General features: G+C 41.6%; 2 protein-coding genes across 2 annotated transcripts; both read left to right on the top strand.

The window, feature by feature from the left end:
- Positions 1–12,344: 12,344 nt before the first annotated feature.
- On the top strand, positions 12,345–38,403 carry LOC110888172. The gene is made up of 4 exons (XM_022135710.1): positions 12,345–13,776; positions 13,892–15,162; positions 36,352–37,232; positions 37,599–38,403. The coding sequence occupies exons 1-4, from the start codon at positions 12,345–12,347 to the stop codon at positions 38,401–38,403; spliced, it is 4,389 nt and encodes a 1,462-aa protein (XP_021991402.1).
- Positions 38,404–51,129: 12,726 nt separating this feature from the next.
- On the top strand, positions 51,130–51,933 carry LOC110888171. Its single transcript, XM_022135709.1, has one exon. It carries the CDS (start codon positions 51,130–51,132, stop codon positions 51,931–51,933), a length of 804 nt encoding a protein of 267 aa, XP_021991401.1.
- The last annotated feature ends 20,156 nt before the right edge of the window (positions 51,934–72,089 follow it).

Below are 72,089 nucleotides of genomic sequence, written 5' to 3'. Positions count from 1 at the left end.
TTGTTGATCAGGTAGAACACCCCGTCGCGGACAGAACGTTTTCCCATCAATATTCAAAAGCCTAGAAGTAAAACCCTTATTAGGGTTTAAGGAGGAAGACACAATATCAGGCGGCTTAAATTGTTTAGAATCCAACTCAGGCGGCTTATATTGTCTATAATCCATAACACAATAATCCAAGAACCATGCAAACGAAACAACAAAACGATTCAAAAGAAATCCAAAGCGAATTGACGGCAAACCCTAGCAAGAAAAGAAAACGAAAACTAACCCTACTCCTGACGTCAAAAGATTAGTAACCAAGGTAGAGTCAAGAATCCTTACTCAGAAGGAACGACAACACCACAATTTCTAACCCAAATCGATCAAGAATAAGATCAGAGGGAAACGAATGAACGAAGGAAGCTAGGGTTTTTCATGATCGCCAATTTCGCCCGGAGCCAAAACCTTGTTAGTTTAAAGAAAATGTTTGTCAAAAGTAAATCATGAACCTTGTAAAAATGTTTTCTTTTATATATTATATAAACAGTGACAAGAAATCAAATGATATAAAAGAAAGATGCAAAGATAAACAAATGAACAAGCAAAATGAGTTTGTATAAAATGTGTTGATTGTAAAACAATGTTTCATAAAAATATGTTATAAGTGTAACATGTATTATGTCAAACTTGAAATAGTTTAAACAATGCTACGATATGTAATACCATAAAAGCACTTATATATAGGAAGTACCAGCGGCGTATCCACCATGCTTTTATCTTATTACACACGCCTCGTTATTTAAATCACTTACCAAACAAACCACCAAAATGTTCAAACAAATGTTGAAATGTTATTGTGTAAACAAATGTAATGTATAGTGAATAAAAGCATTTATTGATTTAAAAGCATTTACTCAACCCTATAAGAATGAAATGTACAAAACAATGCATTTGATAAATTATAATCAAAAGTTATGTTTTGTAAAATAATGCATGCTTTACTGATACAAACATCTATGCGGTAATGTTAAACGTCTACATCCAAGCCTTAAGAATGTAGGATAACCTTAGAGTAAAGGTTATCAAAAATGTTTTCGGATTCGGTCATTCCTTCCACCCAAACAAACCTAGGATTTCAGGATGGGAGTTGTCAAGTCCTATGGTACCACTACCTACTACCGAGAGGCATGATCGGTGTTAATGAATGTATTAGTTTCGTTAAACAAACCAAATGTTATACCAAATGTAAGTATGTTTTATGAAAACAATGTACCTAGTATGCTAAGTGAACATACAAGGTTGAAATGTAAAACAATGTGTCCATATGCTACGAGAACATATGCAACAGAAATGCAATGTAAAACAATATACTAAGTATGCACTAAATGGACATACATAGCATAAAATGTAATGTAATGTAAAATAATGTACTAAGTATGCACTAAATGGACATACATAGCATAAAATGTAATGTAAAATAATATACTAAGTATACATTAAATGGACATACATAGCATGAAATGTGTGACAACTCGTATTTCTGAACCTATCTTTGTACTTTGATGTAACGTTTGTGAACATGATACGACTATATGAACTTGAGTGATTAATTGAATGTTATGATTATAAGTTATGTGTATTGAATGTTTGTATTAAACGAGCCCAAACCGCACAACACTCACCCGATCGCACAAGCCCATTTGGGCTACACTCTTGTATTCGGATCAAATGGGCAGCCCAAGTGAGGGTTCGGCCCACTCTCTTTTATGCGCATAACACTTAGGGTGTTAGTAACCATCTCACATTTTACCAATACACTTCACACACACAAACCCTAGCTCTCTTTCCTCTCCTCTTGAACAGAACGGCGAGCATCCCCTTTCGTATCGAAGATTCTTATCTTTCGGATCGATCTCATTACGTTTCTTAACCGGTTAGTGTTATGATTATTGATTGTTTGTTGTATGATGTTGTGATTCATATGTTCCTTCGTGATGCTTTACGGATGAGATACGATTGATATATGTTATGAATAGATGATAGGCGGCTCACATGTATGATGTTATTGATCGGTATAGGGTTGTCAAAACATATGATGCAACTAATGATCTGGACTTAGAATCGGATATATATATAATCGGCTGTTGTGATATGATAATTCGATGTGGTTGTAGGATGATTAGTATTGCATGTTGATATAAAAATTGCTAGCCTAATGATCCGGATTGAATGTTTGATTATTGCTCATAACTATGATTATCTAGGGTTCATGAGAATTCATTTGAATATGCTCGGTTTGATCGATTGTATGTTAAACGAATAGTTGGAAACTTGTTAATTGATAAATGATAAATTTGGAAACCATTGAATGTTTATAACTGATTGCATGAAATCCGGACATTTAAACTAATCGCACAAGACCGAATACACAAGTGTAGTCGCACAAGATGATCCAGTCGCACAAGAGGTCCCCAGTCGCACAAGGCTGTTGGATCGCACAAGTTGTTATGTTTGCTTAACTGTTGGGCGGGGTATACATGTTGGGTTGGGCTAGTTCCGATCGCACAACCCAATCGGATCGCACAAGTCGACCGGATCGTACAAGCTATCCGGATCGCACAAGACATGTTAGTTGGGCCGTGTTTATGCTTCTAGTTTTGTTGGGTTTCTTGATATTGGGCCGGGCATTATTGGGCTCCAACGGATGACTCGCACAAGGCCATTAAGCTTGTGCGAGCCCAATCTTTTAATCACACAAGTTGAATACGATATGACTGTTAAACGTGATGATGTGTAACTGCCATGATCTGTACGTGTTCCTTATCTGCTAGCTTATGTGATACTTATGTGCATTACTTGAAACCGAAACCTGACCTTTATGGTAACCATGTTAGGACGTGGTTGACCACTAGCAGCTAGACTTAACCCTTCTGTGTATCTGCCGAGCAAACCAAGGTGAGTTGTCACAACCCGACCACGTAAAACAACAAGACGTGGCGGAAACGTCGGGGAGTGTTGTAACAGAATCATTGTTTCACAACCATGGATTAAACAAATTTCGTTTTATTGAATTAAATGAGTTACAATGTCTTAACAATAAAGAAACATAACAAAAATTAACTAGTCTTGCATCTTTTAATGTCACTAAGGCCTCGTCCAATCCTATGTGAGCATGCATCAATATCATCATCAAATATCATCAACTATCGTACCTGAAACACATGTGAAAATACATATGCATAAAAATGCCGGCGAGTACATAGGTTTTGTGAAAATAGGATTCATGACTTAGGTTTACGAAAATGTTTAATGAAAACTTGTCATGAATCCAGTTTAAGTGTTTGCTTTTATAAAATGTTTGAAAATCGATGATAGATATGTATAGTTAAAAAGAATGATGTAAGGTTAAATGAATAACCAAGTAAAAATGAGTTTGTATAAAACAAACTGTTTTGTAAAACAATGTCTTGTGAAAAATATGTTATTTGTGTAAAAATGTATAAATCCAAATGAATGATTCAAATAACGCTACGCCATGTAATATAATACAAGCACTTATATATAGGAAGTACCAGCGGCGTATCCACCATGCTTGTATCACATTACACACGTCTCGTTACCCAAATCACTTACCCACATAAACCACCAATGTAAATTGCCCATGTCTAAACCGTTGTCGAATGTCAATCAAGTAATGTGTAAACAAAATGTCATGTATGGCAAGTGAAATATGTAATAACCAATCCATAGGTAAGAATGCACAAACAATGTACTAAGTATGCGACGGATGGACATACATAGCATGATACAAAGTATAAGATGTCTTTAAAACGATGTACTAAGTATGCACACAATGGACATACATAGCATGTGATGTAAAATGTACTAAGTATGATGAACATACATAGCATGTGATGTAAAATGTACTAAGTATGATAAACATACATAGCATGTGATGTAAAATGTACTAAGTATGATGAACATATATAGCATGTGATGTAAAATGTACTAAGTATGATAAACATACATAGCATAAAATGTCATGTAAAACGATGTACTAAATATGCACACAATGGGCATACATAGCAAAAACGTAATAAAATCATGTACTAATAGTGTACTAGTGAACATAGCAAGTATATGATATAAAAGCATGAAATCATGAAAGTAACAAGTAGGCACATGTGTTTCACCCCAAAATGTTTGAAAAACAGTAAAAGAGGGGTCTATGTACTCACTTGAGGGTGCTTAGAAGTCTTGAACAACAGCCAAGCAAAGCTAGAGGGATCACGGAAATCAAACGGCACCTATATAGGTAACTACATAAATAACCGGACCTAAATCGGGAGATTGGATAGTATGAGGTTTCGTAAACCAAATGAGTATGGGAACTCACATGATATGGTTTAACAAAGCCTACATACTAAAATGAAACCTAACCTAAGTGCTTTTGACCCGTTACGACCCGTTTATGTAGCTTATGCCACTTTAACGCGTCGTTCGCGTAAAACGCGTTCGGACCGCCTAACTAGTCCTATGACAAGTAGAATATGCCTTAACATGTCTAATATAGTTTCCTAATCAGTTTAGATGTCAAAATTTAGGTCACATATGCTTAAAATGAATTTATGCGTAAAAAGGGTATTTTGGTAATTTACCTAAGGCATATAAACTACCTATCACACAACTACTTAAACGATGTGACCATAAGGTATAACCTCGGAAGGTTATTCCCTATACAACTATGGTCACCTAAAGTGCTTGGTCGGATCCTAATGATCGACCAAATGGGTCGGGTTCGAAAGTATAAGCGATTGATTAGATCGCTTACCTTTACGACCCTAAACAAGCACAAATCTAAAAGCGACGAGCTAAACATGCTAGAACATGTTTAGTAAAGTTAGAAAACAGGTTTGGTATTAAAACAAATGGTTTTGATACCCTAGAGTAGTTTGGTTACAAAATACCCGAGGAAACGCATTTTGGCCGAAACTACGACTCGTCACTGAGCCTAGATAACGTGGTAATCAGTGGGTATAGTCACTAGGGACTATAACCATCGTGATTACGCTCACGTTATGAAGTTCAAATGAACTTCGCGTTGACCACAAACTGGTCAATGCAGAAAGTCAAACGCAGTTTGACTTTAACGCTAAAACGAATGAAAAAGGCGAAAGATTACTTACAGAAGGTCCCCGCAAGCTCTTGATCTGATTTACTCTCAGGTATGAAGCATAAACTTCAACTTAGAGAGCCAAAATCAGATCAAGTGTGAGTTGGAGGAATGAATGAGGGTGGGTATTTATAGGAATTCAAGAGCCGTTAAGATCGTTTCTCGAAGATTGAGCTTCGATCTAAGCCGTACAAGTGGGCACATGGTATTTGGATACCATGGGCACTTAAAAACCATCAAAAATAGCCCATAGATTAATGAAAAACCATTAGCAAAGGTGTGGAACAGCTGGAACAAGCTGGAAACCAATTCTGCTGATCTGGGACATGCTTACGGACCGTAAGCAAAGGTCCATACGGACCGTAAGGACCTTGCAGGTCAGCAACTTTCAAAATTGGCAGTTTTGGTCCCTGCAGCCCCAAAACTTGGTATTTGATGCATTTTTGACACGTTTAAGTCCCGTTAACCCTATTTCAAAGCTCTAAAATGAAGTTAAAGTATAGGGAACTTAAAATGTGCTCAAAAATATCTTGGATGTCGGTTCGTTTGGTCGTACGGTTGCGTTGTTTGGTTAATTACGACGGAATGCGCATAAACGCGAAAAACGATCCAAATTGCGCGACGAATGGATTTTTCTTATGCCAAACACTAAAATAAAATATTTTAATGCTTAGATAAATGTTTGGAAGTCCGGAAGTATTCAGAATGTAAAATATGTGCGAAAATGCAAACTTATGCACTTTTTGACGCTTTTAGTCCCTGAATGAGTATAAAGTTTATTTTTGCGCACCAAACACCTCAAAGCCTATTTCTAAGCTATGTAGAGGATATTTAGGGCATATTTAACTTATGATCAAGTTCCGGAAGGTCTGTTACAGTACAAATTGACATACTTTCGCAGTTTGTCGAATTTAGTCCCTGTAAGCGAATAAACTTGATTTCGGCATACCAAACCATCCAAAACTTATTTCTAAGTTATGTAAGGGTTATTTAAGGTATGTTAAGCCTATTTCACTATTCCGAAGTGTTTGTTGCATTGAACTGGTTATATTTACGCATCAGATCGCGTATAACCTTCCAGAAAGCGATTTAAGGCCCGAAATCGAACAAGAATCAATATGTGCAAACGATACACATATTTATACAAATCCCAAGTATGAAATACAATATTTCATTGGTTTGGTATTTGTTTGACGGTTGAAGTGACACAGGTGTCACATGAGTTCACACTCTTACCAAGGCATGGGATTCCCAGGGTCGGGAATGGGTTTGGAAGATTTCTTATACTTAAGTTATTATCGGGATTATGTACTTTGGGCCTCGGGAGAGGAAGGTTATTGATAGATACTGCTAGACTAGTGATACAAATACTTCTCTTCGCACACATGCCGGGGATGGCTACGATAATAGAACTAATCTTCGCACACATGCCTGGAATGGCTGCGAACCATACACTAAACTTCGCACACATGCCGGGTGGGCTGCGATACAAATATACCTAGTCTAGAATACTTGGGAAACTCCCACTAATCTTCGCACACATGCCTAGAGGGCTGCGATACAAATGCAAACGATACATGGTTTACTAAACGAACATACGATTTACAATACAATTACTATAACTGAACAAACAACCGTGAACTCGCTCAACTTTGTTGTTGACTCTCTGTTACATGCCTTGCAGGACCTTAGGTATACATGGAGCTTGCACGGGAGGCACAGTCGTTGTGGGACATGGATCGTGGATGCCATGCTAAAACATTTGAACTTATTACCTACATTGGGTTTACATTTATGCTTCCGCTAGACACTTAATATGCTTTGTTTTGAACACCTTTCATACTGTTTGGTTGATTTACATTTATTACTTATTACGTCCGATATGATTGGTGGCTTGATCCTGGTCATGTCACGCCTCCAAGCGGTGGTACTCCGCATGTGGATTTTGGGGGTGTGTCAGATTGGTATCAGAGCCATTGGTTATAGAGAACTTGGTTTTAATAAGGGGAAAACGTTTTGTTAAAACCAGACTATAACCAGAACAGTGCTCTCAACGATCCACAACGACGCTTCGCTCCACGTGCAAGACTCAACATCCTAGGTAATATGGTTTATGTTTATATTGCCTACTTGCTAGACATAGAACTTTGCTCAGGGTATGCTTAGATACACATAACCACTATTGCTTGAGAACACTTGTGTGCTTACTCTCTTCTGTCATCGCACTTTTCATGAATCTCTCTCTTACTTATGTTATCTTTGCTATGAAGATCATGTCTGGACGTATTAACATGACTCAAGCCCAGTTGACGACTCTCATTAATGAACAAGTTGCTGCGGCACTTGCAGCCGCACAGGCAGGAGGTATACCCTGCAGTTGTAACTCACACTAAGATCTTTAGATCCTACACTTTTAGACCAACTCTTGTGTTTAACCTTGTCCTATTCTCACACACAATAGGTCAACACGCACAGCAACCTGTTTGCACTTTCAAGACTTTCATGGACTGTCGTCCTAGTACGTTTTGTGGCACTGAAGGAGCAGTGGGACTCCTCCATTGGTTTGAGAAGCTCGAGTCGGTGTTTGAAATGTGTGAATGCCCTGAGGCTCGCAGGGTGAAATACGCCACTGGTACTTTGGAAGGAATTGCGCTGACTTGGTGGAACGCGCAAGTTCAGATTCTAGGGCTGGAGCTGCTAACGCCACCCCTTGGAACGATTTCAAGGAACTAATCAAGCGAGAATACTACACACGTGATGACATCCACAAGTTGGAGGTGGAGCTCTATCATCTGAAAATGACAGGATCGGGAATTGAAGCTTATACGAAACGGTCAAACGAGCTGGCCATCTTGTGTCCAACTATGGTGGACCCTCCAATCAAGCGCATTGAGTTGTACCTCAAGGGCCTAGCATCAGAAATTCAGAACCATGTGACATCGGCTAACCTCGACAATATCCAGGACATTCAGCGTCTTGCTCATCGCCTCACGGATCAGGCAGTGGAAAAGAACAGGCTGCCAAAACGTATCAGCGCTACTACTACCGCTACCACTTCTGCTACTCCCGCTACTCCCAATGACAACAAGCGGAAATGGGATGGGGATTCCAGCAAGGGTTCCGCTACCGTTCAGTCTCAAGCACAGCAACAGCGCAAGAATAGTGATTACCAGAGCCCGTGTCAGCAATCTTCTGGTGGTCAGGGGCAGGGTGGATATCGGGGAATTCACTCACTGTGTAACAGGTGCAACAAACACCACAGTGGTCAGTGCCGCAAGGGCCGCTGTCAGAGATGTCTCAAGATAGGGCACGAAGCTAAAGATTGCAGGAGCTCACGACCTGCGAATCAGAACCAACAACAACCACCAGCAGCAGCAGCAACAGCGAGGCAACAGGGGATGCTTTCAGTGTGGTGCTGAAGGCCACTTCAATCGGGATTGCCCCCAGTTGAACCAGAATCGCAACAACAATAACAATCAGGGCAATGGGAACAACAACGGTGGAAACAATAATGGCAATGAAGCTAGAGGACGTGCATTTGTGCTGGGGCAGGGAGAAGCAAGGAATGATCCCAACGTACTCATGGGTAAGTTTCTTCTCGACGACTTTTATGTTACTGTATTGTTTGATTCGGGTGCGGATACAAGTTATATGTCTCTAAAACTTAGCCAAATGTTAAAACGTTCACCAACTCCCTTAAGCACCAAATATGTCGTAGAGTTAGCTAACGGTAAATGTCTAGAGGCCACACACATAGTTCAGGGTTGTAATCTTATCCTCGCGGGTCAGACTTTCTCGGTCGATCTCATTCCCATAGTTTTGGGTAGTTTCGACATCGTCATTGGAATGGACTGGTTATCCCAACAGCACGCATAGATCCTATGTAAGGAGAAGATAGTTCGTATTCCTCGTTCTGGTAAAGAACCCCTCAAAGTTCAAGGCGACAAGAGTGGTGCAGTGGTTGGTATCATCTCCTTTCTAAAGGCTCACAAGTGTTTGCGTAAGGGCCACACTGCCATTTTGGCACTTGTTACAGACTTGTCAACGAAGGAGAAGAAATTGGAGGATATTCCAGTAGTACGCGACTTTCCTCAGGTGTTCCCTGAAGATTTAGCTGGCCTACCGCCTCATTGCTAGGTCGAATTCCAGATCGAGCTAGCTCCAGGAGCAGCACCGATAGCTCGAGCACCGTATCGCTTAGCTCCATCAGAGCTGGAAAGAATTATCTACTCAACTGCATGAACTCTTGGATAAGGGATTTATCCGACCTAGCTCTTCACCCTGGGGAACTCCAGTACTATTTGTGAAGAAGGACGGTACCTTCAGGATGTGCATTGACTACCGTGAATTGAACAAGGTGACAGTGAAGAACCTCTATCCTCTTCCACGTATTGATGACTTATTCGACCAGTTGCAAGGGTCGAGCTACTACTCCAAGATAGACTTGAGGTCAGGTTACCATCAGCTGAGAGTCCGGGATGAGGACGTCTCCAAAACAGCATTCAGAACTCGCTACGGCCACTACGAGTTTCAAGTCATGCCATTCGGGCTAACGAACGCACCGGCAGTCTTCATGGATCTTATGAACAGAGTGTGCAAGCCATACCTAGACAAATTTGTAATTGTATTCATCGACAACATCCTGATCTATTCCAAGAGTCGGGAGGAACACGAGCAGCACCTACGACTTATTTTGGAACTTCTTCGATCAGAACAGCTGTAAGCCAAGTTTTCAAAATGCGACTTCTGGCTTCGTGAAGTCCACTTTCTAGGCCATGTGGTAAACAAGGATGGGATCCATGTTGACCCATCCAAGGTAGACTCGATCAGGAACTGGCCTGCACCACGTACACCAACGGAAGTACGCCAATTCTTGGGTTTGGAGGGTTATTACAGACGATTCATTAAAGACTTCTCAAGGATTGCACAGCCGCTTACGCTACTGACACAGAAGGGTGTCACCTACCGTTGGGGCAATACTCAGGAAACAGCTTTTCAGCACCTAAAGGATAGGCTCTGCAGCGCACCTATTCTCTCATTGCCAGAGGGCACGGACGATTTTATGGTCTATTGTGACACATCGATACAGGGGCTTGGTTGTGTATTGATACAACGGGATAAAGTTATTGCTTACGCTTCGCGCCAACTCAAGGTTCACGAACGGAACTACACGACGCACGATTTAGAGCTGGGAGCTGTTGTTTTCGCACTTAAGATATGGCGACACTACCTGTACGGTACCAAGTGCACTATCTACACCGATCACAGGAGTCTCGAGCATATCTTCAAGCAGAAGGAATTGAACATGCGTCAACGTCGATGGGTTGAACTACTTAACGATTACGAATGCGCCATCAAGTACCATCCAGGCAAAGCCAACGTTGTGGCTGATGCTCTCAGTCGAAAGGACACTCTACCTAGACGCGTGAGAGTACTACAGCTTACTATTTAGTCTGGTCTTCCTGCACAGATACGAGATGCTCAGGTAGAAGCATTGAAACTAGAAAACGTAAAGGCTGAAGCCTTACGTGGCTCAAGGCAACAATTAGAACAGAAGGAAGACGGTGCCTATTATGTAACGGGGCGTATTTGGGTCCCACTATATGGCAACTTACGAGAGCTTGTAATGGACGAAGCTCATAAGTCTCGCTACTCGGTACATCCAGGTTCGGATAAAATGTACCACGATCTCAGAACTACGTACTGGTGGCCTAGCATGAAGGCCCACATAGCAACCTACGTTAGCAAGTGCTTGACTTGTGCGAGAGTCAAGTCGGAATACCAGAAACCATCAGGCCTACTTCAGCAACCCAAGATACCACAATGGAAATGGGAGGAAATTTCCATGGATTTTGTTACTGGGCTACCTAGGTCTCAACGTGGAAACGATACTATTTGGGTGATCGTGGATCGACTCACAAAGTCTGCTCATTTCTTAGCAATCAAAGAAACGGACAAGTTCTCCACATTAGAAGACATCTACTTGAAGGAAGTAGTCTCGAGGCACGGGGTGCCCACCTCTATCATTTCGGATCGCGATGCACAATTTCAGAACTGTGGCAAGCAATGCACAAATCTTTTGGCTCTCGATTAGACATGAGCACAGCTTATCACCCTCAGACGAATGGGCAGTCTGAGCGCACTATACAAACTCTAGAAGACATGCTTAGGGCATGTGTTATTGATTTCGGCAACAGCTGGGAAAAGCATCTCCCGTTAGTGGAATTCTCGTACAATAATAGTTACCACACCAGCATTCAAGCCGCTCCATTCGAGGCATTGTACGGACGTAAATGCCGGTCACCTCTCTGTTGGGCAGAGGTGGGGGATGAGATCACAGGTCTAGAAATGGTAGTAGATGCTACTGAACGGATTGCTCAGATACGGCAACGCATGGCGGCAGCTCGCGACCGTCAGAAAAGTTACGCTGATAAGCGCAGGAAACCACTTGAGTTCCAAGTTGGGGATCGAGTGCTACTTAAAGTCTCACCCTGGAAAGGGGTAGTTCGTTTTGGCAAACGAGGCAAACTCAATACGCGGTATGTCAGACCGTTCGAAATCATAGAAAGAATAGACAAAGTGGCCTACAAACTGAACCTACCAGCAGAACTCGGTGCAGTTCACAACGTCTTTCACGTGTCGAATCTGAAGAAATGTCTGTCAGATGAGACCCTCATAGTTCCTTTGAAGGAACTCACTATCGACGAGCAGTTGCGATTCGTCAAGGAACCAGTAGAAATCACGGACCGGGATGTTAAGGTCCTCAAGCACACCAGAATACCTTTTGTTCGAGTTCGTTGGAACTCCCGTCGTGGCCCAGAGTTCACCTGGGAACGAGAAGACCAAATGAAAGAAAAGCACCCCCAATTGTTCGCAAACAGTACAACCACTAGAGTACCAAGTAGTGTTATGCACATATGGCTCTGGGCGAAATTGGCGACCGTGTGAAACCCTAGTTTTCTTGCTCGTCTGTTCATACTGATCTTCTTCTTGATCAATCTGGGTTAGCAATTGTGGTGTTGTCGTTCCTTCTGAGTAAGGATACTAGACTTTACCTTGGTTACTAATCTTTTGACGTCAGGATTAGGGTTAGTTTTTATTTCTTTTACTACTAGGGTTTGTTGTTAATTCGCTTTGGTTCTTGGTTATTCGTATTTTCTTCGTTGCATGGTTCTAGATTTATTGTGGTATGGATTATAGTTACTTCAAGCCGTCGGATATGGATGCAAGACATGTCAAGCCGCCGGATATTCTGTCTTCCTCGTCAAACCCTAATAAGGGTTTTGCTACTAGATTACTGAACATTGACGGCAAAACATTCTGTCCGCGTAGGGGTGTTGTGTCTGATCAACAACAGGGACCGAAGGTAGTTAATGTCATAGATGAACTTACCAAAATCACAATTCCAGTCAATCTTAATGCCGATGATCATGATGTCATTAAGCCTAATGCTGTGCATGATGAGGTTTTCTGGGAAGCTAGTAAGGAGGAGAAAACAGTCTCGTATGCTGAAAAGGTGCAGTCCACTCGTAAGAAAAGGGAGGTAAATTTCAGACTCTTGGAACCTAAGGAAACGAGAGATGATGCTGATATTGTTATACCGAAAGAGGTTGTGCAGCAGGTTCAAGACAAATTCGATAATGTCCTCTATGGTTATTTTTTAGGGAATAGATTGCCGTTTCCTGTGGTTGAGTATTATGCGAAGAATGTCTGGGCAAAGTTTGGGTTTTCAAAACTTATGATGAACACGTCAGGTTTCTTTTTCTTCAAGTTTGACTCGAAGGAAGGATTGACTAAGGTGTTGGAAGGAGGACCATGGTTAATACGAAAGGTCCCGTTATTTCTGAACATATGGTCTCCAAAGGTTACACTCAAGAAAGATAGTATCAAAACCGTTCCAATATGGGTTAAGTTGCACAATGTGCCGATTTCAGTTTATACGGATGATGGATTGAGCTTGTTGGCTTCGAAGCTAGGGGTTCCTAAAAGGTTAGATTCCTATACAGCTGATATGTGTGTTGAAAACTGGGGAAGGAGTAGTTATGCTCGTGCGATGATTGAGTTAAATGCTGATAACGAGCTGAAGGATCACATTACTGTAGCTATCCCTAAAATGGATGAGGATGGGTTCATTTTGGAACGGGTTAAAGTTGAATATGAGAGGAGGCCGTTACGCTGTAGTACATGTTGTTTGTTTGGTCATGATGACAATACGTGTAGCAAGAAACCTAATGGTAAGGCTAAGATGGTTACTGTTGATGAGGAGGGTTTTGTTACTGATAAAAGGAAGATGGCGAGGTACTCGTTCCCTCAAAAGAAGCAGAAACCTAAGGTTGTGTATAAACCTAAGACTAATAAATATCATGCAAGTACGTCTGGAACGAAGGGGGATAATTCGGCGGCTGTGCAGTTGTCAAACTCCTTTGCGGTGCTTGATAATGATAAGAATAATGAGAAAAGGGATCCGACTAGTGCCAAGTCGATGATTGATGAAAATCATGGTACCCGTATACAACAACCTGATGAAGTTAAGGAGTTGAATCTGACAGAGATGGCTGATTTTATGAGTGGTAACATGAATAATCAAAATTCTGAGGGGGCAAGCACTCCCGGTGACAATGGTTTTAATGGGTAGCTTAGTTGCTTGGAACATAAGGGGTCTGAACCAACCCCTGAAACAAAGTGAGGTTCGCCATTTTATTGCGGAGAATCATTTAAGTGTTTGTGCCATTTTAGAGTCTCATGTGGCTGTTAATAAGCTGAATAAGATATGTGAGAAGATTTTTCGGAATTGGAAGTGGACATCGAACGGAGGTATGTGTCATAGAGGTACGAGGGTGATATTGGGGTGGAATGCGGATGATATTGATCTTATGGTTATATCCCAATCAGACCAGGTTATTCATGCTCAGGTATTGTTAAAATCGGTCAAAAAGAAGATATTTTGTTCTTTTGTGTATGCGGAAAACAAATATCAGGATAGGAGAAGCTTGTGGGCTGATTTGTGTAACTTTAAAGGCCTCACTCATGATTTCAATGCCGCTTGGGTTGTAATGGGTGATTTCAATGCCGCTTTGAATATGGAGGATTTTACTATGGGGCCGTCCTCCCACACAATAGCTATGCGAGAATTCTATGATTGTGTTCAAGAGGCAGAATTGATCGATGTTAAGAGTCATGGGTTGCATTATACTTGGAATCAAAAACCAAAGGATGGGGTAGGAATGCTAAAGAAGATTGACCGTATTATGGGTAACATCAAACTCTTAGATGTTTTCTCGGATGCTTATGCTATGTTTCAGCCTTTCCGTGTTTCAGATCATGCTCCTGCTATCTTGAAATTATTTTCTATGTCTACGGACCGGCCTAAACCTTTTAAATTCCCAAACTTTATTGTGACAAAGCCTGAGTTCCGTCAAGCTGTGATGTCCGAATGGACTAAAACCGTGGAGGGTGCTACCATGTTTTCTGTGGTTAAGAAAATGAAGGGTCTGAAATCACATTTTAGGAGGATATTGCGTAATCAAGGTAATCTCCATAAAAGAGTTACTGACTTACGGAATGAGCTGGACCAGATTCAAAAACAGGTGGAAGCTCATCCTTTTGATGCTGCTATTCGGTCTTCTGAGACTATCTGTTTGCGAGACTTCAAGTCAGCGGTTTATGATGAGGAGTGTTTCTTGAAACAAAAATCTAAAGTGCAATGGTTATGTGCGGGTGATTCAAATACATCCTACTTTCATAATAGTGTGAAAAGTAGGAATGCTAGAAATAAAATCAATTGCATTAAGGATACGAATGGGAACCAGTATGAGGGAGTTGATGTCGCGGCTGCTTTGCTAAACCATTATTCAGCTTTCATGGGCACCGAAGATAAAGTGGCTAGGTTGGATGATGCAGATTTATTTGTTAATGTTTTGCAGCAGAATGTGGCGGAGACTATGGTGAGACAGGTTATCGATGATGAAGTTAAACAGGCTATGTTCAGTATAAGTGAGAATAAGGCTGTAACACCCCGTGCTTCCCAAAAGTCAAAGTCAAAGTCAAGAGTTGACTGTTATTAGAATTAAAGATCAATGAAGATTAATTTCATTTTAGTTTCATTTTGATTTTCATATTATTTGGAGTAAGTGTTGTATAATCAAACTAATCGACCGATGATCGAACTGTGAATCAACGACCGACTGTGAATGATAGGAAGTAACAATGCAATAAAGCTAGTCAATCAATAATCAAGCTAATCAAATCAATCATCAAGCTCAAGTGTGGATAATTTTAGTACTTTTATACGTGTGTGTGTGCCTTATGTGTTACTTGTGCATGTTTACTTTTATGTTAAAGTGTGTGGTGAATCAATCAAATCAATCAAGACTCAAAGGTGAATCAAACTCAATGGAAATCGAACCCGAAATGGTTGTAAGGATGCTTGTATGTTAGATATAGTAGTTGAGACTAAAAGTAATTTGATTAGGAATTCTATCATTCTCAAATCATCGCTCATCGAACTCGAAATATCAAAAATCGTCGCGAAACACTCAAAACCAGGCAAGCCGATCGAACAGGGCAACCTGATCGAACAGGCTAGCCGATCGAACAGGCTGTTCGATCGGACAGCTGCTCGATCAGGGATGCTGTTCGATCAGCTGACCCTTTCCTCTTTTGGAAGCCTATAAATAGGGCTGTCCTTGTCAAACTTTCCACTTTTGGAAAAGCTCTGACCGACCAGCCTCTTCTTCTCACTAAATCCCAGATTTCTCTCAAACCGGTAAGTATTTCGCTCTAATCCTTGTACGTTTTTGTTCATTAATCGATTCTCCATCTTTCTATCTTTCAAAACTTGGATTTCATCCATGAAATCACCAAGATCTAGGTGTTCTTGGGTGATGTCATCATGTGTTCTTCAAGAACACTAAGTTTTGACATCATTCCACCATGAATAACTTAGATCTAACCGATTTCCACATAAATAACCTAAAATCTACCAAAGATCTTAACATTTCACGGTGGAAAAGGATTGGAAGATGGGTTTTCATCTATCTTTCAACTCTTTTACACTCAAAAAGGTGAAAACGAAGCTTGAACCGATTTATAAACCATTCTAAACAAACACATGGTTCAAGATTCGGGTTCTACCAAGAGATATACCGATTTCGGGTTAAACGTTAAACTTGGGTTCCAAACCGTCTCTGACCGAGTTTGGGTGATTCCTGCTCGAGTCAGTAGGCTAAGTGGGGACTTCAGTTTTGTGGTTCAACTCGTAGTCAAAATATCTCTAAAACATCAACAATTAACGGGAATAACCAAGTGTTAAGTGAAAGGTTAACCGAATCGAGAAGCTGGCCGAACGGCTAGGCTGTTCGATCGAACAGCCCAACCGAACGACTACGCCAGCCGATCGGCTAGGCTAACCGATCGACTAGCACTTAGTCCCACAAACTCATGAAGTGTAGTATTGACGAGGTACTGTTCGATCGACTACGCCACTCGATTGTAATCATTACTGCTCGAATCATGAGATACTATACTTCAAAACACTTAGACTTTTCGAAACATTGGAATGTCACCCGATCGAGCATGCCAACCGATCGAGTGACAGACTTGAAAACAATGAAGTGCTAACCGATCGGTTGGGCTAACCGATCGAACAGCTGTTCGATCGGCCAACTTGAAAGGTAGTACAACCATCATACACAAACACATCCTTCACATCAAAGGAAGAAACAATCCACTTGAAGGAACCAGCCGATCGAGCCAGCCGGCCGATCGAATGGATGTTCGAACGGACTTTCAAACCAATCGAACAGCCCACTCGATCGAACTGCTGTCCGATCGAATGGCCTACTCGATCCAAGTACATTGTTTACTTTTTCCGCGTTACTCATCGTTGTGTTATCGAACTATTCAGGCTAACCTATTCTCAGTGCTCCTCACAATCCACATCAACCACTGTGAGTATACTCGATCCCTTTTTGCTTTCAGCACTTTTGGGTGTTACATACGTAATCTATCAAATTCACAAACAACACAAACTATTTGAACGCTAACCTACTTGCATGTATTACTTGCCTAAATGATTGCTGTTTATTATGTTTACACGTGGAGTGCTATCTACCTGCTTTAGCAACGTAGTACTATAGTTTGGACTCAGCACCCGTTCACACGGGGGTTGCTAAGGACAATTACTTGCAAGGATTACGGTGGTAATCATGTATTGCGAACTGTCTCGGACAGTCAACTTGAAGTCGTTGGTATCGATGGTCCCATGTTGATAATTTACATGCATCGTTTGCCCTTGTGTACGTGCTTGGTTATGCGTAAACTTTCGAACTTTATATGCTATATCAAACTTGTGTACTCACCTTTACATTATATGTATTGACTTTTATTTTAACGTATGTGACAGGTGTTTAAGCTACTAGCGTGCTAGGGAAGCGAGGCAATAATAAGCTTCTAGGAGCCTGTGACCTTAGGACAGTGTCCACATACCTGCTCCAGGGCCATAATTATCTGTAGATCTTGTACTGGCACCTGTAGTCAGTAAGATCTATAGTTAGCCGTCTAGAAGTCTTAAAACAATATTTAAATTCGGTTTGTAATAACTAAGAATTTGAGTTGTCGGAACAGTTCCCATATTGTTTAGTTGATTTCTATGATAACTTGTTATTATTTGGGACACGGTATGGGACGTGTTATATAACTGAATTGTATGATAGTTGTTATGGAAACTTCTGAACAATCTGTTTCGCTCAGTGCCGCGCCCCGATGATTCCGCCATCGGTTGGGGTGTGACAGATTGGTATCAGAGCCATAACTATAGGGAATTAGGTTAGACACGATCTAGTCCGGATCGCTGTCTTAGAGACCTAGACTATAGTTAGGAACCAAGAGACCAAGTTTATGTGCTTATTTTATGTTGTTTCCTTCTATTCTATCGTTACATCCGAACTCCGAGCCAAATTTTGTAATTTGGACGGGATTAGGAGTGAAACCCGCGAATTCCTGCCTAAATTACAAATTTTTGCCAATTATTTTGTGCAATTTTCTATCAACAAACGGGGGAGAATTATACCAAATCAGGGCTGAAACCCGTAACTTGATGAAAATTTTCCTCTAAAGTTTTCTTAAAACAAGGAAGAAATTGCTGAGCTAGGGGTGAAACCCTAACCTTGGCAGTTGTTCCGACTGTATTTTATGTCACACCCCCAAAATCCACACGCGGAGTATCACCGCTTGGGAGCGTGACTGACCAGGATCAAGCCACCAATCATATTGAACATGCATATAGTATTAAGTAAGATAAAAGAAAACCATCCGTTCAATACAAAAGGTGTTCAAAACATGTTATTGTTTTAAAGTGTAGCGGAAGCATAGTAATAATCCAACCATAGTAAATAGTTCAAATGTTATAATAGTTCAGCATAGAAACCACGAATCCTTGTCCACAACGACCCGCTTCTCCAGTGCAAGCTCCAAGTACCTAACGATCTGCAAGGCATGTAACAGAATGATCAACAAACTAGTTGAGCGAGTTCACAGTAAGTAAATGTGTAACAGTAAGTAACAGGTGGCTCTACAGGGCCGATAGTAAGTTATGCTGGTGGGGGCTTCCCATGTTAAGTTACCACTAGACTATTCGTATTATTATCCCTGTTCTTCGTCCGAGAACAGAAGTGTGTATAAAGTGTGCGTAGGTTTTACGCACGTATCCTTCGTAACCTGAGGATAGGAGTAAGTAATGCGTACACGTAGGTTTTACGTGCGTATCCTTCGTAACCGAGGATAGAATGGCATGTGAACCCGTAGGTGTTATCCCAACCTACGTAACCGTCCTGACATCCGAGGACATGATAGGTGACAGTCTAGTAAAGCATATGTACGTTCCTTTCAATAACAACCTTTAACCCATTCCCACAACCCGGGAATCCCATGCCTTAGTAGGAGTGTGAACTCACCTTGGTTTGCTCGGTATGCTAAGTTATGCACTCACAAGTAATTAATCACGTCCTAGTGTATGCACGTATAACAAATCAGTTCATGTTCGAAATGATACGCATGCAATTAATTGTTCACATAGCAGTCAGTTTGCATATCAGCACGGCACGTAGTATTGCACGTTCATCACTAAGCATGGCATGTCAATTAAATCAACATATGTTCCACTGTTCAAACATTATTCAAAACCCTAGTATCCTTCGACTCATACTATCATCTTTCGAAAACAAGTGTCACAATGATCCTTCGGACCGAATGTCATGTTTCGGACCATGACATCTTTCGGTCCAAACTATCCTTCGGTCCAACTATCTGTCGGTCAACCAGCATCCTTCGGTCAACTATGGTTCGATCAGATTATGGTTCGGTCAAACTACCATGGTTCGAGCCATTGATATCTTTCGGTCATGGCAGTTACGTTTTATCCATTAACACAATTTCACTAATCAGTTATTGTCAACAGGATCAAACAAGCATAATCACAAGGTTTCACTCAAGAACCCTAATTTAATTACATTAACACTAATCCGGCTATCAGCAACCTAAGCCATTCGCAACCCAGTTAACCAAGTTAGCAATTCGGTTACAACAATCCGCTTTATCATGCAAGCAAGCCAAACACAACATTACATAACCGGTTATCGTACAAACAATCCGAACGTAGGACTTGGTGACCGATTAACATGCTATGAACCCTACTATCATAAAATCATCTAACAATCATAATCAATCGTCCTAATTATCATAACGTAAATCGAATCATGGAATCGCACATATTCAACATGTCATAAGCAATAATTCCGATTAACTACTCACAGAATTATTCAAAGCATACGATCTTATCATCCAAAACATGCAACAATATCATCATTAAATCAATAGGTCACAATTAGCAATTAACACTAACCGATCAGGTAGCAAACAAGGAATTGATCAGCAGAATTTCCGTAAGTTTGTGGTTGCCGTCACAAGTGAAAATGTTCTAGGGTTTGCCGATCAAAAATGTTATCACGTAAAGTCTCTAATCAATTTATATTAAATCGGCAGTGGGCCAAGGCCCAAATTGAAAGACTGGGCCGAAACATATCGAAAGATATGTTTCGTGATCCTTCGGGCCGAACAAGGTCGAAGAATATGTTTCGTGCTCGAATAATGTCGAAGGATATGTTTCGGGGTCGAAGGTTATCCTTCGTGGTCCTTCGAATCCTTCGAACTACATGTTATCCTTCGAGGGCTAGGTTAAAGTTAATATTATAATAATAACAATTCTAATATTATTTTCTATCACCACAAATAGTAACATATAGGCAAAACGACAATATACTCTATTAACACACAACTCGTATAATTCAAGTCCACAATCCAACAACTAAACAGTCAAAGTCAAAGTCAACGCGCAATAATGCGAAAGTGAAAGTCAAACACTCGAGTTGTCACATTATCCCCAACTTAAAAGAAATTTCGTCCCGAAATTTAGTACGCACTTACTGAGGAAGCTAGGTATCGTTCACTGGTTTTTCCTGGGGTGTCACATCATCCCCCCGTTGGTTTGGAATTTCGTCCCGAAATTCAGTAGTAGTAGCTTCAGCCTCAGAAGTGGATGCATTGGTTTCGAATAACTGGGGATACTTTTCTTGCATCTGATCTTCGCGTTCCCAGGTATACTCTGGACCACGCTGGGAGTTCCAACGAACTCGAACAAGAGGGATTCTCTTGTGTTTGAGGACCTTAACATCCCGGTCCGTGATTTCAACTGGTTCCTCGACGAACTGCAACCGCTCGTCGATAGTGAGTTCCTTAAAAGGAACTATAAGGGTCTCATCTGATAGGCATTTCTTCAGATTCGACACGTGAAATACATTGTGAACTGCACCGAGTTCAGGAGGTAGGTTTAATCTGTAGGCTACCTTGCCAATCTTTTCTAAGATTTCGAATGGTCCGACGTACCGCGGATTCAGCTTGCCTCTTTTACCAAAACGAACCACACCCTTCCAGGGTGAAACTTTCAATAAAACCCGGTCCCCGACCTCAAATTCCAATGGCTTTCTACGCTTGTCCGCGTAGGCTTTCTGACGGTCGCGTGCTGCCGCCATGCGTTGTCGTATCTGTGCTATCTTTTCTGTGGCGTCCACAACAATATCTGGACCCGTAATTTGACTATCTCCCACCTCTGCCCAACAGAGAGGTGACCGGCATTTACGTCCGTACAATGCCTCAAATGGAGCGGCTTGAATGCTGGTGTGGTAACTGTTATTGTATGAGAACTCCACCAAAGGGAGGTGCTTTTCCCAGCCGTTGCCGAAATCGATAACACACGCTCGAAGCATGTCTTCTAGAGTTTGAATAGTTCGCTCAGACTGCCCATCCGTCTGAGGATGATATGCTGTGCTCATGTCTAATCGTGAGCCGAAGGATTTGTGCATCGCTTGCCAAAGCTCTGACGTGAATCGTGCATCGCGATCCGAAATAATAGAGGTGGGCACTCCGTGCCTCGAAACAATTTCTTTCATGTAGATGTCTGCTAGGGTAGAAAACTTATCCTTTTCTTTGATAGCCAAGAAGTGAGCAGACTTTGTGAGCCGATCAACGACCACCCAGATAGTGTCATTCCCACGCTGGGATCTAGGTAGGCCAGTAACAAAATCCATGGAAATTTGCTCCCATTTCCATTGTGGTATTTCTGGTTGCTGAAGTAGGCCTGATGGTTTCTGGTACTCGATTTTAACCCTTGCACAAGTTAAACACTTGCCGACGTAAGTTGCGATAAGAGCTTTCATGTTTGGCCACCAATAAGTTGTTCTGATATCGTGGTACATCTTATCCGACCCTGGATGTACCGAGTAGCGAGACTTGTGCGCTTCATCCATCACAAGTTCGCGTAAACCGCCATAAAGTGGGACCCAAATACGCCCCGTTACATAGTAAGCACCGTCTTCCTTTTGTTCCATGCGTTGCCTTGAACCGCGTAAGGCTTCAGCTTTGACGTTTTCGGGTTTCAGTGCTTCTAACTGAGCAGCTCGTATCTGTGCAGGAAGACTGGACTGAATGGTAAGCTGTAGCGCTCGCACGCGCTTAGGTAGAGTGTCTTTCCGACTGAGGGCATCAGCCACAACATTGGCCTTGCCTGGATGATACTTGATGGCGCATTCGTAGTCGTTCAGAAGTTCAACCCATCTTCGTTGACGCATATTCAAATCCTTTTGCTTAAGAATATGCTCGAGACTCCTGTGATCGGTGTAAATCATGCACCTGGTACCGTACAGGTAGTGTCGCCATATCTTAAGCGCGAAAACAACAGCTCCCAGCTCTAAATCGTGCGTCGTGTAGTTCCGTTCATGAACCTTGAGTTGCCGAGAGGCGTATGCGATAACTTTATCCCGTTGCATCAATACACAACCAAGCCCTTGTATCGATGCGTCACAATAAACCACGAAGTCATCCGTGCCCTCGGGCAGTGAGAGAATAGGCGCGCTGCAAAGCCTATCCTTTAAGTACTGAAAAGCGGTCTCCTGCGTATTACCCCATCTGTAAACGACACCTTTCTGTGTAAGCATAGTAAGTGGTTGCGCGATCTTTGAGAAGTCTTTAATAAATCGCCTGTAGTAACCTGCCAAACCCAAGAATTGGCGTATTTCTGTCGGTGTACGTGGTGCTGGCCAGTTTCTGATCGAATCAACCTTGGATGGATCGACATGAATCCCATCCTTGTTCACCACATGGCCTAAGAAGTGGACTTCACGAAGCCAGAAGTCGCATTTAGAAAACTTTGCATACAGTTGCTCCTTTCGAAGAAGTTCCAAGATAAGGCGTAAGTGCTGCTCGTGCTCCTCCTGACTCTTGGAGTAAATCAAAATGTCGTCGATGAAAACGATAACAAACTTATCAAGATACGGTTTGCACACCCTGTTCATAAGATCCATGAAGACTGCAGGCGCGTTCATAAGCCCGAATGGCATGACAAGAAACTCGTAGTGACCATAACGAGTTCTGAAAGCAGTTTTGGAGACGTCCTCATCCCGGACTCTCAGCTGATGATACCCTGACCTCAAATCGATCTTGGAATAGTAACACGACCCTTGCAACTGGTCGAATAAGTCATCTATGCGTGGAAGAGGATAACGGTTCTTCACCGTCACCTTGTTGAGTTCACGGTAGTCGATGCACATCCTGAACGTACCGTCTTTCTTCTTCACAAATAACACTGGAGCTCCCCAAGGCGAAGAGCTTGGACGAATAAAGCCCTTTTCCAAGAGCTCTTGCAGCTGTTTCGACAGTTCTTCCAGTTCGGTTGGAGCTAAACGATATGGTGCGCGGGCTATTGGCGCTGCTCCAGGTGCCAATTCGATCTGAAACTCGACTTGACGATGAGGCGGTAAGCCTGGTAAATCTTCAGGAAACACCTGAGGGAAGTCACGTACAACTGGGATATCCTCCAGCTTCTTTTCCTTTGCTGATGCATCAGTAACGAGAGCCAGAATGGCAGTATGCCCCTTTCGTAAACATTTCTGCGCCTTCAAGTAAGAGATGATGCCAACCACAGCACCACTCTTGTCGCCTTGAACTTCGAGAGGTTCTTGACTGGAGCGAGGAATACGAATAACTTTTTCCTTGCATAAGATCTCTGCGTGATGTTGAGATAACCAATCCATGCCGATGACGACGTCGAAGCTACCCAAGACTATGGGTATAAGATCAATCGTGAAAGTCTGACCCGCTAGAACAATGCTACAACCCTTGACTACATGAGCGGCTTCTACACTTTTACCATTTGCTAGTTCTACGACGTGTTTAGTGTCTAGAGGTGTTGGTGTACGTTTTAATAAGTTACTCATTTTCATGGACATATAACTTGTATCAGCACCCGAATCAAATAAGACAGTAACGTAAATATCGTCGAGAAGGAACTTACCCATAACCACGTTAGGATCATTCACTGCATCTCCTCGACCCAACACAAATGCTCGACCACGAGCTTCATTGCCGTTGTTGTTGTTGTTGTTGTTGTTGTTGTTGCCCCCATTATTGTTGTTATGGTTCCCGTTGCCCTGATGGTTGTTGTTGCGGTTCTGGTTCAACTGTGGGCAATCGCGTTTGAAGTGACCTTCAGCCCCACACTTATAACACCCCCTGTTGCCCTGTTGCTGATTCTGCTGATTCTGTGGAGCTGGTTGCTGAGGCTGCTGATTCTGATTTGCAGGGCGAGCGCTTCTACAATCTTTGGCCTCGTGACCCATCTTTAAACACCTTTGACAACGGCCCTTATTGCACTGGCCGCTGTGATGCCTGTTGCAGTTGTTACACTTTGGAAGGTTTCCTCGATACCCTCCCTGTCTGTGGCTGCTCGATGAGTGCTGACTGGGACTTTGGTAACTATCCGTCTTTCGCTGCTGAGACTGTGACTGTACCGATGCTGATCCCTTGCTAGAATCCCCCTCCCATTTTCTCTTACTTTCGCTGGGAGTGGCAAGTGTAGTAGTAGCAGTAGCGGTAGCGGTAGCACTGATACGCTTTGGCAGTTTGCCCTGGTCTACTGCCTGATCTGTGATGCGATGAGCGAGACGCTGGATTTCCTGGATGTTGTTGAGGTTAGCCGAGGTAACGTGGCTCTGTATTTCTGGTGCCAAACCTTTGAGATACAACTCGATTCGCTTGTATGGAGGGTCCACCATAGTTGGACATAACACAGCCAACTCATTCGATCTTTTGGTGTAAGCTTCGATTTCCGAACCAACCATTTTCAGGTTATACAACTCATCCTCCAACTTGTGGATGTCTTCTCTAGTGCAGTATTCCCTCTTGATCAATTCTTTGAAATCATTCCAGGGTGTGGCGTTAGCAGCTGCCAACCCTAAGATCTGCACTTGTGCGTTCCACCAAGTGAGCGCAATCCCTTCAAGTGTGCCAGTGGCGAACTTCACCCTGCGAGCCTCAGGGCATTCACACATTTCGAAAACCGACTCGAGCTTTTCAAACCAGTGGAGGAGTCCAACTGCCCCCTCCGTGCCACTGAACGAGCTAGGACGACAGTCCATGAAATTCTTGAATGTGCACCCAGGTTGTTGCTGAGCGGGTTGACCTATTGTGTACGAATAGGGCAAAGTTAAGTACGAGAATTAATGTAGGATCTAAAGATCCTAGTGTCTATACTACAGGGTATACTACCTGCTTGGGCGGCTGCAACTGCCGCAGCAACGAGAGCCTCTAGCTGGGCTTGAGTCATGGTAATTCGTGCGGCCATTGATCTTCACATCAAAGGCAACATAAGTGAGAAAGGTTCGCGAATAGTGCGATGACAGAAGAGTGTAAGCACATAAGTATTCTCATGCAATGTCAAGTTGTGAGCAAGTAATGTAAGCATACTACGAGCAAAGTTCTATGCAAATTCTAGCATGTAGGCAATAAACATAAACCTTATTACCTAGGGAGTTGAGTCTTGCACGTGGAGCGAAGCGTCGTTGTGGATCGTTGAGAGCACTGTTCTGGTTATAGTCTGGTTTTAATAAAAACGTTTTCTCATATTAAAACCAAGTTCTCTATAACCAATGGCTCTGATACCAATCTGTCACACCCCCAAAATCCACACGCGGAGTATCACCGCTTGGGAGCGTGACTGACCAGGATCAAGCCACCAATCATATTGAACATGCATATAGTATTAAGTAAGATAAAAGAAAACCATCCGTTCAATACAAAAGGTGTTCAAAACATGTTATTGTTTTAAAGTGTAGCGGAAGCATAGTAATAATCCAACCATAGTAAATAGTTCAAATGTTATAATAGTTCAGCATAGAAACCACGAATCCTTGTCCACAACGACCCGCTTCTCCAGTGCAAGCTCCAAGTACCTAACGATCTGCAAGGCATGTAACAGAATGATCAACAAACTAGTTGAGCGAGTTCACAGTAAGTAAATGTGTAACAGTAAGTAACAGGTGGCTCTACAGGGCCGATAGTAAGTTATGCTGGTGGGGGCTTCCCATGTTAAGTTACCACTAGACTATTCGTATTATTATCCCTGTTCTTCGTCCGAGAACAGAAGTGTGTATAAAGTGTGCGTAGGTTTTACGCACGTATCCTTCGTAACCTGAGGATAGGAGTAAGTAATGCGTACACGTAGGTTTTACGTGCGTATCCTTCGTAACCGAGGATAGAATGGCATGTGAACCCGTAGGTGTTATCCCAACCTACGTAACCGTCCTGACATCCGAGGACATGATAGGTGACAGTCTAGTAAAGCATATGTACGTTCCTTTCAATAACAACCTTTAACCCATTCCCACAACCCGGGAATCCCATGCCTTAGTAGGAGTGTGAACTCACCTTGGTTTGCTCGGTATGCTAAGTTATGCACTCACAAGTAATTAATCACGTCCTAGTGTATGCACGTATAACAAATCAGTTCATGTTCGAAATGATACGCATGCAATTAATTGTTCACATAGCAGTCAGTTTGCATATCAGCACGGCACGTAGTATTGCACGTTCATCACTAAGCATGGCATGTCAATTAAATCAACATATGTTCCACTGTTCAAACATTATTCAAAACCCTAGTATCCTTCGACTCATACTATCATCTTTCGAAAACAAGTGTCACAATGATCCTTCGGACCGAATGTCATGTTTCGGACCATGACATCTTTCGGTCCAAACTATCCTTCGGTCCAACTATCTGTCGGTCAACCAGCATCCTTCGGTCAACTATGGTTCGATCAGATTATGGTTCGGTCAAACTACCATGGTTCGAGCCATTGATATCTTTCGGTCATGGCAGTTACGTTTTATCCATTAACACAATTTCACTAATCAGTTATTGTCAACAGGATCAAACAAGCATAATCACAAGGTTTCACTCAAGAACCCTAATTTAATTACATTAACACTAATCCGGCTATCAGCAACCTAAGCCATTCGCAACCCAGTTAACCAAGTTAGCAATTCGGTTACAACAATCCGCTTTATCATGCAAGCAAGCCAAACACAACATTACATAACCGGTTATCGTACAAACAATCCGAACGTAGGACTTGGTGACCAATTAACATGCTATGAACCCTACTATCATAAAATCATCTAACAATCATAATCAATCGTCCTAATTATCATAACGTAAATCGAATCATGGAATCGCACATATTCAACATGTCATAAGCAATAATTCCGATTAACTACTCACAGAATTATTCAAAGCATACGATCTTATCATCCAAAACATGCAACAATATCATCATTAAATCAATAGGTCACAATTAGCAATTAACACTAACCGATCAGGTAGCAAACAAGGAATTGATCAGCAGAATTTCCGTAAGTTTGTGGTTGCCGTCACAAGTGAAAATGTTCTAGGGTTTGCCGATCAAAAATGTTATCACGTAAAGTCTCTAATCAATTTATATTAAATCGGCAGTGGGCCAAGGCCCAAATTGAAAGACTGGGCCGAAACATATCGAAAGATATGTTTCGTGATCCTTCGGGCCGAACAAGGTCGAAGAATATGTTTCGTGCTCGAATAATGTCGAAGGATATGTTTCGGGGTCGAAGGTTATCCTTCGTGGTCCTTCGAATCCTTCGAACTACATGTTATCCTTCGAGGGCTAGGTTAAAGTTAATATTATAATAATAACAATTCTAATATTATTTTCTATCACCACAAATAGTAACATATAGGCAAAACGACAATATACTCTATTAACACACAACTCGTATAATTCAAGTCCACAATCCAACAACTAAACAGTCAAAGTCAAAGTCAACGCGCAATAATGCGAAAGTGAAAGTCAAACACTCGAGTTGTCACATTTTATCTCGCCAAGGCAGTTGACGGACTCCAACGACCCGAACTCACGAGTATGGCCTAGAATGCGCGTGCATAATGCCCAAGAATCGAGGCAGAAACATGTCCCCTAGAGTCGAAAGTGACGACAAGTCAACTGTGAATAGTTAAATTGCCATGGTTAGTCAAAGTCTAGTAGCCGCAGACAATCCATTTCCCGATTTTGAGTGTTGCTTCGTTGATTTTACATGATTTACCTGTTTACGTGTTTTAAGATTCGTTGATTACTCCATTTGTTATCAATCTGCGTGACTTTTGTTGCTATCCTATCTCGATTCAAACCCCTGTTGATGTGATCTAAACGAAACCAGTGTGCTATGCTACGCTATACGACTAAGTTAGACGATACCATGTGATGCTATCCGATATGCAAAACGAACGACGCTCGACTTGTGGTTATAGGTTTCTGTTTTCTGACAACCTCTGTGATAAATTGCGTACGTGTTTAGGAAATTAAGTGCCTTATTTGCTTAATTGCTTATGTGCTCTAATTGCTTCTGTGCTTATGTGCCTCTATAATTATGTGCTTATGTGTTTATATGTGTTACGTGACGTGAGATGCGACGTGATTCTAAGCTTTAGTAAACTAAGACATGCGAGATTCGAATTCGTTGTGTTGAGCCCTATGGCGATGTCTATTGCAGACCATGTCGTCATCATCAAGACTTCGCCAAAACCTTTCCCGTCAGGAAAAGAGAGACCGACGTCTCGCCAAGCTCATCTCAAGGTCTGTAGCGAAAGCTGTCAGTGAGGTGTACGAAAACACCAGCAAGTCGTCGGAAGAATCCCGAACCCTCACTGAACCCATCAAAGCTCCGTTCAGTTTCAAGCAATTTAAGGCATGTGGACCCAAGGAGTTCACCGGTGAAGAGGGCCCTACAGGCTTATTTCACTGGTTTGACTCTGTGGAAGTTACCCTTCGTCAAAGCGGATGCCCGGATCATCTCCGAACTCTCAATGCTACCGGTGTCTTCCAGTCGCGGGCATTGGACTGGTGGACAGCCGAAAGGAATAAGCGCGGGAACGACGCTGCCTACGAGCTGACGTGGGAGGAACTGAAGGCTATCATGCTGGACGAGTTCTGTCCTCCCCACGAACGCCAAAAGTTGGAGGATGAGTTCTGGACCATCAAACAGAAGGAGGGCGACAACGCTGGTCTCACCGCCCGTTTCAAACAACTGAGCATTATCTGTCCAGACCAGGTCAAGACTCCCGAGATGACCATCAAGAAATACATCCGTGCTCTTCCGGATTGTGTTGCAGATTATGTGTTCGCCGCCAAACCCGCATCAATCGAGGAAACCTACCTACTCGCTGCCGAGATTAACGACAAGCGAGTTAAGGCTGGTGTCTGGGATAAGCCATCCAAGTCGTTGCATCAAGTTACTGCCGCATCAACCGACAACCCTGCTGCTCAAGTCTTCAAGTCCTCGAGAAGAAGAAAGAAGAACAAGAATTGCGCCGCTGCAACCAATGCTGCTCCTCTTCAGTCAGTACCGCCACAACAGCAACAACCACAGCGCACTGCGCCAGTGATCAATGCGCCGCCGGCTAAGCGTGCGTACACCGGCCCCCACCCACTCTGTGCTACATGTTCTTATCATCACCCGGTGGGTGTGGCCTGCCGTTTCTGTGTCCACTGCAATGTTTACGGGCATTTCACTGCGAATTGCCGCTATGGTCCTCGTCAAACGCAAGCTCAAGCCGCTGTTAACCAAGCCCTGCTACCAGCTCCTCAAGCTCCTCAAGCTGCACAGGCCCCGGCAAACAATGTTCGGACCTGCTTTGCATGTGGTGATCCTAACCACTTCGCAAACCGGTGCCCGAACAGAGTGGTGAAACAAGAAGCTCAACAACCCCAGCAACAACAACAGCAGCCTCAACAACAAGCCGCTCACGCCAGAACTTTCAACATCAACGCACGCCAGGCTCAAGCTGATAACAACGTGGTCAATGGTACGTTCCTTGTGAATGGTATATATGCATCATGTTTGTTTGATACTGGAGCCGATAACTGCTTTGTGTCATTTGAATTTGAGAAACTTCTTAGACGTAAGCGCTCTTATCTTTCGTCACCCTTCGAAGTAGAAATCGCTACCGGAAGAACCATTGCTGTCAATTCTGTGCTCCGTGATTGTACTCTCGAGCTCAACAATCATATATTCCCGATTAATCTCATTCCGATGCAACTCGGAAGTTTCGATGTCATAGTAGGCATGGACTTTCTTCGTGAAAACCGTGCTGAAGTTGTGTGTTCCGATAAGATGATTCGTTTTGTGCTAGCTAGTGGTGATATTCTATGTGTTTATGGTGAAACTACTGCAAAAGATCTCAAGCTCATGTCATGTCTTCAAGCTCGCAAATATCTCCGCAAGGAATATCGAGCCTTCTTGGCCAACATTGTTGTAGCTGAGACGGACAAGAAAAGGAAAGTTGAAGTCAAGGATGTTCCTGTTGTTCGAGAATTTCCTCAGGTGTTCCCTGATGATCTTCCTGGATTACCTCCAAGTCGTGATATCGACTTTCTAATCGACCTTATTCCAGGAGCCAACCCAGTGGCCAAAGCTCCGTATCGACTCGCTCCATCTGAGATGCGAGAACTCTCAAACCAACTCCAGGAGTTACTTGAAAAAGGCTTCATTCGCCCGAGCACTTCTCCATGGGGCGCACCAGTCCTTTTCGTCAAAAAGAAGGACGGGTCGTTCCGAATGTGCATCGATTACCGGGAATTGAACAAGCTGACCATCAAGAACCGATACCCCTTACCAAGAATCGATGATCTGTTTGACCAACTACAAGGTGCTCAGTGTTTCTCCAAGATTGATCTACGTTCAGGCTACCATCAGTTGCGGATTCAAGAGGAAGACATACCCAAAACCGCTTTTCGAACCCGATACGGCCACTACGAATTTGTTGTCATGCCTTTTGGTCTGACCAACGCACCCGCGGTCTTTATGGATCTGATGAATCGCGTGTGTAAACCGTTCTTAGACCGTTTCGTCATTGTATTCATCGACGATGTCTTGATCTATTCCAGATCGAGGGCCGAACATGCGCAGCATTTGCGATTGGTTCTCGAGTTGCTTCAGGGAAACCAACTCTACGCCAAATTCTCCAAGTGTGAGTTCTGGTTGGAGGAGGTTCAATTTCTGGGTCATATTGTGAATAGTCGGGGTATACACGTTGATCCTGCAAAGATTGAGGCAGTCAAGGGATGGGTTACGCCAAAGAATCCGTCAGAAGTTCGCTCTTTTCTCGGATTAGCTGGTTACTACCGGCGATTCATCGAAGGATTCTCAAAGATTGCTGTACCGCTTACCTCCCTTACTCATAAAGACAAGCCTTTTGTGTGGGGAACCGCGCAGGAGACTGCTTTCCAAACCCTCAAACACATGCTGTGCCATGCACCAGTTCTTACACTGCCGGACGGAAGCGATGACTTCGTTGTCTATTGTGATGCTTCAAACCTTGGACTTGGCTGTGTTCTCATGCAACGAGACAAGGTTATAGCTTACGCATCTCGACAGCTCAAAATCCACGAGAAGAACTACACAACCCATGACCTCGAGCTAGGCGCAGTTGTCTTTGCCTTAAAGATTTGGCGACACTACCTGTATGGAACAAAGTGTACGATCTTCACCGATCACAAGAGCCTACAACATATCTTTAACCAGAGAGAACTCAATATGCGTCAACGCCGATGGGTAGAACTTCTCAACGATTACGACTGTGAGATCCGTTATCACCCAGGCAAGGCGAATGTAGTTGCAGACGCCCTCAGCAGAAAGAATTACGTGATAGGTGCTCGAAATATCCAGGCTCAGTATAACCTCGAAGCTCTCATCCGCGAAGCACAACACGCTTGCTTTAACGAGCATACGTTGAAGAAAGAACGAATCTATCACGATGGAACTCAGCTCGTGAGCAAAGCCAACGGGATATTCTATTATCTGGACCGAATCTGGGTTCCGAGGAGGACAGATTTGCGAAAGATCATCATGAACGAAGCCCACAAATCCCGATACTCCATTCATCCCGGTGCGGACAAAATGTACCAGGACCTTCGCTACAAGTACTGGTGGCCTGGGATGAAAAGGGATATTGCTCTATATGTTGGTAGCTGTTTAACTTGTGCAAGAGTCAAGGCTGAACACCAAAGACCTTCAGGCTTACTCGAACAACCGCCGATACCCGTATGGAAGTGGGAAAGCATAGCTATGGATTTCATAACTAAGCTTCCGACCACGCCATCAGGTCACGACAGTATTTGGGTTATAGTCGACCGTCTAACCAAATCAGCCCACTTTCTGCCAATACGAGAAGACTACAAGGTGGCCAAGCTAGCCCAAATCTACACCGACGAGATCATTAAGAATCATGGTACGCCTCGAGACATCATTTCTGATCGCGATGCTCGGTTTACATCGAGATTGTGGGAAACTTTTCAAGCAGCTCTTGGTACGACGCTGAATTTGAGTACCGCATTCCACCCGCAAACCGACGGGCAGACTGAAAGAACGATACGTACTATTGAGGACATGCTCCGTGCGTGTGTTATCGATTTTGGTGGTAGTTGGAGCAAACACCTACCGTTAGTCGAATTTTCGTACAATAATAGCTATCACTCCAGCATCGAAATGGCACCTTTCGAAGCCTTGTATGGTAGGAGATGTCGCTCGCCTATTGTATGGCACGAGGTCGGTCATTCACAATTGACTGGGCCCGAGATTCTACAAGAAACGACTGACAAGATCCACCAGATAAGGGAAAATTTGGTGAAGGCCCGGGACAGACAAAAGATGTACGCCGATAAACGACGCAGGCCCCGCGAATTTGCAGTTGGCGACTACGTGCTCCTAAAGGTATCGCCTTGGAAGGGAGTAGTCCGATTCGGCAAAAGAGGGAAACTTGCGCCTCGATTTGTTGGACCTTTTAAGATTCTGGAAAGGATCGGTAAAGTTGCCTACAAACTCGAATTACCGGAGGAACTCAGCAATGTCCACCCGACTTTCCATATTTCAAACCTTCGAAAATGCGTAGCCGACCACGACGCAATAATACCACTCGACGATCTTCAGGTCAATGAGACGCTACACTTCGTGGAAAAGCCTGTCGAAATCATGGACCGACAGACCAAGCAACTCAGACGCTCTCGCATTCCTATTGTAAAAGTACGATGGGAAGGCAAACGAGGCGCGGAGTTCACTTGGGAACTCGAAAGTGACATGAAGGCCAAGTACCCGCAGTTGTTCAGATAGATCTGAAGCATCAAATTGGTAAAATCACACGGCGATGTACGGTTCTCAGCCTAATTTCGGGACGAAATTCCCTAAAGGAGGGGAGACTGTAACACCCCGTGCTTCCCAAAAGTCAAAGTCAAAGTCAAGAGTTGACTGTTATTAGAATTAAAGATCAATGAAGATTAATTTCATTTTAGTTTCATTTTGATTTTCATATTATTTGGAGTAAGTGTTGTATAATCAAACTAATCGACCGATGATCGAACTGTGAATCAACGACCGACTGTGAATGATAGGAAGTAACAATGCAATAAAGCTAGTCAATCAATAATCAAGCTAATCAAATCAATCATCAAGCTCAAGTGTGGATAATTTTAGTACTTTTATACGTGTGTGTGTGCCTTATGTGTTACTTGTGCATGTTTACTTTTATGTTAAAGTGTGTGGTGAATCAATCAAATCAATCAAGACTCAAAGGTGAATCAAACTCAATGGAAATCGAACCCGAAATGGTTGTAAGGATGCTTGTATGTTAGATATAGTAGTTGAGACTAAAAGTAATTTGATTAGGAATTCTATCATTCTCAAATCATCGCTCATCGAACTCGAAATATCAAAAATCGTCGCGAAACACTCAAAACCAGGCAAGCCGATCGAACAGGGCAACCTGATCGAACAGGCTAGCCGATCGAACAGGCTGTTCGATCGGACAGCTGCTCGATCAGGGATGCTGTTCGATCAGCTGACCCTTTCCTCTTTTGGAAGCCTATAAATAGGGCTGTCCTTGTCAAACTTTCCACTTTTGGAAAAGCTCTGACCGACCAGCCTCTTCTTCTCACTAAATCCCAGATTTCTCTCAAACCGGTAAGTATTTCGCTCTAATCCTTGTACGTTTTTGTTCATTAATCGATTCTCCATCTTTCTATCTTTCAAAACTTGGATTTCATCCATGAAATCACCAAGATCTAGGTGTTCTTGGGTGATGTCATCATGTGTTCTTCAAGAACACTAAGTTTTGACATCATTCCACCATGAATAACTTAGATCTAACCGATTTCCACATAAATAACCTAAAATCTACCAAAGATCTTAACATTTCACGGTGGAAAAGGATTGGAAGATGGGTTTTCATCTATCTTTCAACTCTTTTACACTCAAAAAGGTGAAAACGAAGCTTGAACCGATTTATAAACCATTCTAAACAAACACATGGTTCAAGATTCGGGTTCTACCAAGAGATATACCGATTTCGGGTTAAACGTTAAACTTGGGTTCCAAACCGTCTCTGACCGAGTTTGGGTGATTCCTGCTCGAGTCAGTAGGCTAAGTGGGGACTTCAGTTTTGTGGTTCAACTCGTAGTCAAAATATCTCTAAAACATCAACAATTAACGGGAATAACCAAGTGTTAAGTGAAAGGTTAACCGAATCGAGAAGCTGGCCGAACGGCTAGGCTGTTCGATCGAACAGCCCAACCGAACGACTACGCCAGCCGATCGGCTAGGCTAACCGATCGACTAGCACTTAGTCCCACAAACTCATGAAGTGTAGTATTGACGAGGTACTGTTCGATCGACTACGCCACTCGATTGTAATCATTACTGCTCGAATCATGAGATACTATACTTCAAAACACTTAGACTTTTCGAAACATTGGAATGTCACCCGATCGAGCATGCCAACCGATCGAGTGACAGACTTGAAAACAATGAAGTGCTAACCGATCGGTTGGGCTAACCGATCGAACAGCTGTTCGATCGGCCAACTTGAAAGGTAGTACAACCATCATACACAAACACATCCTTCACATCAAAGGAAGAAACAATCCACTTGAAGGAACCAGCCGATCGAGCCAGCCGGCCGATCGAATGGATGTTCGAACGGACTTTCAAACCAATCGAACAGCCCACTCGATCGAACTGCTGTCCGATCGAATGGCCTACTCGATCCAAGTACATTGTTTACTTTTTCCGCGTTACTCATCGTTGTGTTATCGAACTATTCAGGCTAACCTATTCTCAGTGCTCCTCACAATCCACATCAACCACTGTGAGTATACTCGATCCCTTTTTGCTTTCAGCACTTTTGGGTGTTACATACGTAATCTATCAAATTCACAAACAACACAAACTATTTGAACGCTAACCTACTTGCATGTATTACTTGCCTAAATGATTGCTGTTTATTATGTTTACACGTGGAGTGCTATCTACCTGCTTTAGCAACGTAGTACTATAGTTTGGACTCAGCACCCGTTCACACGGGGGTTGCTAAGGACAATTACTTGCAAGGATTACGGTGGTAATCATGTATTGCGAACTGTCTCGGACAGTCAACTTGAAGTCGTTGGTATCGATGGTCCCATGTTGATAATTTACATGCATCGTTTGCCCTTGTGTACGTGCTTGGTTATGCGTAAACTTTCGAACTTTATATGCTATATCAAACTTGTGTACTCACCTTTACATTATATGTATTGACTTTTATTTTAACGTATGTGACAGGTGTTTAAGCTACTAGCGTGCTAGGGAAGCGAGGCAATAATAAGCTTCTAGGAGCCTGTGACCTTAGGACAGTGTCCACATACCTGCTCCAGGGCCATAATTATCTGTAGATCTTGTACTGGCACCTGTAGTCAGTAAGATCTATAGTTAGCCGTCTAGAAGTCTTAAAACAATATTTAAATTCGGTTTGTAATAACTAAGAATTTGAGTTGTCGGAACAGTTCCCATATTGTTTAGTTGATTTCTATGATAACTTGTTATTATTTGGGACACGGTATGGGACGTGTTATATAACTGAATTGTATGATAGTTGTTATGGAAACTTCTGAACAATCTGTTTCGCTCAGTGCCGCGCCCCGATGATTCCGCCATCGGTTGGGGTGTGACAAAGGCTCCAGGTCCGGACGGATACACTTCAGCGTTTTTTAAAAATGCCTGGGATGTTGTGGGCGGTGAAGTTACAAAGGCGGTGTGTGATTTCTTTAATAACGGGCAAATTCTTAAGCAGATTAACCATACGATTTTAGCGTTGGTGCCAAAGATGGATACTCCAAATACAGTTCTTGACTACAGGCCAATATCATGTTGTAATGTGATATATCAGCAAAATAATCACTAATCGTGTGAAGGGGTGTTTGGGGACTCTAGTGAACATTAACCAGTCGGCGTTTGTTCCTGGTAGAAAGATATCTGGTAATATTCTTATTACGCAGGAGCTTATGCATAATTATCATGTGGATCGTGGTCCTCCGAGGTGTGCTTTGAAGATTGACATCCAGAAAGCTTATGATACTGTAAGCTGGTCTTTTTTAGAAGCTATTTTAGTCCGGTTTGGTTTTCACCGGAAAATGGTTGCTTGGATTATGGCGTGTGTCACAATGGTATCCTACTCGGTTAGCGTAAATGGCGAGTTGCATGGTTACTTTTCAGGGAAACGGGGTCTTCGTCAAGGAGATCCAATGTCCCCGTACCTATTCACATTGATTATGGAGGTGTTATCTCTCATGTTACAAAAGATGGCGTTAAACCCTGCTTTCAAGTTCCATAGTCACTGTTCTAAACAAAAGATTATCAACGTATCATTTGCTGATGACTTATTTGTTTTTGTTAATGGAGATATTGGATCGGTTAAGCTTGTTCGGAATGTTTTGGAGAAGTTCACTAGTGTTTCGGGCCTGGTCCCTAGCTTGCCCAAGAGTACGGTTTTTTTCTGCAATGTTCCAAGCCAAGTAAAAGCTGAAATCCTGAGCTTGTTGCCGTTTCGTGAGGGTGAACTTCCGGTTCGCTACCTCGGGGTTCCCTTAATCTCTACTAAGTTATCTTTTAGAGATTGCCGGGTTCTGGTGGAACGTATGGAGAGGAAGGTTGATAATTGGATGTCTAAATTGTTATCGTTTGCAGGTCGATTGCAGCTCCTTAACTCTGTTCTTGCAGCAATGTATACGTATTGGGCCTCGGTTTTTATTTTGCCAATGCGTATAGTCAAGGATCTGGAAAAGAGAATGCGAAGGTTTCTTTGGAACCGGGGGGGGGGGGGGGCTCCTGGGAGTATTCGGTCTAAAGTCGCGTGGAAGGACGTTTGTTTGCCTAAGGATGAGGGGGGTCTTGGAATCCGAAATATCTCAGATGTGAACAAAGCACTTATGATGTCGCATATTTGGAGCATTATTACCAACCGGGAATCCTTGTGGGTCAAATGGATCCATTCTTACAAGATAAAAGGCAGAAATTTTTGGGAGATTCAAAGTCGTGGGGTTTTGACTTGGAGTTGGCGAAAGATTTTATCTATTCGTCTGTTGGTCAGACCTTATGTTTGGAAGTTAATTGGGAGTGGTTCCTAAACAAACGCGTGGAGTGATAATTGGTGCTCGTGCAGTCCGATCCGAAACTTTATTACACCAAGGAGAATTGCCCAAGCGGGTTTTAATTTGCAAACTACTGTTGCAGAGCTTGTAGACGCTAATGGCAACTGGCGGTGGCCTCAGGCATGGTATGACTTATTCCCAGTACTCATAAATGTCATGGCTCCTTCTCTTGTTCCTGATTCGGTTGACAGACTGGGATGGAGAGAGGTGGGAGGGAAAATTGTGCATTTTAGCTCTTGGGAAGCTTGGAATAATCTTCGGGTAAGGGATAACAAGGTGGCTTGGGTGAATATGGTGTGGTATGGCCAGTGCATTCCAAGACATTCTTTTCATCTTTGGTTAGTTCTAAAGAATAAGCTGAAGACACAAGATAGATTGGCAGTTTGGGAAGCGGGGAGTGAAACAAATCTACGTCTTATGTGCTGTCCTCTTTGTAACTATGGACGAGACTCAAGAGATCATTTATTCTTTCAATGCTCTTATGCGGCCAAGATTTGGAGCATTGTCAAGGAAAAAGTTGATATGGTAAATGTAAACGATTCATGGAGCTCAATCATGGCATGGATAGAGCTGAATGCGAGTTCAAAGACTCTGGAACACATTGTGTGTAAGCTGGTGGTAGCGGCCTCTACATACTTTATATGGCAAGAACGGAATAACCGGCTGTTTTCCAACATTCACAGGAAGGAAGAGATGGTGGCACAGATTATTTTGGATATGGTGCGGCTTCGTATAATGAGTTTCAAGATCGGACGTCACGGGAATTATAGGAAGCTTTTGGAAACCTGGGGAGTAAGAGAAGACGAACCGGGCTAATTGCGAGTCTAGTTTGCTAGTGTTTGCAGTTAGTTAGTTTTGTTTTCGGGTTGTTTTGTTTGTTTGGGCCGCTTGTGAGTTGTTTGTTTTGTGATGCCTAGGCTTGGCCTGTCAAGCCTAGTAGTGTGTGTCAAACTCTTGTCGCACCCTGTTCTTTGATTCTTTATAATATTCACCGGGGTAACCCTTTACCCAAAAACAGTACAACCACTACTGAGGCTGAAGCTACCACGGAATTTCGGGACAAAATTCCAGATCAACGGGGGGAGTATGTGACACCCCAGGAAAACCATGCAACTTAACTAGCTTCCTCAGTGAGTACGTACCAAATTTCGGGACGAAATTTCTTTTAAGTTGGGGATAATGTGACAACTCGTATTTCTGAACCTCTCTTTGTACTTTGATGTAACGTTTGTGAACATGATACGACTATATGAACTTGAGTGATTAATTGAATGTTATGATTATATGTTATGTGTATTGAATGTTTGTATTAAACGAGCCCAAACCGCACAACACTCACCCGATCGCACAAGCCCATTTGGGCTACACTCTTGTATTCGGATCAAATGGGCAGCCCAAGTGAGGGTTCGGCCCACTCTCTTTTATGCGCATAACACTTAGGGTGTTAGTAACCATCTCACATTTTACCAATACACTTCACACACACAAACCCTAGCTCTCTTTCCTCTCCTTTTGAAGCCGACGGCGAGCATCCCCTTTCGTATCGAAGATTCTTATCATTCGGATCGATCTCATTACGTTTCTTAACTGGTTAGTGTTATGATTATTGATTGTTTGTTGTATGATGTTGTGATTCATATGTTCCTTCGTGATGCTTTACGGATGAGATACGATAGATATATGTTATGAATAGATGATAGGCGGCTCACATGTATGATGTTATTGATCGGTATAGGGTTGTCAAAACATATGATGCAACTAATGATCTGGACTTAGAATCGGATATATATATAATCGGCTGTTGTGATATGATAATTCGAAGTGGTTGTAGGATGATTAGTATTGCATGTTGATATAAAAATTGCTAGCCTAATGATCCGGATTGAATGTTTGATTATTGCTCATAACTATGATTATCTAGGGTTCATGAGAATTCATTTGAATATGCTCGGTTTGATCGATTGTATGTTAAACGAATAGTTAGAAACTTGTTAATTGATAAATGATAAATTTGGAAACCATTGAATGTTTGTAACTAATTGCATGAAATCCAGACATTTAAACTAATCGCACAAGACCGAATACACAAGTGCAGTCGCATAAGATGATCCAGTCGCACAAGAGGTCCCCAGTCGCACAAGGCTGTTGGATCGCACAAGTTGTTATGTTTGCTTAACTGTTGGGCCGGGTATACATGTTGGGTTGGGCTAGTTTCGATCGCACAACCCAATCGGATCGCACAAGTCGACCGGATCGTACAAGCTATCCGGATCGCACATGACATGTTAGTTGGGCCGTGTTTATGCTTATAGTTTTGTTGGGTTTCTTGACATTGGGCCGGGCATTATTGGGCTCCAACGGATGACTCGCACAAGGCCATTAAGCTTGTGCGAGCCCAATCTTTTAATCACACAAGTTGAATACGATATGACTGTTAAACTTGATGATGTGTAACAGCCATGATCTGTACGTGTTCCTTATCTGTTAGCTTATGTGATACTTATGTGCATTACTCGAAACCGAAACCTGACTTGTATGATAACCATGTTAGGACGTGGTTGACCACTAGCAGCTAGACTTAACCCTTCTGTGTATCTGCCGAGCAAACCAAGGTGAGTTCACACTCTTACCAAGGCATGGGATTCCCAGGGTCGGGAATGGGTTTGGAAGATTTCTTATACTTAAGTTACTATCGGGATTATGTACTTTGGGCCTCGGGAGAGGAAGGTTATTGATAGATACTGCTAGACTAGTGATACAAATACTTCTCTTCGCACACACGCCGGGGATGGCTGCGATAATAGAACTAATCTTCGCACACATGCCTGGAATGGCTGCGAACCATACACTAAACTGGCTGCGATACAAATATACCTAGTCTAGAATACTTGGGAAACTTCCACTAATCTTCGCACACATGCCTAGAGGGCTGCGATACAAATGCATACGATACATGGTTTACTAAACGAACATACGATTTACAATACAATTACTATAACTGAACAAACAACCGTGAACTCGCTCAACTTTGTTGTTGACTCTCTGTTACATGCCTTGCAGGACCTTAGGTATACATGGAGCTTGCACGGGAGGCACAGTCGTTATGGGACATGGATCGTGGATGCCATGCTAAAACATTTAAACATTTGAACTTATTACTTACATTGGGTTTACATTTATGCTTCCGCTAGACACTTAATATGCTTTGTTTTGAACACCTTTCATACTGTTTGGTTGATTTACATTTATTACTTATTACGTTTGATATGATTGGTGGCTTGATCCTGGTCATGTCACGCCTCCAAGCGGTGGTACTCCGCATGTGGATTTTGGGGGTGTGACAAAATGTAATGTAAAACAATGTACTAAGTATGCACTAAATGGACATACATAGCAAAAACATAATGAAATCATGTACTATAAGTGTACTAATGAACATAACAAGCATATGATATGAAAACATGAAAGCAGGAAAGTAACAAGTAGGCACATGTATTTCACCCCAAAACGTTTGAAAACAGTAAAAAGAGGGGTCTATGTACTCACTTGAGGGTGCTTAGAAGTCTTGAATAACAACCAAGCAAAGCTAGAGGGATCACGGAATCAAACGGCACCTAATATAGGTAACTATGTAAATAAACGGACCTAAATCGGAAGATCGGATAGGATGAGGTTTCGTAAACCAAATGAGTATAGGAACTCATGTAATATGGTTTAACAAAGCCTATTTTCTAAAACGAAACCTATCCTAAGTGCTTACGACCCATTACGACCCGTTTAGGTAACTTATGCTACTTTAACGCGTCGTTCACGTAAAACATGTTGGGACCGCCTAACTAGCCCTATGACAAGTTTTATATGCCTTAACATGTCTAATAATGTTACCTAATCAGTTTAGATGTCAAAATTTAAGTTACATATGCTTAAAATGAATTTATGCGTAAAAAGGGCATTTTAGTCATTTTCCTAAGGCATATAAATTACCTATCATACAACTACTTAAACGAAGTGACCATAAGGTATAACCTCGGAAGGTTATTCCCTATATAACTATGGTCACAATACATGTTTGGTCGGATCCTAATGATCGACCAAACGGGTCGGGTTTGAAAGTCTAAGCGGTTGTTTAGACCGCTTATCTTACGACCCAAACCTAAAGTGACGAGCTAAACATGTTAAAACATGTTTAACGAGGTTTCAAAACAAGTTTGGTATCAAAACAAAGGGTCTTGATACCTAAAAGTAGTTTGGTTGCAAAATACGCAAGAATACGCATTTTGACCGAAACTACAACTCGTCACTACGCCTAAATAACGTGGTAATCAGTAGGTATAGTCACAAAGGACTATGACCATCGTGATTACGCTCACGTTACGAAGTTCAAACGAACTTCGTGTTGACCATTGACTGGTCAAAGCTGAAAGTCAAACACTTATTTGACTTTCACGCTTAAAATGCGTAAAAGAACGAAAGAATACTTACAACGGGTCCAAGAAATGGAGGTTTGATCTAATTATTCTCAGGTATGAAGTGTATAATTTCAACTTAGAGAACAAAATCAGATCAAAGGTGAGTTTGCAAATGAAATGGTAGGGGTATATATAGATTTCGGAGAACCGTTAGGATCGTTTCTCGCAAATCGTGCTTTGATCTTGACCTTACAAGTGGGTACATGGTTTTCAAAACCATGGGAATACTTAAAACCATCAAATTCTAGCCCATAGAGTGCAAAACCTTGGGTTAAAACCATCAAAACCTCAAAAATGGATTAAGTTCAATGTATCTGCCAGAAATTTCAAAAATGGTCCCTGTACTTGTAAAACTTGATTTTTGGCACTTTTAAGCTCCGTTAACCCCATTTCAAGGCTCTAAAATAAATTTAAAGTATAGGGAACTTGAAATGTGCTAAAAAATATCTCGGATGTCGGTTCGTTTGGTCGTACAGTTGCGTTGTTCGGTTAATTACGACGGAAATCGTAACGAAAGTAAAACGATCCAAATCACGCGACGAATGGAATTTCATCATGCCAATCACTAAAATAAAATATTTTAATGATTACATAAATTTTTGGATGTCCGGATATATTCAGAACGTAAGATATGCGCGAAAATGCAAACTTATGCACTTTTTGACGAATTTAGTCCCTGTAAGCGAATAAAGTTGATTTCGACAGACCAAACTGTCCAAATCTTATTTCTAAGTTATGTAAAGGTTATGTTAAGCCTATGTCACTGTTCCAAAGTGTTTGTTGTGTTAAACTGATTACGTTTACGCATCGGTTCGCGTATAACTTCCTAGAAAGCGATTTAGAGCTCGAATCGAACAAAATTTGACATGTGTAAATGACTCACATATTTGTACAAATCCCAAGTATGAAATACAATATTTCATTGGTTTGGTATTTGTTTGATGGCCGTGGAGGCACAGGTGTCACAGTCTCCCCTACTTTAGGAAATTTCGTCCCGAAATTTATTTAGAGGAAACTTGTGAGAGCTTGAAACATGAAGTCGAAAAAGATAAAACAACACTGGTTAGAGCCCTGAACTTCTAGTAACTTTAAATAACATCATGTTTGTAATGTAAGAGGGACACTTATATACAAGTATATAAAGCGCCGTTGGTGCGTCCACCGTACCTCCATTACATTGTTTACATTTCGTTATTTTTGCCGCGATAGGTTCTTACACATGATAAGTCTTACTGTGGTTTCCGTGCATTGAATTTCATAATTATGTATGCATCCATAATTACGTAATTCCTTGCATAGTACACACAGTGTATCTTATAATGTGTAGGGAAGAAAACAATGAACGAACCTGTGATGATTATGACTAGGCCACCATAGGATCCTTTTAATTAAATCAATAAATGATCTTCTCAAATAGACCACCAAGGAACCTTTTCAGCTATTTCATCACATGCCATTCTTAACCAGATTCTGAATCAATCTTTTGAGTTAGACCACCCAAGGGGTCTCTTTGAATTATGGAATGGTACTATATAATCCAAGGGTCTTAACTATTACGTAGAAGCCTATTAAGGATTTAAGGTAGTACCTTTGGATATCCTACTATGAATCACTCATATGAAGATATGGAAGATTACGAGGATTTGGATTATGAAATTAAAAACACAAAAGAAAACACATAACACATAATCTCGTAACCACAAAATTGTTTAACTTGATCTTTAATTTGTTATCATTTTGTTAATTTGTTTGTTAACTGTGCACATGAATTCAAAGCACACTAGGAATCCGTGGATTTCATTTGGCACTTTAAACATTTTCAAGAATCTAACTATGAAGATAGGAAGATCTTAAAAAGAAAATTCGATTTCGATTACGAGGAATTGTAATATTCGAATTAAGGTATACAAGGAATCCAATTAAGGACTCCGATCAGAGCAGTAACCATCCACAAAGATCAAATTGTGAAGGTAATAAGATCCCATATGGATTTTGGAATTTGAAAAGCGGGAGGCGTTTCAAAACCTTGCACTAGACGTGCTTAAGTCGACACACGAGGTAGAATGCTCATGAAGTTGAGGTGCTAGATATGCCAAGGCGACATATGAAGCAGAATTTGAAGGTTAAGTCAATGTATGAGCAAAATGTGAAAACTATGCATGGGGTTCTTTTAGAAATGTGTTTAATATTTTTTAAACCTTACATAATACTTTTGAAATCATAAGGTAGGTGTATTTAGATAAGTATATTTATAAAATGTTTTAAAATCATACGAGATGAATTTTTTTGAAATTATGTATAAGGTTTTTGAAAACATGGATGATGCTTTTGAAATCATGCACCTGATATGTTAAGTAAATATACTATGTTAAAAATGTTTTCAAACTATATAAAATGTTTTTGAAATCATGAAGGTTGTTTTTGAAAAGCATATATTATGTATGTTGTTATAAAAAACCAGAATGTAATGATATGGGTATGAGATCGAAAATACCCTTAGTTATCTAACCAAGGATTCAAAGGCACAAATGTGCAAAAAGCACGATTACTCATAATATCACTTTATTTTCTGTAATTCGTTTCTTAGAATGAAACGAGTACTTGGAATTTTTGAGGAAATTATGAGCGATCACTTGAAAGGGAGAACCACAAGAGTAGTTTGTAAAGAACACAGTTCCTTGTTGTAGGTATCATAAGGGAATGCCATACACACATGTAACTACACTTGTACATCAGAATTGTGAACAACAATTATTTATAAACAAGACAGATTGTTTCAGGGTTCAACAAAAGACACAAAAGCAATAGTTACAAACTATTCAAAGAAGCAACATCTTCAAATTAGCCAACTTCTCATTCGTGGGTCAAATTTGAAACAGCTAGCTTTGGGCAATTCCTTCGGAAATGGCCCATCTCGCCACAGTTGTGGCAAGACCCCGGTGAAAAACGAGCTTGAGCAGGATTGTTGCCAGCTTCATTTGGTGTAGCTGCAGCTGGGCAAACTCTTGCTGTATGACCTATAAGCCCACAAGTTTGGCATTTGCGGCACTTCACACTAGCATGGTGATGAAGGCTACATTGGTTACACTAGGGTGCAGTTCCGTTGTAAGGCTTCTTGGCTGGTGGTGCTGCCACTTGGCTAGGTACTGCCTATTTTGGTGCAACGACTGGAGGATTCTTTGAAGCTTTACGTTTCTTTGGTTTTGGTGAAGGCTTGGCTTTTGTCTCCTTTGGTGACTGAAGGGGTAAGGTCCCAAAAATCCCACAAAGAGATAGGGACCATACCACCAACCGGTCTTTCAGCCCTTCTAAACCTTGCGCGGCCGCGCATTGGTCTTACAGAATGAAGAAAGAAACTAACAAACAATAGTCGCGCGCCCAAGGGGAAACCTGAACCCTTGCGCCATCTTCCATTTAGCAAGGGTCAAAATCCCGAAACCAAAACGTCCGCCCTAAATATCCAGACTTGGATGTTATTTTACCCAGACTTGGGATCTATCCAACTATGTGTGCACACGGTAAAGTGCCACACCAGATTACAGCAGTAATCTTCTAGAAGAAATATGATCGTGCACCACCCAGACGGTTGTAACCGCCTGGACACGTGTCATCATCACAAACATCCCTGAAATCACCACGATAGCATGTAATTGGAGAATGATCTCCACTCAAACCACTTTCCACGTGGCAAATCCCCAACCGTAGATCAAGTCGTGATCCGTGTGCACTCACGTCGGATCAAAGCAACTTAATGAAAAGTTAAAAGACTTAACGGAAGGAAAGATAACCGCTACGGTGTTAGCATCTTCCGTTATCTTTTCAATAACAGATTTTCCCTCCAAAACTCTCGGTTATAAATAGGAGAACTTTGCAGGTATGAACTCAGATCCAACCTCAATACTCAATTACCTTATCTTCTCCATACAAATACTTATTCTCACACCGGAGTCGGGTCAAGGAGAGAACCCCCCTTCTCCCCTTGGCGAGGCTAACGGTGCTCTGTTTTGCAGAATAGCCGGAGAAGAAGTTCGACCATCACTGAACCAATCGAGAGAGAACTAACCTTTTATGCGGATTCAAACCCCCTGGTCCAACTGATTCCGATCCGTTGCACCAGTGTTTCTTCATTGGCGCCCACCGTTTTCTCTGTTTTTCTAGTTCCTATCTCGTTTCGGTTCAGTTCATCTCATTTTTCTGTTTTTCCGTATGGCAGAAAATTCATCTTCTCACCGACGATCCGGTCCTCGACCAAATGTCGGAAACAATTTACCAGTCGAAGGGATAGTAGAAGAGGCCTCAGACGATAATGAGGTTCAATCTAATGGAGCAAATAACCCTGTTACTCCAGGGGTATTTCCCATAAATCCCGCCCAATCAATTCTACCACCGGGGGAAACCCCGATATCATGGTATGTCCGGTCACAAGGAGCATTAAATGCAGTGTATACACAATTGTGTGCTCAAACCGCTCCCGTAACACAATCACGAAGGCCGGGATCAAGAGCTCATGCTTCCCAACGAGAAGAATCAACAAATGATGGAACAAACAGCTATCAGAGACAACACCATGAGTCACAGCCTCGTCAAAGGCAATCAGTTCATGATAGGTTGGGATCTCCTTGGGATGCCCACACTGATGAATCTGACCAAACGTATCGTTTGAGTGCAAACACTAGCGTATTCAACAGGCTGCACCCAAACTCTAACAAATCCAGGCCTCGAGCGGTGTACAACCCTGAGGCAGAACATAATTACGACTTAGTTTACCGTCCTGCAGAAGCAGCGGAAAACTCGAAGTTTATACTGGAAATAGCTCTGGCTCCGTTAGAGAGGGCAAAATTACCATCTAACGTCGGCAAATTCAATGGGTTAACTGATCCCGACGATCATTTGAGGGTCTTCACCAGCGCAGGATTGGTCGGCGGGTGGACTCTTCCGCTATGGTGTCACTTGTTTGTTCAAACATTAACGGGCACCGGGCAAATAGAGTCATGGAAAGACCTGCGCCAAAAATTCTTAACACACTTCAGCCAGCAAAGGCGCTCCATGCGGGATACATCTGATGTCATGAACATATGGCGTCGAGATGATGAGAGTTTGGAAGATTTTATAACCAGGTATAATAAGGAAGTATTGGAGATCGGTGGTGTCTACGAACAGTTAATCCGCGCTCAGTTCAAGTATGCGGTCAGATGTGATGATATGGTCAAAGTCTTGTCCGGGACAGAAGGCCTCCCCAAGAGTTGGGAAAAGATAATGACGGCGGCTAAAGTTTACGCACAAACAGAAAAAAACCTTACAACAAACAGACCGCCACCACCACACAGCAGGCCCACAGATTTAAGCGCAACAGGCGAACGAAGATTCAAGAAATCATGGCGCGAGTCATCTGGAAGCCGCTCCTCTGAAGATGCTCGCGCAACAATTAACAAACTCTCTGCTCAGAGAGATAACAAGCATGAAAACAGGGAGAGGCAGTGGACCCCACTGACAAAGACCCCGGCGGAAGTCCTGAGTACCGAGGATTATCAGTTTAAACCGCCAATCCCGATGAAGAGTAAACGTGGTCAGGACCTAGCGCAGTATTGCGAATATCATAAGGATACAGGACACACCACAAACAATTGCATTTCCTTGCGCACCGAGATAGAGAAAGCCCTTAAAAATGGGGAGTTCACGCATCTACTCCAGAACATGCGCAAGGAGATAAAGCAAATCACTCGGGGAGAAGAAACCTCCAACAAACGGGCCAAGACCTAAGAGACTCTGCAGAATTCCTCACAGGAAAAACGTCACAAATGGCAGAACTAAGTTAAGTTCCATTTAATTATTAAGACTTTGTAATGCCTCTGCGCGTTATCCATGAAATAAAAATTACAAAGTTTCTATCATTTGTATTTACAAAATGCATGCAATTTCTTTTTAGTAAGCACGAAAACATTATGGTAGTATAGAATAACGCTCCATTCACGGTCAGTGATTACTTCACAAATGACCATAAACTCCACGCATGAGTTTCATACCAACATTCATTCGCCTTACTTAAGTAAAAAGCAATTGTATTCATGCAAAAAATTGTAAAGGCATTCAAACGAATAGAAACATATTACTTTCAGCGTACAAATACGCCCCGACAAGATTCAAACACGGCAGTGTTTCGAGTCTTTACGCGAACAACGCAACAAAACAAAGATATACATCCCACAAAAGGGAAAAACACAAATTGTTCAGAAACAAATTTCACCCTACTCTAAATTTTCTCCCTCATCAGGGAAGATTTCTTTAAGCTGCGCTACCAGATCGTCCGATTGCAGCGCTACATCTATCAACTCCATAACTGGGAGTTGTAAGTTATTAAACTCCGTCTTCATAGAAGCAAGCACGGCCGCAGTATTTACACCAAAAGTAGCAGACTTGCTGTCATCCCAAGTAACTTTCAGTGCACTCGTTACATGATGGGAGCATTCTGCATAACCTTGCACATAACCATCCCGCCGCGCAGCAACCACTAACTCCGCAACAGTTTTATCCAGCTCCTTAGAATTTAACACAAATTCAGCAACCTATGAAACCAAATCAATAATGGTTAACACAAAAGAAAAGAAAGAAGAAAGTCAGCGCAAATACATATATAAGGTAGGAGCTTACACAGGCAATCCCACGATCCTTCAGCCAACTCATGTCATTTCTTAAGGGCTCGAGCTCGCTCTCTGCTGAAACCCGCGCCGTCTCTGAATTTTCCAGTTTTTCTTCGGTCACAGTCAAACGGCGGGAAAACTCAGCATGTTCAGAACGCGCAACTTCCAGGTCCTTTTTCAATTGTTCCTGGTCAGAAACCAAAGCAGTAAGTTCCTCTAGTTCCTTATCCCTAATGGCAAGAGTGCTTAAAGCCTGTACCTCCCGCTGCTCGCTACGTTCCCTATGAGCACGAGCTTCTGCCAACAAAGCTTCCAAGTCAGCTTTCTCTTTCTGCAATCTCTCAACCTCCGCATCTTGGTTCTTCAGCTTTTCAACATCAGCTTTGAGGTTATTTTTAATAGTACGGAGATTTGCCTTCTCTGCATTATCCTTCTCGCAAATCTTCCTCCAGTTTTTTCGTTCCTCAGAAAGAAGAGCAGCTTCAGCTTCAGCCTTTCTTTTCCAACCAGCAACAGACCACTCTTCAGTCTTCCGCTCAGCCTCAAACTTGGCTTGATCATCTTTTAGTTTCGCCATCAATTGCGCCAAACGCCTCTCATCATTGGAGAACTTCTTCTGAGCTGCCGCAAAAGATTTTTGCTCCTTATGCATATGATACCACTCTCGGACAATACGATGGGTGGTAGAAATATGAGCGGCGGTCTCAGCAACATAAGACTGATAGGCCTGATCGCAAGATCGGCTTTCTTGAAACTTGACCTCCCCAGGCGGAAGTATCCCCTGCAGCCAATCTTGGCACACATGCCAGTCCGCAAAATTATCCCCTTTCTTCAAATTCCAGACAGGAGCATGAGGATCAGCAGCATCCTTCTCTGAATAGCTCCGATAATAATAATCAGCCAAAGTTTCCTCTGGACGGATAGGAGATTGCTTACTGACACCAGCTGATGAGTTTTGTTCTTCAACTGTCGTCTTCTCAATATGCTCCGGAGAAGTACCTGAAGAAGCGGGAGTAGAAATTTTTTCGGTGGACCCTTTCCCTTGGTCTTGAGTAACCACCTCAGGAGCCGAAGGATTCTCCGCATCACCCACCTTGCCTAGGCCAACATCAGCAGGCCTCTCAATTTCAACAGGCTTCTCTGCACCGTCATCCGCACCTTCTGCAGCGTTTGATTGATCAGTTGCAGGAGCATGCGGAGGAGTAGGAGGAAGTTCTTCATGTGTCATAGCTTGAGCATCGATAGAGGTTGGAACAACAGGAGTTACTGTAAGAACAAGAATCCATAAGAATCTAACCCGTAAAAAGGGAACAAGAAAAAATGCTGCTTACCAGGAACAGATTCCGTAACAAAAGCATCAAGATTCCCCCTTCGAGTAATCTTCTTTCTTTGAATCTTTTTAGGAGGCTGATCCTCCGCGTTAGTATCAGTTTGTTTCCTCTTGCTTGCTACTCTCTGCACCAAATGCTCAGGACTAGATTCCAAGTCAATTGGATCATCCGGGTTGGATGGAGGAATATCAGCTGAATCTTTCGGCTCTGACTTCGGTCGCCGAATAGTAACTGCAGGCTTAAGACCCTCCAAAGTATCAGAAACCACCACATAATCACACTTGTCAGAAGAATGGCGCATACCTTTCTTCTCAACATTTCTAGCTTTGAAAGATTGAGTCTTTCCGACATCACCTTTCTTGGGCGCAACATTACTAGCCGTAGCGCGCCTTTTCCTCTCAGGGCCTACGCCCAAGTTTGACAACTCACCTACAAAGCGCAAAGAACAATTAAAGCATGAAGAGAAGAATTGGGACAAACAACGAACACAATCTTACCTGCGCCATCAGCAGAAGGATCAGACAGATCCGCGTCCCGCGGAAAAGAAAAATTCTTTACAATACGGTCGTACCAAAGTTCTTCATCAGGATTTTTCTTGGTGGTACCCATCCTCCCTCCTTCTCTTTTATAAGCAACAACATACAGTGAAACAACTGCAGGAAAAAACAGACAGGCTCAAAAAAAAAAAAAAAAAAAAAAACTCAAAACCGTACCATGACCCCCCTCGGTGTAGACAGGCTTGTCGTCCCGATCCATCTTCCAGTTTAAACTCATTCCAGCTCCGACAAGGGCTTTCTCCGGTAAAGCGATATTAGGTATCTCCTTCAGATCCTGATACCAAGTCTCCTCAGAAGGGGTCTGCAGTGTTTCAATAGGAACATCCTCTTTCCCCCTCAACACCATCCTCATCGGAATCACTCCGGCCTTGATAAAGAAAAATTTCTGTTTCCAATCGTGGAAGGATTTCGGAGGATTGAGCAAAATTTTCTTTGCAGAAGCTCTCTGAACAAAAGAGTAAAACCCCTGGGTACAGTGCATTTGGTGAAAAACCCTAAATCGAAGAACGGTCGGTTCAATATTCATAGTCCGACACACGAACTCAAAATGTCGAACCCTAACCATACCAATAGGATGCAGTTGGGAAAGATGAATGTTATAAAATGTAAGGATGTCCAGAAGACGGAACTGAAAAAAGAGGAATTAAAAAAGATCCCGGTGTGGGTTAAAATGCATGATGTCCCGTTAGCAGCGTACACTGAAGACGGTTTGAGTTTGATTGCCTCAAAGATTGGGGTCCCGAAAGTGCTTGACAATGAAACAGCTAAAATGTGCACTGAGTCATGGGGTAGGAGTGGATTTGCTAGAGCGATCATAGAGCTTGATGCGGAGAAGGAAACTAAGGATAATATTATGATTGCTATTCCGAATGTAGAGGATGGGGGGATTCTAAAGAGTAACATAAGGGTTGAATACGAATGGAAACCACCTAGGTGCAACACTTGTAAGGTTTTTGGTCACACAGTTGAGGATTGCCCGAAGGTAAGTGTCGACAGGGTTGATACGGGAAACAAAGGGAAGAATAAAGTGGATGATCAAGGGTTTCAATATGGTAATAACAGGAAAAAAGTGTCAAAGCAACAGTATCATGTTAAGGAGAAACCAAAAGTGATATACAAACCTAAAAAGATAAATGATAGGCAGGAAGTGAACAAACCTAGTTCCTCTAGAGGTCCGACTATTGAAATCAAGAATGCTTTTAGTGGGCTGAATGGGGTACATGAAGAGGAAGAGACGGATGTGGAGGAGGTTAGGCTTGCTTCGGATGAGGGGATGCCGACCCTGATGAAAGAAGATTCGGGAAATAAAACAGGTGCAAGCACACCTGCTGAGAAGGTTACAAATGGTTAGCTTAGCCTCCTGGAATATTAGGGGGTTGAACCGCCCTCTGAAACAAAAGGAGGTTCAAAAGTTTTTAAAAGAGAACGGGGTTTAGGTGTTAGCCATTTTGGAGTCTCATGTAAAGGTTGCAAATTTGGACAAGGTGTGTAAGAATGTTTTTAGAAATTGGGATTGGGCTTCGAATGGAGCGATGTGTTCGAAAGGCACTAGAATTATTCTGGGGTGGCACATGGATAATATTGATGTTATGGTGGTTGATGCTAGTAGTCAGGTAATGCACACTCAGATCATGTTGAAACACGATAAAAAGAAGATGTATGTCTCGTTTGTGTATGCGAGTAATTGTTATAAAGAAAGAAGGCAGCTATGGGAGTCGTTGAAGATGCATAAGGGGCTGGTCAGCAATTCTCCTTGGATTATTCTTGGCGACTTTAATGTTGCTCTCAACATTGAAGATAAATACATGGGGAGTTCTACTGTTAATTCTGCTATGACCGAGTTTAAGGATTGTGTCGATTTTTTGGAGGTGTTTGATGTTAATGCTAGCGGTATACATTATACTTGGAACCAGCGATCAAAAATGGGAGTGGGGATTCGGAAAAAGCTGGATAGAGTTATGTCTAATGTTCATTTTACTGATGTTTTTCCGGAAGGCCATGCAGTGTATTTGCCCTATGGGGTTTCAGATCATTGCCCATGTGTTTTGAAGTTGCCCTCGAGTCAAAAAGCTAAACCAAAACCCTTCAAGTTCACAAATATGTTGGTTCATAAGAAGGAATTTGTGGAGATTGTGCAAAGGGGTTGGACCAGTAATGTGGATGGGGTCCCTATGTTTCGGGTTGTGAAAAAATTAAAGGGTTTGAAGCATGCCTTTAGAGCTCTTTTACATAAACAAGGAAACATCCATGAAAAGGTTGGTGATATTAAAAAAGAGCTGGATATTCTTCAAAGCAAGCTAGATAACGATCCGAATGATAATCATCTTCGAGAGGCTGAATCGGCCTGTTTGAAAAGATATCAAGAAGCTGCTCTGGATGAAGAGAGGTTTTTGAAACAAAAAGCTAAACAGAAGTGGTTAGAAGTGGGGGATGCCAACACGGCTTATTTCCATAATGTTGTGAAGTGCCGTAACCATGTTAACAAAATCCACACTATCAAAGATATGGAAGGTAATCATCATGACGGTGAGGGGGTGGCGAATGCGTTAGTTGACCATTTTAAAGTTTTTCTTGGTAATAAAGGAAATGTGTCTAAGAAGCTGGATCCGAGCATCATTTCTACAAAGCTCAGTCCTCAGGTCGCTACTCATATGTGTAGGCAAGTCACTGTTGAAGAGGTAAAGTGTGACATTTGTGCTTGTAATCATTGTAAACAATTCAGTTATCAATGAAATAAAGTTATTTGATCCCAATGTTTGTTTATTCATGTTTGATGTTTTTCATGTTTTGGCTTTATTCGATTTCAAACTCTATATCGCTTTCTGGAGAATTTTACGCAAACTGGTACGAAAACGTAATCAGTTATATGCAACAAATACTCCGGAACATCATTTTATGCTTAACATACCTTAAATAACCTTTACATAACTTAGAAATAAGTTTCGAAGGCTTTGGTATGGCAAAATTCAGTTAATTCGCTTACAGGGACTAAAATTGACAAACTGCGAAAGTATGCCGATTTGAACTGTAACGAACATTCCGGAACATGATCATAAGTTAAACACACCTTAAATATCCTTTACATAGCTTAGAAATAGGCTTTGAGGGGTTCGGTGTGCTAAAATAAACTTTATGCTCATTCAGGGACTAAAAGTGTCAAAAAGTGCATAAGTTTGCACTTTCGCGCATATCTTACGTTCTGATTACTTCCGGACATCCAAAAAATTTATGTAAGCATTTAAAATATTATATTTTAATGTTTGGCATGAGAAAAATCCATTCGTCGCGCAATTTGGATCGTTTTTCGCGCTTATGCGCATTCCGTCGTAATAAGCAAACATCGCGATCGTACGACCAAACGAACCGACATCCGAGATATTTTTGAGCATGTTTTGAGTCCCCTATACTTTAACTTCATTTTAGAGCCTTGAAATGAGGTTAACGGGGCTTAAACGTGTCAAAAATGGGCCGAAACGCATGTTTCTAAGCTGCAGGGACCAAAACTGACAAATCTGTCAAATTTTCCTCAGGCGGGGCGCGTAAGGATTCTCCCAAACCTTAGGCGGGCCGCGTGAGGTCCCCAGAACTGCAAAAACAGTTTTAACAGCTGCTAACAGCTGTTATGCACTCAAAAACTCATTGCAAATGGTATTTTCGAATCAGGGGACTGAAATAATGGGCTCAAATGGTTTTTAAAAACTATGGGTACACATGGATGGCCAAGATCGAAGCACGCTTTGCGAGGAACGATCTTAACGGTTCACCAAATCCTATAAATACCCCTCCATGTCTTGCCCATTTCCCTCACACTTGAATTCAGAGGTTGCTCTCTAAGTTGGGGTGCTTTGACACTTCATACCTGAGAGTACTCGGAATTCAATCTTGCGAGGACCCGTTGTAAGTATTCTTTCGTTCTTTTATTGCTTTTCGAGTCCGAAAGTCAAACTTTGTTTGACTTTCTGCATTGACCAGTTTATGGTCAATGCGAAGTTCGTTTGAACTTCATAACGTGAGCGTAATCACGTTGGTTATAGTCCCTAGCGACTATACCTACTGATTACCACGTTATCTAGGCTTAGTGACGAGCCGTAGTTTCGGTCAAAATGCATTTTCTTACGCATTTTGTAACCAAACTACTTTAGGGTATTAAAACCGTTTGTTTTAATACCAAAACCTGTTTTCTAAACATGTTCTAGCATGTTTAGCTCGTCGCTTTTAGTTTTGTGCTTGTTTAGGGTCGTAAGGGTAAGCGATCTAATCAATCGCTTATACTTACGAACCCGACCCATTTGGTCGATCATTAGGATCCGACCAAACACATTAGGTGACCATAGTGTATAGGGAATAACCTTTCAAGGTTATACCTTATGGTCACGCCATTTGAGTAGTTGTATGACAAGTGGTTCTTATGCTTTAGGTAAATTAACAAAATGCCCTTTTTACACTAAAATTCATTTTAAACTTATGTAACATAAATTTTGACACCTAAACTGATTTAGCAACAATATTAAGTGTGTTAAGGCATATCTTGCTTGTCATAGGGCTAGTTAGGCGTTTCAAGCGCGTTTTACGCAAACGCCGCGTTAAAGTAGCATAAGCTACCTAAGCGGGTCGTAACGGGTCAAAAGCACTTAGGATAAGTTTTGTTTTAGTATGTAGGCTTTGTCAAACCATATCACATAAGTTCCCACACTTATTTGGTTTGCGAACCCTCGTACTACCCGATCCTCCGATAGGTCCGTTTATTAATGTAGGTGCCTTTATAGGTGCTGTTTGATTCCGTGATCTTCTAACATTGCTTGGTGGTTGTTCTACGACTTCTAAGCAATCTCAAGTGAGTACATAGACCCCTCTTTTAATGTTTTTCAAACATTTTGGGGTGAAACACATGTGCCTACTTGTTACTTTCGTGCTTTCATGTTTTCTCATCATACACTTGCTATATTCATTAAATACTTCGATTTACATGACATTTTATGCTACGTATGTTCGTTTAGCGCATACTTAGTACATTTATTTTACATGACATTTTCACGCTATGTATGTTCATCATACTTAGTGCATTTGTTTTACATGACATTTTCACGCTATGTATGTTCATCATACTTAGTGCATTTGTTTTACATGACATTTTCATGCTTACATTTTGGGTATGACATTTGGTTTGTTTAAGTGGGACAATATACATTCATTAACATTGATCACGCCGCTCGTTAGTAGGTAATGGTACCATAGGAATTGACAACTCCCGTTCCTGAAATCCTGGGTATGTTTGGATTGGAAGGAATGACCGAATTCGATTAAAACATTTAGACAGATAGACCTTTAATTTGTTTAAAGGTTTATCACCACAGTTGCAAGGCTTGGATGTATGCATTTTCACAATACCGCATAAATATCTGTATTCATTATAGCATGCATTTTCCACAAAACATAGCGTTGATTTAAACCATGTTTTACTTCAATACACTGTTTTGTGCATTTTTCCTATGGTTTAGTTGATACATATTTTGCTAACCATACATTGACATTTTGAGTACACATTACATGATTGATATTTGACATAGACAATGTTGATATTGATATATACATTTTGACATGGTTTTCACAATAACATTGGGCAAATGGTTTAGACATGGGCAACTTTCATTGGGTGGTTTATTTAAGTCATTCAACTTGGACTTATTCATTTTTCTTACAAATAACATATTTTTCACAAGACATTGTTTTACAACACTGTTCGATATATATATACAAACTCATTTTACTTAGTTATTCATTTAAACCTTACATTACTTTTTCACATATCATCTACTTTATCATCGCTTTTCAAATAATTTATAAAACAAAACATGTTACAAGGATCATGACTGACTTTGTTAAACAACCCTTTTCTAAAACCTAAGTCATGAATCCTATTTTCACAAAACCTATGTTACTCACTGGCATTTTTATGCTAACGTACTTTATTTTCACATGTGTTTCAGGAGCTAATGCATAGCTTGATCGTGATACGCTAGGGTGGACTTGGGCCTTAGTGACTTTAAAATGAAGCTAGTCTAGTTAAAACATGTTATGTACTCTATGTTTCAGTTGTTTTAAGACAATGTACCTCTTTTGTTGATGAATAAAATTTAACTTTAAATGCCATGGTTGTGAAACAATAATTCTGTTACAACACTCCCCGATGTTTCCGCCACGATTTGATGTTTTACGTGGTCGGGGTGTGACAGAAGAGTTGGTATCAGAGCCAATGGTTATAGGGAATTAGGTTATTAGTAATGCTTTGACCTAGACTATAACCTTTCTAGGACCCCAACACAAGTTGGCTTGTGTTTAGATTTTAAAACATGCACTTCACCTATCCTTAGGTGATCATCAAAACAAGAACCCAGATTTCTAAAACGATTTCTGAAAAACAATCCTCTATTTTTTTCAAATGATCTATTTTATTGTTTTGAACCCTTCTGACTTTTCAAATTAATTTTGGAAATTTATCATTTGCTTTAATGATTCTTTTGGCCTTGTGCCTTTCGAGTTTTCAAAATCCCGTCAAAGTTGGGTCTAAATGATGTGAACACGTGCAAACTGGAAGAGTGAATGCCTGTACCCTGGGTTTTCTGTCTAAGGTTAGAGTGTTCGTACAAATCCACATAATCGGACCAGTCACTCTTACCTGGGAACTCTTGGGGTGAGTGTTCACTTATAGGCGAGCATGTCTTCGTTAAGCATTGTTTATGGACCCATTTACTTTGATTAGTCACTGTGCGTCATTTGTTTGTATTGTGATACAGACAAATGACCACCATCCTTGCTTTGTTGATTTTGTTTCATCTCGTTCTTTTCATCTAATCATCTCACTCGTTTCCTCTCGTGTTTTCCTCTTTTCTTTAGCATGCCTCCTCGACGCGAAAATCAGCTACCCAATGCCGAACTGGCGGAAATCATCGCACAGCATATGGCTGCGGCGTTCCCGAATCTTATTGCTCAGTTTAACCAAGCAAACGTCAATCAGAACGCTCCTTGTAACTTTAAGAGTTTCAATTCGGCTAAACCACTCAAGTTCAGTGGTACCGAAGGAGCAACTGGGCTTCTTCAATGGTTTGAGAGCATTGAGAATACTTTTCGTCACGTTCAGTGTCCTGATAATCGCAAGGTCGAGTTTGCTTCAAGTGTCTTTCAGAAGAGGGCGTTAACATGGTGGAACGGGGTTATGAGAGATCGTGGTGCTGAAGTCGCTTTAGCACAAACGTGGGCTGAGTTAAGGACTCTCATGATGAGTGAGTTCTGTCCTCGTCATGAATTGCGAAAGTTGGAAAGGGAGTTTGACGATCTGAAACAGGTTAGTGGTGAGCACCGGGCGTATACTGATAGATATGAAGAGTTGAGTTTGCTATGCCCAACAATGGTCACCCCACTTGACAAGGCTATCGAAAGATACATCGATGGTCTACCTGATTCTGTGCAAGACATCGTTACTGGGAGTAAGCCTACCACTGTCCGTCAGGCCATTGAGTTAGCTGCGACATTGACAGAATCGCAGGTCAGAAAGGGTAAATTGCATATGAAGGGTGACAAGGGTAAGAAGCAGGATTCTGACAAGAAGGATAGCAAGAAAGGTAAGAAGGGGAAGGATTCTGGCTCATCAAGGGGCTCTAGGAAGCGAAAGGCTTTCCAAAATTTTGCCATCACTGCCCAACAGAACCAGGCAGCTCCCAATCAGCCAGCGCAGCCTCCCGCGAAGAAGCGGTATGAAGGGAATGCACCTTTGTGCAATAGGTGCAATAGTCATCATCAGCAACAACTCCCGTGTCGTTTCTGTACCAGTTGTGGGAAGTCGGGTCATCTTGCAGAAGTTTGTCGTTTTGCTCGAAATCAGGTAGCTCAACCACCTGTTCAACAGCAAGCTGCACGACCTCACTACCCTCCCGGCTCATGCTTTAATTGTGGAGACCTGACTCATTATCGAAACCAGTGTCCAAGGCTGGTTAATGCAAATCCAGTTCAGGCTCAGGCTCGTGGACGAGCTTTCAATATGAATGCTGTTGAGGCGCAGGCAGACAACGAGGTGGTGAACGGTACGTTCTTAGTTAATAATCAACCTGCGTCTGTTCTTTTTGATTCAGGGGCCGATAAAAGTTTTGTGTCTTTATCTTTCGAACCATTGCTTCGCGTGTCTAGAACAAAACTAGGTAAACCTTTGACTGTTGAAGTTGCGAATGGTGAACCCATTGTTCTTAATTCCATTCTTCGCAACTGCCAATTAAACCTTAGCAACCATCTTTTTCCTATTGACCTCACGCCTATGCGTCTTGGAAGTTTCGACATTATTGTGGGTATGGATTGGTTAGCCAAGCATCGCGCAGAGGTAGTTTGTTTCGAGAAGATCGTTCGTGTGCCGCTCCCGTCAGGTGAGATCCTACAGGTTCGTGGTGAGAAACCTGTTAGTAGCCTCAAGCTTATGTCTTGTTCTCAAGCTCGGAAGTATCTGCGAAAGAACTATGTGGCCTTCTTGGCACATGTTACGGCAGATAAAGACCAAGGTAAGTCTATTCAAGATATCCCTGTTGTTCGGGATTATCCGGAGCTGTTTCCTGAAGAATTACCTGGTCTACCCCCAGCACGCCAAGTCGAGTTCCATATCGATCTTGTACCTGGTGCAAATCCTATTGCCAAAGCTCCGTATCGCCTTGCACCATCTGAGATGCAAGAGCTATCTAAGCAGCTTCAGGAGCTTTCTGACAAAGGTTTTATCCGTCCTAGCTTTTCTCCTTGGGGTGCTCCCGTTCTCTTTGTCAAGAAGAAGGATGGATCCTTCAGAATGTGTATCGATTATCGTGAGCTGAATAAGCTTACCATCAAGAATCGATATCCCCTACCTCGCATTGATGATCTCTTTGACCAGTTACAGGGTGCTACTTGCTTTTCGAAGATTGATCTTCGTTCTGGGTATCATCAACTTCGTGTGCATGAAGAGGATATTCCCAAAACAGCATTCCGCACTCGATATGGGCATTATGAGTTCACAGTCATGCCATTCGGTTTGACCAATGCTCCTGCTGTTTTCATGGACGTGATGAATAGGGTCTGCAAGCCTTATTTAGATAAGTTCATCATCGTTTTCATTGATGACATCTTGATTTACTCTAAGACGCGAGCTGATCACGAGCAACATCTTCGTCTTACTCTGGAACTCCTAAAGAAAGAACAACTTTTTGCCAAATTCTCCAAGTGCGAATTTTGGCTTAAGGAAGTTCAATTTTTTGGACATATTGTCAACGAACAAGGTATTCATGTAGATCCCTCCAAGATCAGTGCGATTAAGGATTGGGATACGCCAACTACTCCTACTGAGGTTCGTTCTTTCCTTGGTCTTGCGGGTTATTACCGCCGCTTCATTAAAAACTTCTCGAAGATTGCAGTTCCTCTAACTGCTCTAACTCAGAAGAACAAACCCTTTGAATGGGGTTATAAGCAAGAAGAAGCGTTTCAGACCTTGAAGCAGAAGCTTTGCGATGCACCTATTCTAACTTTGCCTGAGGGCAATGATGATTTTGTCGTCTTCTGTGATGCATCGAAATTGGGTCTTGGCTGTGTTCTGATGCAAAGGAACAAAGTCATAGCCTACGCATCTAGACAATTGAAGGTACATGAGAGAAACTACACCACTCATGATCTTGATTTAGGTGCAGTTGTTTCGCTCTCAAAATCTGGAGACACTATTTGTACGGTACAAAATGCGTGGTTTTCACTGACCACAAAAGTCTCCAGCACATCTTCAACCAGAAGGAACTCAACATGAGGCAAAGACGTTGGGTCGAACTCCTAAACGACTATGATTGCGAAATTCGCTACCATCCTGGTAAAGCGAATGTCGTGGCTGACGCATTAAGTCGTAAGGAACGTACTCTGCTTCATTGTATTCGTGATCAATCTGCTATCCAAGCTCGATCCGATATCCAAGCGCGCATTTCTCAGGCTCAGCATGCTTGTGTTTCACAAGACTTGATGGGTAAGGAATTACCCTATCACATTAAGCCTGATCTTGTTCTGAAGGAAGATGGGTCGTATTATTTCATGGACCGTTTGTGGGTCCCAAGCCAAGATGATCTTCGTACTTTGCTTATGGATGAGGCCCATAAATCTCGTTATTCTATCCATCCTGGCTCAGACAAAATGTATAAGGATCTTCGTACTCAGTATTGGTGGCCTGGTATGAAGAAAGACATTGCCTTATACGTTTCAAAATGCCTTACTTGTCTTAAGGTTAAGGCCGAACACCAGCATCCTTATGGTCTTTTGGAGCAACCAGAGATTCCAGTTTGGAAATGGGAAAACATCGCTATGGATCTCATTACTAAACTTCCGCGCACTAAGAAAGGTCACGATGCCATCTAGGTAATTGTGGACCGTCTTACTAAATCAGCGCATTTCTTGCCAATCCGTGAGGATTTTTCTGCTGATGATTTGGCTAAAATCTACGTGGATGAAATTGTATCTCGACATGGTGTTCCTTTGAACATTATTTCGGACAGGGATGCTCGTTTCTCTTCTCGATTTTGGAGAACCATGCAATCTGCTATGGGGACCCAACTCAATCTGAGCACAGCCTATCATCCACAAACTGATGGCCAAACTGAAAGAACAATCCAGACTTTGGAGGATATGCTTAGAGCTTGTGTGATCGACTTCGGTGGTACTTGGGATTCACATCTTCCATTGATTGAATTCTCCTACAACAACAGTTATCACTCCAGCATCAACATGGCTCCTTTCGAGGCTCTCTATGGTCGAAAATGTCGTTCACCAGTCTGCTGGAATGAGATAGGTGAGGCTCAGATTACTGGACCTGACCTCATTCTGGAGACAACTGACAAGGTTAAGAAAGTTCGTGATAACTTACAGGCAGCTCGAAGCCGTCAAAAGAGTTACGCGGACCTAAAACGCAAGCCCTTGGATTTTCAAGTCGGTGATCGAGTACTACTTAAGGTCTCACCTTGGAAAGGTGTGATCAGATTTGGAAAGAAAGGAAAACTTGCACCTAGATACGTTGGACCATTCCAGATCGTTGAAAGAATCGGTAAGGTAGCCTACAGACTTCAATTGCCTCCTGAACTTGGAAATGTTCATCCAACTTTCCACGTATCCAACCTCAAAAGGTGCTTAGCTGATAAGAACCTCCACATACCACTTGACGAAATTCGTATTGATAAAACACTACACTTTGTTGAGAAACCTGTGGAAATTATGGATCGTGAAGTCAAATGGCTTAAACGCAAGCGCATTCCATTGGTTAAAGTTCGCTGGGAATCTAAACGTGGACCTGAGTTTACTTGGGAACGTGAAGATCAAATGAAGGCGAAGTATCCACATCTATTCCCACGAGTTTCCTCTAAACGAATTTCGGGACGAAATTCCCACAAGTAGGGGAGACTGTGACATTTGTGCTTGTAATCATTGTAAACAGTTCAGTTATCAATGAAATAAAGTTATTTGATCCCAATGTTTGTTTATTCATGTTTGATGTTTTTCATGTTTTGGCTTTATTCGATTTCAAACTCTATATCGCTTTCTGGAGAATTTTACGCAAACTGGTACGAAAACGTAATCAGTTATATGCAACAAATACTCCGGAACATCATTTTATGCTTAACATACCTTAAATAACCTTTACATAACTTAGAAATAAGTTTCGAAGGCTTTGGTATGGCAAAATTCAGTTAATTCGCTTACAGGGACTAAAATTGACAAACTGCGAAAGTATGCCGATTTGAACTGTAACGAACATTCCGGAACATGATCATAAGTTAAACACACCTTAAATATCCTTTACATAGCTTAGAAATAGGCTTTGAGGGGTTCGGTGTGCTAAAATAAACTTTATGCTCATTCAGGGACTAAAAGTGTCAAAAAGTGCATAAGTTTGCACTTTCGCGCATATCTTACGTTCTGATTACTTCCGGACATCCAAAAAATTTATGTAAGCATTTAAAATATTATATTTTAATGTTTGGCATGAGAAAAATCCATTCGTCGCGCAATTTGGATCGTTTTTCGCGCTTATGCGCATTCCGTCGTAATAAGCAAACATCGCGATCGTACGACCAAACGAACCGACATCCGAGATATTTTTGAGCATGTTTTGAGTCCCCTATACTTTAACTTCATTTTAGAGCCTTGAAATGAGGTTAACGGGGCTTAAACGTGTCAAAAATGGGCCGAAACGCATGTTTCTAAGCTGCAGGGACCAAAACTGACAAATCTGTCAAATTTTCCTCAGGCGGGGCGCGTAAGGATTCTCCCAAACCTTAGGCGGGCCGCGTGAGGTCCCCAGAACTGCAAAAACAGTTTTAACAGCTGCTAACAGCTGTTATGCACTCAAAAACTCATTGCAAATGGTATTTTCGAATCAGGGGACTGAAATAATGGGCTCAAATGGTTTTTAAAAACTATGGGTACACATGGATGGCCAAGATCGAAGCACGCTTTGCGAGGAACGATCTTAACGGTTCACCAAATCCTATAAATACCCCTCCATGTCTTGCCCATTTCCCTCACACTTGAATTCAGAGGTTGCTCTCTAAGTTGGGGTGCTTTGACACTTCATACCTGAGAGTACTCGGAATTCAATCTTGCGAGGACCCGTTGTAAGTATTCTTTCGTTCTTTTATTGCTTTTCGAGTCCGAAAGTCAAACTTTGTTTGACTTTCTGCATTGACCAGTTTATGGTCAATGCGAAGTTCGTTTGAACTTCATAACGTGAGCGTAATCACGTTGGTTATAGTCCCTAGCGACTATACCTACTGATTACCACGTTATCTAGGCTTAGTGACGAGCCGTAGTTTCGGTCAAAATGCGTTTTCTTACGCATTTTGTAACCAAACTACTTTAGGGTATTAAAACCGTTTGTTTTAATACCAAAACCTGTTTTCTAAACATGTTCTAGCATGTTTAGCTCGTCGCTTTTAGTTTTGTGCTTGTTTAGGGTCGTAAGGGTAAGCGATCTAATCAATCGCTTATACTTACGAACCCGACCCATTTGGTCGATCATTAGGATCCGACCAAACACATTAGGTGACCATAGTGTATAGGGAATAACCTTTCAAGGTTATACCTTATGGTCACGCCATTTGAGTAGTTGTATGACAAGTGGTTCTTATGCTTTAGGTAAATTAACAAAATGCCCTTTTTACACTAAAATTCATTTTAAACTTATGTAACATAAATTTTGACACCTAAACTGATTTAGCAACAATATTAAGTGTGTTAAGGCATATCTTGCTTGTCATAGGGCTAGTTAGGCGTTTCAAGCGCGTTTTACGCAAACGCCGCGTTAAAGTAGCATAAGCTACCTAAGCGGGTCGTAACGGGTCAAAAGCACTTAGGATAAGTTTTGTTTTAGTATGTAGGCTTTGTCAAACCATATCACATAAGTTCCCACACTTATTTGGTTTGCGAACCCTCGTACTACCCGATCCTCCGATAGGTCCGTTTATTAATGTAGGTGCCTTTATAGGTGCTGTTTGATTCCGTGATCTTCTAACATTGCTTGGTGGTTGTTCTACGACTTCTAAGCAATCTCAAGTGAGTACATAGACCCCTCTTTTACTGTTTTTCAAACATTTTGGGGTGAAACACATGTGCCTACTTGTTACTTTCGTGCTTTCATGTTTTCTCATCATACACTTGCTATGTTCATTAAATACTTTGATTTACATGACATTTTATGCTACGTATGTTCGTTTAGCGCATACTTAGTACATTTATTTTACATGACATTTTCACGCTATGTATGTTCATCATACTTAGTGCATTTGTTTTACATGACATTTTCACGCTATGTATGTTCATCATACTTAGTGCATTTGTTTTACATGACATTTTCATGCTTACATTTTGGGTATGACATTTGGTTTGTTTAAGTGGGACAATATATATTCATTAACATTGATCACGCCGCTCGTTAGTAGGTAATGGTACCATAGGAATTGACAACTCCCGTTCCTGAAATCCTGGGTATGTTTGGATTGGAAGGAATGACCGAATTCGATTAAAACATTTAGACAGATAGACCTTTAATTTGTTTAAAGGTTTATCACCACAGTTGCAAGGCTTGGATGTATGCATTTTCACAATACCGCATAAATGTCTGTATTCATTATAGCATGCATTTTCCACAAAACATAGCGTTGATTTAAACCATGTTTTACTTCAATACACTGTTTTGTGCATTTTTCCTATGGTTTAGTTGATACATATTTCGCTAACCATACATTGACATTTTGAGTACACATTACATGATTGATATTTGACATAGACAATGTTGATATTGATATATACATTTTGACATGGTTTTCACAATAACATTGGGCAAATGGTTTAGACATGGGCAACTTTCATTGGGTGGTTTATTTAAGTCATTCAACTTGGACTTATTCATTTTTCTTACAAATAACATATTTTTCACAAGACATTGTTTTACAACACTGTTCGATATATATATACAAACTCATTTTACTTAGTTATTCATTTAAACCTTACATTACTTTTTCACATATCATCTACTTTATCATCGCTTTTCAAATAATTTATAAAACAAAACATGTTACAAGGATCATGACTGACTTTGTTAAACAACCCTTTTCTAAAACCTAAGTAATGAATTCTATTTTCACAAAACCTATGTTACTCACTGGCATTTTTATGCTAACATACTTTATTTTCACATGTGTTTCAGGAGCTAATGCATAGCTTGATCGTGATACGCTAGGGTGGACTTGGGCCTTAGTGACTTTAAAATGAAGCTAGTCTAGTTAAAACATGTTATGTACTCTATGTTTCAGTTGTTTTAAGACAATGTACCTCTTTTGTTGATGAATAAAATTTAACTTTATATGCCATGGTTGTGAAACAATAATTCTGTTACAACACTCCCCGATGTTTCCGCCACGATTTGATGTTTTACGTGGTCGGGGTGTGACATAAAGGGTGCTATTTTTTCGATTAATGAGAATAAATCCCCGGGTCCGGATGGTTATACGTCTGAATTTTTTAAAAAATCTTGGGAGATTATCGGGTCTGATGTCACTATGGCAGTACTCGACTTTTTTGAATCAGGCAGACTGCTCCAAGAGATAAACCATACGTTCTTAGCCTTGATTCCAAAGGTGGCCACTCCTAGTATTGTTACGGACTACAGGCCGATTTCATGTTGTAATGTTATTTACAAAGGTATTAGCAAGATCATAACTAACAAGATTCTTGAGGGCCTTAATGTGATAATTAGTGAAAACCAATCGGCGTTTGTGCCGGGGAGAAGAATATCCGATAACATTCTTCTAACTCAAGAACTCATGCATAATTATCACCGGCAAGTCGGCCCTCCGAGATGTGCTTTCAAGGTGGACATTCAGAAGGCCTATGACACGGTGGACTGGGATTTTCTTCGTGACATCCTTCATGGGTTTGGCTTCAATCAACGGTTCATCGGTTGGATTATGGAATGTGTTACATCCACGTCTTTTTCCTTAAGCATCAATGGAAACATACATGGGTATTTCCGGGGTGAGAGGGGCTTACGTCAAGGAGACCCTATGTCCCCTTATTTATTCACCATGGTTATGGAAGTTCTAACTCTACTTCTTCGAAAAGCAGCTGATTCGGAACCATCTTTTAGATTTCATAACAAGTGTGAAAAACAGATGATTATAAATGTTTGCTTTGCAGATGATCTCCTTATCTTTGCTAGGGGTAATACTCAATCGGCGAGGGTTATCATGGACTCTTTGCTGAATTTTAAGGATGTTTCGGGCCTGGCTCCAAGTAATTCTAAAAGTTCTGCGTTTTTTTGCAATGTTTCTAGTAGCATTAAATCCAGAATCATGGACTTTGTTCCTTTCGAGGAGGGTAAGTTGCCGATTAAGTATCTTGGGGTTCCTCTTTTGGCGTCTCGGCTTCTTGTTAAAGATTGTAAAGTTCTGGTGGAAAGAATGGATAAAAGGATCATGGATTGGAAGAATAAATTCCTTTCATTTGCGGGTAGGCTTCAATTGGTGATCTCGGTCCTCTCATCTATTCATGCGTATTGGGCTTCAGTTTTCTTGTTACCATCGAGTATTATTAAGGAGCTGGAGAATAAGATGAAGTGGTTCTTATGGGGTTATGGTACAGCCGCTAAAGGTAGAGCAAAAGTTGCCTGGAAAGAGGTGTGTCTTCCTAAGTCTGAAGGAGGCCTTGGCATTAGACGTATTCTTGATGTTAATCGATCTCTTATGGCGTATCACATCTATAGTATTCTATCGGAAAGGAAATCCCTTTGGACTAAGTGGGTGTTGATTCATAGGTTAAAAAACCGTAGCTTTTGGGACATTCCTATACATAGTAACTCGCCTTGGAGTTGGAGGAAATTACTGAAATTTAGACATGTTGTTAGGCCTTTTTTCTGGTCCAAAATCGGTAATGGCGAATCTATATCCTTATGGTTTGATAAGTGGTGTAGTCACGGTCCGCTGTGTGATTTTGTTACTCATAGACGAATGGCACAGCATGGTTTTAGTATGTTCTCTAAGCTTGCGGATGCTGTTGATGGTGGTAACTGGACTTGGCCTGAAGCTTGGAGGAATTTATTCCCTGTCCTTTTTCAGCTCCAACCCGTTATGTTATCGTCTGGTGTTCAAGATAGAATCATGTGGAGGAATTCCGAAGGTAACTTGGTCTCGTTTGAGTCTAAGGAGGTGTGGGCGGCTATTCGTTCTAGGGGTCAAGCTGTTGATTGGTCGAATGTTATTTGGTCTCGGTTCAATATTCCTAGGCATGCTTTCATTAGTTGGCTGATTCTTAAAAAGAAGTTGTGGACTCAGGATAGAATTCTCCACTGGAATCATACCGTAACCGGTTCTATGAACCAAATGTGTTGTCTTCTTTGTTATACAGGTATTGAAACAAGGGATCACTTGTTTTTTGAGTGCAGCTACTCAAAGAAGGTGTGGCATGATGTTCGAGAGAAAGGAGATATGTCCCGAATCAATGGAAAATGGGACGTCATTATGCAATGGCTGGTTCCTAGAGCTACTCATCGTTCCGTTAAGGAGGTTACGAGCAGACTTATAGTGGAAGCTTCGGCATATTATATTTGGAGGGAAAGGAATGCCAGATTCTTCAACAACCAGCTTAGACCGCCGGAACAAATTGTGGAACTTATTTTGCATACGGTCAGATCAAAATTGCTCTCTTTCAAGTACAAAGCCAGTGCCAATGTCAACAGGTTCTTGGAGAAGTGGAACGTGCATGGGGCCGAGACCTTTGATGACCATTGTTAGATGATTTGTAATAGTTGTCTTTTTATGGTTGTTTATGTTTTTGGTTGTGATCTTGTTTACTCTTTGGTGGCATGTCACCAAGAGAACTAGGGGGCATTTCAGCCTTCCTACTTGTTTTTATTGATATGATATAAAATCACCGGGGTAACCCTTTACCCAAAAAAAGGATTTCCAAAAGAAACGTCGTCGCAGGCAAACGAAAATTGCCGTCACAGAAGAAATCCCAGAAAAGGGTGATGTACCCAGACGGAGCATCTGCCGCTGTTTGCCCTTCTTCAGGGTACAGAGCACCCCAACTTTCCGGAAACTTAAGATTTCGCATCAAACCATCAAAGGAACCCCTCGGCCACTTCAAAGGTGGAAGTTCAGAAGACATTTCTTCAGCAAGATTTTCTTGACTTTCTCCGGTCGACATAAAAAAAAAGAATGATGGATTTCTCAAGAAAAGAATGGAAGGGGAGAAGTTTCAACGAAACAATGATGACATTAGGAGGTTACCCAAACGTTATATACTCATCGCAATAAATAAGCATCGGGAACCGTCACAGCAAATTTTTCGGTATCACAATCCCTCAACAGAGCAGGAAAAGTACACACGCGTCTGCACACGCGCGTGTAAGGCACGAAAAGCAGCATATACCTGACAGTGACAGCTTGACCTACAGTCCTAGCTGTACAATCCTATAAAGACAAAAGATTTCCAAAATTCCCAGAATAAAATAGAGTCTTCTCATAAAAGATTTCTCTCTTTTTCTGTCTCTTTCACGCTCAAAAACCATCTCTCTCCTAAGTCCAGTGCTCCACTTATTTGCATAAGTACAACACTAGACTGGGGGACTTGAAGGGGTAAGGTCCCAAAAATCCCACAAAGAGATAGGGACCATACCACCAACCGGTCTTTCAGCCCTTCTAAACCTTGCGCGGCCGCGCATTGGTCTTACAGAAGGAAGAAAGAAACTAACAAACAATAGTCGCGCGCCCAAGGGGAAACCTGAACCCTTGCGCCATCTTCCATTTAGCAAGGGTCAAAATCCTGAAACCAAAACGTCCGCCCTAAATATCCAGACTTGGATGTTATTTTACCCAGACTTGGGATCTATCCAACTATGTGTGCACACGGTAAAGTGCCACACCAGATTACAGCAGTAATCTTCTAGAAGAAATATGATCGTGCACCACCCAGACGGTTGTAACCGCCTGGACACGTGTCATCATCACAAACATCCCTGAAATCACCACGATAGCATGTAATTGGAGAATGATCTCCACTCAAACCACTTTCCACGTGGCAAATCCCCAACCGTAGATCAAGTCGTGATCCGTGTGCACTCACGTCGGATCAAAGCAACTTAATGAAAAGTTAAAAGACTTAACGGAAGGAAAGATAACCGCTACGGTGTTAGCATCTTCCGTTATCTTTTCAATAACAGATTTTCCCTCCAAAACTCTCGGTTATAAATAGGAGAACTTTGCAGGTATGAACTCAGATCCAACCTCAATACTCAATTACCTTATCTTCTCCATACAAATACTTATTCTCACACCGGAGTCGGGTCAAGGAGAGAACCCCCCTTCTCCCCTTGGCGAGGCTAACGGTGCTCTGTTTTGCAGAATAGCCGGAGAAGAAGCTCGACCATCACTGAACCAATCGAGAGAGAACTAACCTTTTATGCGGATTCATGGTCCAACTGATTCCGATCCGTTGCACCAGTGTTTCTTCAGTGACTCTTGAGTGGCTTCCTCCTGGAGATGATACATGGCAGTAGCTAATTCAACAGTCTTCAGGACTACTTCGCCTATTCGCTGGGCAAATTTGGCAGTCTGCTCGGATATCTGAGCGTCGTTGCGATGAAGAGACATTCAAGAAGAAATGAAAGACATAGGAAGAAAAAAGTGAAATGTTATCGGATAATCAAAACAGAATGATAACGCATAAAAACTGCGATCATTTGTTTGTTACCTAAGGCAAACAAATGAGATGGTGACTAATCAAAGTAATCGGGTTATATTAATGTATCGCGAAGACATGCTTTAGCCTATAAGTGGACACTCACCCCAAGAGTTCCCAGGTAAGAGTGACTGGTCTGATTATGTGGATTTGTACGAACACTCTAGCCTTAGACAGAAAACTCAGAGTACAGGCATCCACCCTTCCAGATTGCACGTGTTCACATTATAAGACCCAACTTTGACGAGATTTTGAAAACTTAGAGGGTTCAAAACCTAGTAATCAATCATCCTAGAATAGATGATTGGTTTTCGAAGCGGATTCGAAATTTGTGTTCTCATTGTGGTTGTCACCTAAGGATAAGTGACGGCATTGTTTTAAAATCTAAACACAAGAATCTTGTGTTAGGGTCCAAGGAAGGTTATAGACTAGGTCAAAGCATTACTAATAACCTAATTCCCTATAACCATGAGCTCTGATACCAACTCTTTTGTCACACCCTGACCACGTAAAACAACAAATCGTGGCGGAAACATCGGGGAGTGTTGTACAGAATCATTGTTTCATAACACATGGAAAATTTAAGTTTTGTTTTATTGAATTGATAGAGGTTACAATGTCTTAAAAACAGAAATACACAACATAATTAATTAGTCTTGCATCTTTTATTGTCACTAAGGCCCAAGTCTGCCTTAGTGTATCTTGCTCAATCCTATGCATCATCTCCTGAAAACACATGTGAAAAAAGGTACGTCAGCATAAAAATGCCTCTGAGATACATAGGTTTTATTGATTTAGAGTTCATGACTTGTAAGTTTAAAGAAAATGATTGTCAAAAGTAAATCATGAACCTTGTATAAATGTTTTCTTTTATAAATTATATAAACAGTGACAAGAAATCAGATGATATAAAAGAAAGATGCACAGATAAACAAATGAACAAGCAAAATGAGTTTGTATAAAATGTGTTGATTGTAAAACAATGTTTCATGAAAATATGTTATAAGTGTAAAATGTATTATGTCAAACTTGAAATGGTTTAAACAACGCTACGATATGTAATACCATAAAAGCACTTATATATAGGAAGTACCAGCGGCGTATCCACCATGCTTTTATCTTATTACACACGCCTCGTTATTTAAATCACTTACCAAACAAACCACCAAAATGTAATGTTCAAACAAATGTTGAAATGTTATTTTGTAAACAAATGTAATGTATACTGAATAAAAGCATTTATTGATTTAAAAGCATTTACTCAACCCTATAAGAATGAAATGTACAAAACAATGCATTTGATAAATTATAATCAAAAGTTATGTTTTGTAAAATAATGCATGCTTTACTGATACAAACATCTATGCGGTAATGTTAAACGTCTACATCCAAGCCTTGAGACTGTAGGATAACCTTAAAGTAAAGGTTATCAAAAATGTTTTCGGATTCGGTCATTCCTTCCACCCAAACAAGCCTAGGATTTCAGGAATGGGAGTTGTCAAGTCCTATACCACTACCTACTACAGAGCGGCATGATCGGTGTTAATGAATGTATTAGTTTCGTTAAACAAACCAAATGTTATACCAAATGTAAGCATGTTTTATGAAAACAATGTACCTAGCATGCTAAGTGAACATACAAGGTAGAAATGTAAAACAATGTGTCCATATGCTACGAGAACATATGCAACAGATATGCAATGTAAAACAATGTACTAAGTATGCATTAAATAGACATACATAGCATAAAATGTAATGTAAAATAATGTACTAAGTATGCACTAAATGGACATACATAGCATAAAATCTAATGTAAAATAATGTACTAAGTATGCATTAAATGGACATACATAGCATGAAATGTAATGTAAAACAATGTACTAAGTATGCACTAAATGGACATACATAGCAAAAACATAATGAAATCATGTATTATAAGTGTACTAATGAACATAACAAGCATATGATATGAAAACATGAAAGCACGAAAGTAACAAGTAGGCAGATGTATTTCACCCCAAAACGTTTGAAAACAGTAAAAAGAGGGGTCTATGTACTCACTTGAGGGTGCTTAGAAGTCTTGAATAACAACCAAGCAAAGCTAGAGGGATCACGGAATCAAACGACACCTAATATAGGTAACTATGTAAATAAACGGACCTAAATCGGAAGATCGGATAGGATGAGGTTTCGTAAACCAAATGAGTATAGGAACTCATGTAATATGGTTTAACAAAGCCT

Source organism: Helianthus annuus, chromosome 11 (genome assembly GCF_002127325.2).
Source record: "Helianthus annuus cultivar XRQ/B chromosome 11, HanXRQr2.0-SUNRISE, whole genome shotgun sequence".
NCBI classification, from domain to species: domain Eukaryota; kingdom Viridiplantae; phylum Streptophyta; class Magnoliopsida; order Asterales; family Asteraceae; genus Helianthus; species Helianthus annuus.
This window is presented reverse-complemented; position numbering and strand designations above follow the sequence as displayed.

Coding starts and splice junctions, on each gene's coding strand:
- LOC110888172 (XM_022135710.1), top strand. CDS start 12,345: ATGGATTATAGTTACTTCAAGCCGTCGGATATGGATGCAAGACATGTC. Junction 13,777..13,891: donor AAGCACTCCCGGTGACAATG/GTTTTAATGGGT, acceptor GTGCCATTTTAG/AGTCTCATGTGGCTGTTAAT. Junction 15,163..36,351: donor GTATAAGTGAGAATAAGGCT/GTAACACCCCGT, acceptor AATCGTGTGAAG/GGGTGTTTGGGGACTCTAGT.
- LOC110888171 (XM_022135709.1), top strand. CDS start 51,130: ATGTCGAACCCTAACCATACCAATAGGATGCAGTTGGGAAAGATGAAT.